Here is a 60034-nt window from a genome sequence, read left to right as displayed (position 1 = left end):
AAGGGGGGATTGTGGGAAGTAACACGGTTGTTAAGTGAATCTAGCTTCCTCATTGATTTTGCTTGTCAAAAGGTTGTAAAAGATGATCACATGATCTTGGGAAACAGCAACCGTCATAAGTATGAACCAGTTGCCAAGCATCTGATTTTTTTTTCTTTTCTTTTTTTAATAATTTTTTATTATTTGTAACATTTTTTAAATTAGATTATAGAATAAAATACAAAAATATAAAAGCAAATAGTAGGACACAGTGGGGAGGGAAAGAAAAATGGAGAAGGGAAAAAGAACAGACTTCCTCTGTTGCAGTAGAATGAAGCATTAACATTGAACCTCAACTTTTTACTTTTCCACTGTAATATAAACTAGCCATTTCTATAACAACAAATCAATCTAATCAGCAAAACCCAAAATCAAAGTTTCATTTTCTTCCACCTCAAGCACAAAATCCAGAAGCAGTCTTCATGTAGAAACGAAAGTATTTATATTCTTTTTTTTAATCAAAACAAGTCAATTTAGCCATCTCTGCCAGCTCCATCAGCTTCTGTAGCCATTTGTCCATAGTGGGAATCGAAATGTCCTTCCATTTTTGTGCAAACAATGGTCTTGCTGCTGTCAACGTACTTTAAGGTCAAAGTTCCCCCAAAATTTTTTCCAAGTCTTTTTCCATTATACCCAGAAGAAAAATTTCTGGTTTCATCTTTATCGTTTACTTCAGTGGTTCTCAACCTGTGGGTCGGGACCCCATTTGGGGTCGAATGACCATTTCACGGGGGTTGCCAAACAACACAGTCCGCCATTTTTCCCCCTTTTCCTTAGCTGTGGTACTCCCTTTTATTCTATTGGCTTTTGAAAGCCAATAGAATAGACTCTCTTGAATAGAGTCTAATTCTATTGGCTTTCAAAAGCCAATAGGAATTGTCCAGGCTGTCTCTGCCCTGCAGAGCCCGCCAAAAGTCCCATTCTGCAAACGGTGCTGCACCAGTTGAGTAGTCCTCGACTTACAACCAGTTGGGGGGTCGCGGCATTAAAAAGGTTGAGAACCACTGGTTTACTTTAAGAAGTTTCTGTATCGCATGTCCACCATAAGGGATAAAAGGTCTTCTTTTGCACTTACATTCATTTGAAATACCCTTATACATTCTAGATAACTTAACCAGCGGTACATCTTATGAAAGTTTTCTTTTAAATTATAATTTAATGTGAATCTTAAGTTTTTCGTCCTCATATTCTCCCATTGTTCCAGCATTATATTATATACAAAGTTGCTTGCCCACTGAATCAAAACAATGTTTTACATTTCACTTTCCAAATTCAGTTTCAATAACCTTTTATAAACCTTAACGACGCCAAGCGTCTGATTTTTGATCCCATGAACAGGGGGATGCCACAAAAGTAAATGGTCACAAGTCACTTTTTTCAGAGCCTTTGTAACTTTGATCGGTCACTAAATGATCTGTTGTAAATCGAGGACTACCTGTACAACTGATGTACAACAACGTTCAGTTCAGCAATGCATTTGCACGAAGCTCTAAGCTAAAGAGGGCAGTTAGCAAACCCGAAGCGTTCCTCCCCTCCCTGTTCACACGTAGCTCTATAATCAGTCTCAGGTTGGCTCGCGGGCGCGTTACCTGAACCCCTGCGCAGGTTTCGCATCTCTCGGGAAGATCCCGGGCCCGGATAGTGTCTTTCAACGCCACCTACTCGCAGAGTGGTTCCCAGAAAGCTCCCAGTGCGGCCGCCCGGAAATCTTGGAGAAGAAGCAGGCAGCGCAAAATAATGTAAATCCGATTTAATCACGGATTTTCCTATTGCGCTGGAGTGAATTAGCAGCTTCCGAAGCAGCAGTCCAAATGCATGCACGCCTTGCATGCTCGCGAGCAAGTCTCCTTAAATCCAGGAGGATCTTCAGAGGAACCGCGAGGAGCCCAGCGCTGCAGGTGGCTGAGATCCACCGCGCCTTTCCTCGCCAGTCAGCCCCGCCAGGCCGTTCGCAACCGTGCTCTAACTCAGCCGTGCCGGGCGCCCCCTAGCGGCCGGCGAGGCTCGCACGACGGGCGGCAGCGGCGGCTTGCCTTTTCGCTCTTCAGGTCTGCGCGGCGCGGCGCGGCACGCGTGCGCAGAGCCGGTCTGCCGCTGTTCCAGCTGCAAACAGCTGGTGCGGGACCGGCGCGCGCTGATAGGCGGCTGCGGCAGGAGGCAGCCTTGCACTTGTGCTTGCGCGGCGGAGCCGTGAGCAGCCGGTGAAAGGATGCAGGCGCCCGAGCCTATGCCGAGCTACGAGCAATTGGTGCGGCGTAGTTACCGGAGCCTGGTCGGGGCGCTGCGGAGCTGCACAGATTGCGGCTGGGAACTGTCCCGCCGGACGTGGGCCGAGAACGCCCGATTGGCCTGGACGGAGGCGCTGCTTTTTCTCCTTTGCGCCGTCGGTTGGACTGTAGCGCGCCGCGTAGCCTCTCGTTACTTCTTTCGGGTCAGTAGAATCCAGATCGAGGAAGGCAAGAGGGGAATTTTCATCGGGGGGGGGATGTCCGGAGTGCTCGCTGCATTACATTCCCTCGTTGTGTATGGGGTGGGGATACTGCAAAGGAGCCAAGATGACCCATGCTTGCAATTGCCCGGGGAATTATGTGTTGCATTATTTATGGAATTACTTTGGGGAAGAAAAGACTGCCTTCCAATTTTTTTTGGGGGGGGATGAAATCCGTCACTGCACCATGCTAAGAGCTCTTTTGGGGCGAACGAAAGCGGATTATTAACTGGGAGCCAAGAGGGAGGGTGTGTGTGTGTGTGTGTGTGTGTGTGTGTGGTGTGTGCACGCGCGCGCGTGTGTGCAAGAGACCGGGTAGGAAGGGCATTGGTCCTTGCGTTGTTTTGCTCGGAGGGGAGGAAATTGGCCTTGCGGAGGGGCGTGCGTCCCTGTAAACACGGGGCGAAATGAGGTGGGGGGATTCAAATTGGCCTTGTCACTGCATTTCAAGATGGGGCGGGCGGAGTACGTGCTAGGCTGCGCAACGCGCCACCGACTAGACTTTGGCGAGGAAGAAATGGGCCATTGGGATTGCATTATATGTATATTTCCAGAATTGCGGGAAGGGGAAGCGGTGGGCCAAAATCCAGTTTTGCATGGCTTGAGAAGAAATGAATTAACATTAAGCAACCTGCCAGTATGCGCGTGTAAGCGAGAGAATGCCTTTGCACACATGGAGTGGGCCCAGCTGGTCACCGTGTTGGGTTGTGGTGGAGAAGCCGTAGAAGGCAGAGAAAGAAGAGGCTTGGATGCTGATACTTGTGAAGTGCTGTACCGTTCACTCAAAAACCCTTGGCTTCAGTCCATTTTTCGATCAAGATTGAAATAAGCCATCCCCCCCCCCCCCCAGTCTCAGTAAGTTTAAATGAGTTGGGGTTATAATCTGGGGAGGGATCATTTATAGCAGTGATTTTCAGTCTTGGCAACTTTAAGATGTTTGGACTTCAACTCCCAGAATTCCCTGTCCAGCATGGAAAAACCACTACTCGCAGGGGTAGGCAACCTTGGCTCTTTTATGACTCATGGACTTCAACTCCCAGAATTCTTCAGCCAGAATGGTTCAGCTTGGAAACCTCTCCGTTTCCCCTCAGTGTGGCTGGCTCAGGAATTCTGGGAGTTGAAGTCCATGAGTCATAAAAGCCAAGGTTGCCTACCCCTGCACTAGCGGAATGGTTCAAAATATTTTCCTTGGTCAGTTTTAATCCAGATTTCCCTCAATATACTTTTTTAAAAAAAAAAATAAAAATGGTCAGAAAATAGCAACATTGATTTAACATACCCTTGTGAAACTCCTAGTGTGCAGAACTGGGGCCTGTAGATGAAATGGTGACTGAGGGAATTCAGAGTGTTTTGCTGAAGCCTATTATGATTTTTATCGAGGCCAATAGAATTTTAAGGCACCAGGCTAAATTCTATTCCTGCCAGTCACTCTGTCTCTCTCTCTCAGGCCTGGAAAGGAAACACTGGCAAACTGCTTCTGAAAAAACTTTTTGGGAAAACTGCACAGATTTGTCCAGGCAATCATCAAGAATCAAAAACTGTCTGAAAGACATACACACCCAAACAGAAATCTAATCTCATGTGTAAGATGCTAAGAAAAAGACACAGGCATGTCGAGCAGAGGTTTGAAGCTATAGGACACAGCTTGACAAACTCTGTGAGTTTATTGCTTTTTATATTCTTGTTACAGACACAGCTTAACCATTAGATGCTGACATAAAGTTTCTTCATTGGAAAATACCTTCATATAAGCAACTACTTCCTAGTAACACATTACATGGTCAAAGACCAGGTAAAGAACAAATACAGGCAGATCAAAGGAGAAGGAACTAACAAAGACAGGAAAAGATAGGAAGGAACTAAACATATTATTTGTTTCGGTAGGTGAGGCATTAAGTCAAAAGGGTATGACCTGGCTGCTTCACTGAGACAAAGGGTATCAAAAGATTATGGGGTTTGCGGGGGGGGGGAGCACGGCAGTTTGCTGTACATGCATTTTTCCCCACACATGTATTTTGACAATCATTTGAAAGCAAAGATACTTTTGGGAAGGTAATCCGATCCTTCATTGCAGAAGACCTACCTCCTGGATGAGATGTGCTGGGCCAGACGACCTGGATATTCAGGTAGTCCTCACTTAGTGACTGTCCGATAGTGATAAAAAAAGTTTGCAACCATCCTTGCGTTCACAACCTTCACAGGTCTGTAAAGCAAAGAAAAGCTGAAGTAAGATTGTAAACAGTTGTGGCTTCACTTTCGTGCTTTGCTTCCTGACTAAGTTGAGGATCCCAGTTGTGGTCATTAAACAAGGACAACCTGTACCCCAGTTCCAATTTACTTGGTCATGAAGCCACAGTTTCATGCTTAATTCTCTAGGTCAGGGGTAGGCAACCTTGACTCTTTTATGACTTGTGGACTTCAACTCCCAGAATTCCTGAGCCAACATAGCATGGAAACCTCTCCCTGTCCCCTCAGCGTGGCTGGCTCAGGAATTCTGGGAGTTGAAATCCACGAGTCATAAAAGAGCCAAGGTTGCCTACCCCTGCTCTAGGTAGTAATATAGTAAATAGATATAGATATATAAATGCATTTATTTCTCATCTTTATTATTTTGACAAATAATTCAAAGCAAGCAAACACATCCAACACATCTTCCTCCTCCTATTTTGCTCCTAACAACAACCCTGTGAGGTGAGTTGGACTGAGAGAGAGTGATTGGCCAAAGGTCACCCAGCTGGCTTTCATGGCCAAGACAGGGACTTGAACTCACTCCCGCTTTCTAGCCTGGTGCCTTCACCATTAGACCTTCAGCCTAGAATCCCATTTCTAGTCCTTATGAATCTAAATGGAGGACTAATTAAACTAGTATTATAATTAAAAGCAGCTATCCCAGCAGGCAGAGTTGACTTTGATTGAATTAAAAGATTAACCAGAATTGGATTTGATAGGATAGGAGACCACTAAGAAATCCCAGGAGTATAGTCTACATTGGTGATAATGGCAGTCCCCATTGTTGCCAATTCCTCTCTCCCTCTCACACACACAAACATAGACTATGGTTGATGGTGACATCTTTTCTGATTCACTTTAATAGTAATTCTTCATTGGAAAAGGTAGTATCAGATCCCTAGTTCTTTGCCTCCCCAAAACATAACAAAGTATGTGATGAGTCCCTGCTGAGCATAAAGTCTGCTCTGATGAAGGGCAGATGTGGGGAATTGGAGAATGAAGGCTAAGGGAAGCAACAGATGCTTTTTGGATGACAAAGCATGACAGAGAAATTGCAGAGGAAGCAGCTAGTCAGACTCCCTCATCCTTCTATGCTGCCTGGCTGGGACTCAACTCTTTGCCCAGGCAGAGAAGAGAGCTGGTTCTTTAAGGTGGGAAGCCTTACTTAGGGGAAGGGGGGGCAGAGACTATAGAAAGTATGGAGTTTCTTATATGCTCACAACTAAGCCTGGGGTGTTTTACTGAGAGCATTGGTGGAAGAGCAAGCCTCTAATTGCTGCCACCAGATGTTGACCTTGGATAGACCTTCCAGTCTGAATCTTCAAGGAAGTTGTTGAGGTGGGCAGCTGAGGCTCCAGACCTCTCTCTCTTTTGGCTTCAGCCTCTGTCTCTGAATGATTCAAGGGACTAGGGCAGGGGTCTTCAAACTTGGCTCTTTTATGACTTGTGGACTTCAACTCCCTGTATTCCTCAGCCAGGCACATGTCCACAAGTCATAAAAGGGCCAAGTTTGAAGACCCCTGGACCAGGAAGAATGAACTTCTCTGCATCTTTAAAAAAAACCCAGTATTTACTTTCTGTTCCTCAAATATCACCTAGCCACCATTGCAACAGAGCTCCAAGTACTTTCTATCATGGCTTGTTCGGGAACCTGGATAAAATTTGGAGAATGACTGGTCACCATGGGTAAAATAAAAAAGTTGGAGTTTGAGGTCCTCCTGGTATTTTTTGGGGGGGGGGATTGTTTTAAATCCTTTTGATCCTGTACCGATCCTCGCTGTGGTCTCTGTCCAGGACATTGGGTTCGATCTTCTGAGTCCCACTTAAACATTGAAACAGAATTTTAATTTGCAAGGTAGTAGCAGCTTATTAAACATGCAAAAAATAATAGTGTGGAGAATGATTTTGGAATAATTTCATTGAATTTAAATTTAATTGGAAGAAATTAAAAGGTGGTGCCTTTACAATTTTAGGGGGTGCCTTTACCTGCTAGCATATAGCCTAGTGCACGGGTTGGCAACCCATGGCTCCGGAGTTGCATGTGGCTCTTTGAGCCTTCTCCTGTGGCTCCCAGCCGCCATTTGCAAAGAGACAGAGAGAGGCACTTGCCCTTCCCTTTTCTCTCTCTCTCTCTCTCTCTCTCTCTCTCTCTCTCTCTCTGTAGAAAAGTGGTCTCACACTGTTCTCGGACAAGCTGACAAGCTTATTGGGCGGGGCTCCTGCCTTTGCTGTGTCGAAGCAGGAAGCAGCATCTCTCTCTCTCTCTCTCTCTCTCTCTCTCTCTCTCTCTCTCTCTCTCTCACACACACACACACACACACACACACTCTGTCTCTGACTGGGGGAAGAGGACTGGCAGACCAAGGGCAGGAGAGAGCCAGCCCAATAAGAATGTGTGTCAGCTTGTCGGAGAACAGCGTGAAGCCAGCTTTCCAGGTGAGCAGAAGATTGGAGAGAGGGAGGGAGAGAACTCATGCACAGCAGCCTCTATTTTTAATTAAATTCGTCAGTCAAGCTCCTCCCCCCTTGCGCGCACGCACACACAAGTTTTGCGGCTCCCAGTGTTTTCTTTTCTCTGGGAAACGGATCCAAGTGGCTTTTGAGTGTTTAAGGTTGCCGACCCCTGGCCTAGTGTCAATGTTGACCCAGGAGGATTATGGAGGTCTAATATGTTCCAAGGCCTGGGTTTCGTATGTCTGTGAAGCCCCTGTTGCGTTTTTATTAAGATAGTCAGAGAACTCTGTTTTGTTTCTTGCTTTTAACTGGTTTGAATGTTTTGATGTTGTAAGCTGCTCAGAGACTTCCAGGGTGGGTGGCTGTAATACATTTCAATGATAATAATGGTAATAGGTGCTTTGGGTGCACTCCCAAAATAATCAGAACACCACTTGGACACCATGGACATTGACAAATTCACCATCAGTCAATTGCAAAAGGCAGCTTTCTTTGGAACAGCTGACATCCTGCAATGCTACCATCAAACAACTCCTGCCTATTCCAGGTCCTTGGATTCAATAGATCACGGGTCGGCAACCTGCGGCTCCGGAGCTGCATGCGGCTTTTTGAGCCATCCTGCGGCTTTGGAGCCTCCTCCGCCATTTGCAGAGAGAGACAGAGAGAGGCACTTGCGCTTCCCCTCTCTGTCTCTCTCTCTCTCATGCGGACTTGCCCCCTCGCAGGGCTCCTGATTGGCCCTGCGCCCAGGTGCCCCACCCCCTGGGAGAAGGGCGGCCAGGAAGTCCCTTTCCCGGGCTGGCCCGGTCCAAGGCTCATATGGCTGGGGAGCCGCGCAGGGAAGCTCTGGGATCCCCGCTGGGAGTGGCCCACCGGAGCCTCCGCTGAGCGGGCCAGCCCTCCTGCAAGCCACAGCCCCAAGGAAGAGCAGCCCCTGCAATGCCCAGCCAGTACGACTGTTGGCCAAGAAGCAGCAGAGCTGGATATGGACAGTCAGTGGCGGGGGGGGAGGGAGGGAGCTCCGAGTCTACAGAGCGCTGCTGTGAAGCGGCCGCGGGGCAGGTGGCGCGCCCCCCCCAACTTACCTGTACCAGGTGGCAGTCCCAGTGGGGGCATCGCTTCCTGGGCCATCCCCAAGCCGGCCATGTGTTTCCCTGGGATGGCCGGCAGTGTCGGCTGGGGCGGTGGGAGCATCGCTTCCTGGGCCGCCGAGCCGGCCATGTGTTTCTCCGGGCTAGGGGCAGTGTCGCTTGGGGTGGCGGCTGGCGGGGACATTGTTTCCCAGGCTGCCAAGCCAGCCATGTGTTTCCCTGGGCTGGGCGGCAGTTTCAGCCCAGGCGGTGGAGGCATCGCTTCGCAGGCTGCCGAGCCGGCCATGTGTTTCCCCAGCCCGGGTGGCAGTCATGGCTGGAGCAGCGGCCGGCACGGGCATTGCTCCCCAGGAAGCCGAGCCGGCCACATGTCTCCCCAGGCCGGGCCAGGCGGCAGTCATGGCTGGGGCAGCGGCCGGCACAGACGTTGCTTCCCGGGAAGCCGAGCTGGCCACATGTCTCGCCTGGCTGGGCAACAGTCATGGCTGGACTGATGGCCGGCGGTGGCAGCGCTCCCTGGAAAGCCGAGCCGGCCACATGTCTCCCTAGGCCGGGCAGGGCGGCAGTAGGCATGAAGCTCGCCTGGCTGCCGCAGGGCTCTCCACCACCCGGCCCTACCTCGGCCCCATTCATGGCGCCTTCCTTGGCCGCTTTCGGGGAGCCACAGCCGCCCTCGGTGCTGCAGGAGGAGACCTTGGGCTGTGGGGCCGGCGGCAATCGGGACCCCCTTTTTCCCTGCGACGGCACTCCCCATTTCCAGCGCGGCCGCCCATGGTGCACCTGGCCTTGGCGCCCTCCTCTTGCAACAGCGAAGTGGCTGAGGATGCGGCGGGGCAGGGGCCGGGCAGGGGGCGGTGGGGACCCCAACCTTGCTGCATTGGCCGCTGCCACCAGAACTGCTGCCTCCCCCTCCCCGCCCGTTCGGCTGAGGACGCGGTGGGGGGGCGGCTCGGAGCCGCTGCCTCCCGTCCTGCTCCCCCTCCCTATCCATTTGGCGCTGTCTGCCTTTCGCTCTCTTTCTCTCTCTTCACCTGGAAGAAGAGGGAGAGAGAGAGAAAGAGAGAGAGAGGAAAGAAAGAGAAAAAGCGAGAGAAAGAGAGGAAAGAGAGAAAGTTAGAGGAAAGAGAAAGGGGAAAAAGAAAGAAAGAGGAAAGAAAGAGATAGAGAGGAAAGAGAAAGAAGAAAGAGAGGAAAGGGAGGGAGAAGAAAGAGAAAAAGGAAAGAGGGAGAGGAAAGAGAAAGAAAGGGGGAGAGGAAAGAAAAAGAAGAAAGAAAAAAGATTGAGAAAAGAGGAAAGAGAAAATTAGAGGAAAGAGAGAGAGGAAAGAGAAAGAAGAAAGAAAAGGAGAGAAGAGAGAGAAAAGACAAAGAGAGGAAAGAGAAAGGAAAGAGGGAGAGGAAAGAGAAAAAAGAAAGAAAGGGAGAGGAAAGAAAAAGACGAAAGAGAAAAAAGATTGAGAAAAGAGAAAGAAGAGAAAGAGGAAAGAAAAGAGAAAGAGAGGAAAGGAAAGAAAGAGACAGAGAAAGAGAAAGTTAGAGGAAAGGAAAGAAAGGAAAGAGAGAGAGAAAGAGAAGAAAATGACAGAGACCCTTTTCACATCTAAAATGAAGATAACACTGCATATATCCTTTTTTACCTTTATTTTATATATACAAGCACACACACACACACACACACACACACACACACACACATATTAAAGGTAAAAAAAAGATATATGCAGTGTTATCTTCATTTTAGATATCAAAAGGGTTTTGCGGCTCCCAGTGTTTTCGGTGGGAAACGTGTCCAAGTGGCTCTTTGAGTGTTTTGGGTTGCCTACCCCTGCAATAGATGAATGAAAATGCCAAATCCAGTCTACATATCTGGCTGACTGTGCAATGAACCATAATAATAACATAAAGGTAAATGTAGGGCCTTTCTTACTGATTATACGGTAGCAATAGGTTCTCGGACTGATAAAGATTTGGGAAGCCCTTCAGGTAAAAAGCCAGCAGCAAGCTCCCCTGTTAACCAGTGAAGAGGATTGGCTCCTCGCTGGATCACAGGTTAGGAAGAAAATGAGAAAATTTCCACCCTAAAATACATGGGCTATATGGTTCTTAAATGGGAAACAGTCCAGCAGCTTGAATTCTTCTAACTCAGGGGTCTTCAAACTTGGCCATTTTATGACTTGTGGACTTTAACTCCCAGAATTCCTCAGCCAGCATGCCTGGATGAGGAATTCTGGGAGTTGAAGTCCACAAGTCATAAGAGGGCCAAGTTTGAAGACCCCTGTTCTAACTCTTCAATGCATTCTATGCAAAAAAAACCTGCGGTTTGGGAAAAAATCACTTTCACTTTTAAACCTCTGCAAAAGAGCTTGACACTAATTATTAGTGAGAACACAGGTAGAAAAACTGGAAACATGATAGCTTTCGCTGTTTGGTGCTGCAGGCCCAGGGTGGAGGAAGACTTAATTCACTGACTTATTCTTCACTTCCCAGAATTCCGTAGCCAGCATGGGGAATTTTGGGAATTGAAGTCCACATATCTGAAAGTTGACAAGGTTGAGAAACACTGGTGTAAGATTACTGCATGTTGCTGCCTTTCAAACGTCTTGAGCTATAATTCCCAATTTCTAGAGGGAGGTTGTTCCACTGATTAATTGTTCTAACTGTCAAGAAATTCCTCTTTATTTCTAGGTTCCTTCTCTCCTTGGTTAGTTTCCTTCCGTTGCTTCTTATCCTGCCTTCGGGTGCTTTAGAGAATAGCTTGACTCCCTCTTCTTTGGGGCAGCCCCTGAGATATTGGAATGCTGCTATTATATCCTAAATTCAGATGTATTTGATCACCAAGCCAGGGTTTCACAAATTTATTTGCAAAGGAAAAACCCAGATCTTTTTTTTTTCTTTGCAAACAAATATCGTTCCTGTTAGCCTGTTCAATTCGTTATCAGACACAAGAAGTGGGCTGCATTATTGGAAGTGGAACCAAAATTCCATCCTGCCTAGTTTATGAGATTTGAAGCTTTTAAAGAAATTATTTATGTGGTTAAAAAATGGGAGCGTTGAAAATATTGGCTAACAGACAGCGGAAGAGTAAAATATGATATTCCAAGAAACCACCCAGGTAGATTGAAAGGGAAAGCTGTCTGTGGAGAATTTGGACCTGCAAAATTTCCAGGGCCACATCTCTGCTTATATGGCCTTGAAAGAAAGCTGAAATCCTCATAATCACTTTCAGTATAATAAGATTAGTGATGCTTGAAATAAACGCTTTGGTATCGCATAGAAGAGCTGGCACTGAAGCTTCTGCCGCTGAATTATGGTTTAATCTCCTCTAATGTCATAGATGTTCAGCAGCATCTTAAAAGCCTCCGTCTGCTTCTGGGAAAAAAGGAAGCCAATGAGAGCCTTGGTGTGAAGGTGCAGGGAGTCCTCAACTTATGACTGGGAACAGAACTTCAGGTGCTAAACGAGGTGTTGGTTAAATGAGACGTGTCCGATTTTATGACCTTTTTGCCATGCTTGTTAAGCAGTTGTTAAGTGAATCCAGCTTCCCCTATTGCTTGTCAGAAGCTGGCTGAGAAAGTCATAAATGGCTATCATATGATCCCAGGACACTGTAACATGTGCTGGTTGCCAAGCACGCCAGTCTTCATGGTGCAATTGTGGGGATGCTATGACGGTCAAAAGTCATTTTTTTCCAGTGCTGTTGTAACTTCAAAAGGCGGAATGCGGGACAACTCGCTGCAGGACAATTTAACCATTCTATTTAATTATTTAAAATAAATTATTTTAATTTTTGCCATTCACATTTCTTTCTGCCCCTCCTTTTTCATGCTGTCTTTAATGATTTTATTCCTCTGTTTCTTTAATATTAGTATAACTCTTGTCCTGCAGCGAGTTGTCCGTGGCGAGTTGTCATAGACCCCTTCCAAAGATGTCTAAATGGATGGTTGCAAGTCAAGGATTACCTGTCCTGGCCAGAGATGGAGAGAGAATGGGTAAATGTAATAATAATTATAGTAGTAATAATAATAATAATAATATCATTTGCCTGTAAGCAAAAACTGGTGGGATCATAAAATAGAGAAAGTCCTAGAAAATGATAAAATTAAACTGCTCTGGGACTTCAGAATTCAAACAGACAAGCACCTGCAACATAACACCCCAGACTTAACAATTGCCGATAAGAAAGACAAAAAAGTCTGGATGGTGGACATGGCAGTGCCTGGAGACAGCAGAATAGACGAGAAAGAACTGGAGAAGATAACAAAATACAAAGACCTACAAATAGAAATAGAAAGACTGTGGCAAAAGCAAGCAAGGGTAGTACCAATAGTAATAGGCTCCTTGGGTGCAATCCCAAAACAACTGGAGCACCACTTGAACACCATTGGCATTGACAAATTCGCTATTAGTCAATTGCAAAAGGCGGCCTTACTAGGAACTGCTTCCATCCTGCGACGATACCTGTAATACCATCAAACATCCACATCTGCCTATCCCAGGTCCTGGGTAAGGACTTGATAGGTAGGCAAAATGCCAAATCCAGTCTGAACATCTGGCTGACTGTGTGATGATCAATAATAATAATAATAATAATAATAATAATAATGATAATAATAATAAAAGTTGGATGGAAAGGACCTTGGAGGTCATCTAGTCCAACCCCCTGCTCAGTCAGGAAACCCTATATCAGTGGTGGCGAATCTATGGCACGGGTACCAGAGGTGGCACTCAGAGCCCTCTCTGTGGGCACACATGCTATTGGCCCAGCTTTGCCTCCCCCCGCGACCCCCTCCTCACCAGCAGCCCCCCTGGAGGAGTGTCGCCCCAAGCGTAGCCAAGGACATGGCAGCCAGACAGCGTAGACAAGACTCTGCCCTCACGCCTCATTGCGCACAGTTGATGCTGGGCGTGGGCAGAGGGCGTGGCCACCATGGCGCTGCTGGGCTGCCTGGGTGATCTGCAGCGGGCTGTGGAGGTGGTGAGTGGCCCTGCGGGCAGGCGGAATGGAGGCAGGACAGGGAGTCAAGTGGGGGCGGGGCCAGTTTTTGGGCACTTGGTCTCTAAAAGGTTCGTCCTCACTGCCCTATACCATTTCAGACAATTGGGTGTCCAGTCTCTTCTTAAAAACTTCCAGTGTTGGAGCATTCACCGCTTCTGGAGGCAGGTTGTTCCACTGGTTAATTGTTCTAACTTTCAGGAAGTTTCTCCTTAGTTCCAGGTTGCTTCTCTCCTTGGTTAGTTTCCATCCGTTGCTTCTTGTCCTGCCTTCAGGTGCTTTGGAGAATAGCTTGACTCCTTCTTCTTTGGGGCAACCCCTGAGATATTGGAAGACTGCTATCCTGTCACCCCTTGACCTTCTCTTCATTAAACTAGACATTCCCAATTCCAGCAACTTCCTTCCAGCAACCTCCTTCATGTGAAGAATGCCAATATTTTCATGATTTTTTTTTAAGAAGGGACAGCTGTTGGACTAAATAATTTGAATTGTAATTGCACAACTGTGATAGAAATCTACTTCGGAGGAATGTTAGAGAAAATTGCTTTACATTACCAACTAAATGACTTTATTTTGTAAAAACAAGGATGGAATAGTATATGATTTAGATTTAATACTATGTTAAGGGATTGAGGTAGTTCAGTTTTAATGCTGTGAATTTTTTAAAGCTTAAATTCTAAAACTTAAGATTTAAAATCTTGAACTATAATTGCTTGGTATAATTTTTTTCCATTAATATCACTATTTACCTTATTTTATTTTTATTTTATTTCACTAATTTAATGAAGCAAAAAGTTTATTAAAAAGATTACTGAGTTCCCAGTGTTTCAAGAAAAGTAAAAGCAAAAAAGAGTTTGCATTATTACAACTGAGGAATTATTCATGGTGTATAATTCTACATTTTCTGTAGGACTTGCTGCATGCAGAGTTTTATTTTTCTTAATACAAGGCCTTAATAAATTTGCTATTGTTTGATCCATTGAATAAGAATAGAATTTTTAAACTAGATAGACACTCTTGTTAATAGTTATTCAGATTTGTAATACATATTATATAGGCTAATTCTGAATTTTGATTAATATTGAATATTGGCTTAATAATGGGTTTGAAATCAGAAATTACTTTGACATTTTTAATCCAATGTTATACAACTTGCAGTTCACTTTTATGGGGTTTTTTTCTACACTTTCTCTTGATAGTGTTTTTAAACATCTAAAATGATTTTTTAAAATATCTAGGTCTTCCTTCTCAAATGGAGTTGTTTGATGTGTTTAGTACTTTCTTTATTACAACCGTCTGTGCTGACCTAAGGTGGTTTTATACCACATCCTCTCTAGTTTTCTCACAGGTGGGATGAGAGTTTACAGGGCTAATTTTCTATGTGCAATCAGGAAGGCCAAAGCTAGACGCTTAGGAAGACAAAGACACATAAAATCTACATTTTCTTCTTCTTGTTGTGCTAGATCCGTTATCGGATATTGGCGATCATGTTGGCGATCCTGTTTTTATCAGCAGCCGCACGAAAAAGTGCTGCTGAGTTTTGTCCAAACCAGTCCCTTAGATTTTGAAGCCACGACGTTCTTCTTCTGCCTGGACCTCGTTTGCCTTCAGTCTTTCCCTGGAGGATTAAATGGAGTATGCCATATTTTTCTGGGTGTCACATCACATGTCCAAAATATTCTAATTTTTGTTTTCTAATTGTTTTGATTTCCCTTGACTTTCCCAGGCGGCTTATCACCTCCTCATTTCTGATCTTGTCAACCCAGCTTATATGTAACAGCCGCCTGTAAATCCACATTTCAAATGCTTCTAGTCTCTTCAGGTGGCCTTCTGTCAGAGACCAACTCTCTACTCCATAGAGCAGGATAGAAAAAATATAGCATCTCACAAGCCTGATTTTCAGTCTTAGGCTTATGTCCTGACTACAGAAGACCTTTTTCATTCTGAAGAATGCTGTTTGAGTTTTGTCTATCCTTGTCTTTACTTCAGCGGTCACGTCCTAGCTTTCATGTAAATTAGAACTGAGGTGCATGATCCTTTCAACTTTTTCTAGTGGTATTCCTTCTGAATTTATTGGTGGTAAATTAATGGGTTGTTTGCTGACAACCATGATCTACATACCCCACCCAAACTCTAAGACAGGACATAATAGGATTAACCCACAGATGCCAAAGGGCACACCCAGACTCAGGTCAAAATACATGACACAGGAAATAGCTTCAAACAGGAACAGGAAACAACTCCAAACAAAAGACTCCAGAGGGTATAAAAACCCACTCCCTACATGTGCTCTCGCTCTTTTCTTCCAGAGCCATCTTTCTGTCTGGCTCTCCTCTTCAGTAAACTGCAACCTTTTTTCTAAAGCAGTCGCCATGTTTATTCCCAGCTTGGACTGAACTATGTTTTCTGGCTAGGTCTTTTTTCATGTTAAAAACTAAATCAAGTTATAGCAACCATGATGGAGCTGGATTTGAAAACTGACTTAAGGTCTTAAAAAATGATTTTAAATAGATGTATGGAAAAGGAACTTTAAAAGAAGTAATTCTGTATTGTACCCCAATAAGCAGGAAGAGTAGCAAGCTGTATCTTCTCACTTATTTTAATGTATAAATATGGCAAGAAACATTTTTTTAATAAAAATCTCTACTGGTATTAAAAGGTACTTGTTTTCTGACCTCATGTTTTAAGTGCAGCTGTACCTAAGGACTAGAACAGACATGTCAAACACAAGGCCTGGGGGCCGGATGTGGCCCAAGAAGTGGTTTCATGTGGCCTGCAAAGCCATCCTGGAAACAGTGAGGGAATGGCCCCCACTGCCTTGACCCTGGCCCAGGCTGGCTGGGAGCCAGTGTACAATTTTGTGGTGGCCATCTATGCTGAAACACATTCAGTCTCCCTCTGATTTTGCCCTGGTACCCATCATGAGCAACCTGGCTAAGGAGAGCAAGCACAGCAGCAGCAGCCTTGAAGAGGAGGTAAGTGCAGCTGGGCACCCCCTTGGGGAAGTGGGGCTGGGCTTGGTGCCACAGGTGCTTGAGGGCCAGGCTGGGCATTTGACCTCTGCTGCCCACGGCTCCGGGCAGCCCACACCACATCCAGCCCCCCCACATGGCCTGAGAGGAACAGTGAGGCTCCTCCAGTGGACCATGCCTTGGCACTTGCCCTGGTTCCACCCTCTTTTGCCAGAGACCCTCAGATCTGTCCCACTCCTGCCCACGCCCCCACAGGCACCCTTGACGCAAACGATGTAGAGCTGGCCATGCCCACCCAGTAGGCCACACCTACTCGATCCACGCCCATCCAATAGGCCACACCCACCCGGCCCCCCAAGGGCAAATGCAATGCTGATGCGGCCCTCAATGAAATTGAGTTTGACACCCCTGGACTAGAACCTTATATCCCCTTGTAAAAACAAAAGTATAATTTTTTTCTTATTAAAAAAAATCCCTTTTTGCGAATAGCCCAGGATTGCAGATTGCTGGCTTTATTATTACTTTTTCCTCTTTGTGGCTGGTTTTGTGAAGGTCACTTTCCAGTTTCTGTGCAAAGTGATAAAGGGTGCTGAGACAGCAAGGTGCGGGGGTGGGGGTGTCACACTTTGCTTACTTGCACTTTGTTTCCCTCCATCCTCTTAGTAGTGAAAAAGGAAGCGTGTGGTAGGAGGAGAGCTGGGTTAGTCTATGGGAGCAAAACGCCGGGTGTCTAGGAACACTTTTTCCAAGGAGCAAATACCCAGCAGGACCGTGCTCAGTAATTTGCTAATTGCTGTTTTCATTTTGCTCTTGCCTTTCTAGTAAACTAATAGATCTCAGGCACTGGGTAAGCTAGACATGAATTTTTCTCTTGTTGAAAGGAAAAGTCTTCATTGTGGTTCAGTCCAAGCTGGGAATAAACATGGTGACTGCTTTAGAAAGAAGGTTGCAGTTTATTGAAGAGGAGAGCCAGACAGAAAGATGGCTCTGGCAGAAAAGAGAGAGCATATATAGGGAGTGGGTTTTTATACCCTCTGGAGCCTTTTGTTTGGAGTTGTTTCCTGTTCCTGTTTAAGGTTATTTCCTGTGTCATGTATTCTGGTCTGAGTCTGGGTGTGCCCTTTGGCATCTGTGGGTTAATCCTATTATGTCTGGTCTTAGAGTTTGGGTAGGGTATGTAGATTTTAGGTGTCTTTGTCTTCCTAAGCTTCTAGCTTCCACCTTCCTGATGGTTTACATCTGCATTTCTATAGAGCTGGTTTCTGCTTGGGGAAGGGAGACGTGGGGCTATTAAGAAAAACTGGGCATGCTTTTCTGTTTCTTTAAGATCCTTTGAGGAAATATATTTTCCTACCCTTTTAATATTTCCTTCTCTAGGGGGGCTGACTTCGCACATATTCTAACAGAGAAAGGAGCTAATTTCTCTCATTGTAACAAGGGAGAGTTTGCAACAATGGTGTGAGCACTGTGGTTAACCCTTTTCTGGTGGCTATTTCAGTTGCTTTCTGCCTGCATAGCGTGTAAGAAATGGTGGCATTAAGAAAAGCCAAACCGTGTTTCAGAAATGACTTTGCAAGAACTAGGCAAAGCTAAAGCTTTGAGAAGCTTTTGAATCAGTAGGAAGACAAATCCCTTGACCTACCATTTGCCTCTGACCAACCGGCTGGTCCTTAAGAATGACTGCTGTGGAGCATGGAGGCTTTATGGATTTTTTTTTAAGGGCCCAGATCACCCATTGCTCCTCAAAAGGTGTGTGTTGTGTGTGTGGGGGGGGGGTTCCATGCAAGCATTTATGTTATCTGTGCAAAGGATCACCCCATCCTGAACGAATGTTCCATTCATTGGAGCAGAAGGCAAATGCATCTGTTTGGAAGGAAATAAAATGCGCCCTCTGAAGAAAGCAACATTCCGTAAATATTGGGCAATTCAAGTATGGGGCAAAGGGTGCACACGTGCATGATTGTGTGTGAGCATGTGTATTTTAAAAACTTTGTCGTAGGGAAGAGATCTCTCTCTCTCCAAGAGTATTGGATGTCGACATCCTAAATCTTGAGGGTTGAGGGTGCTATGTATCAACCATACTTGTAAGTCTAGGTCAGCGGTGGCGAACCTATGGCATGGGTGCCAGAGGCGGCACTCGGAGCCCTCTCTGGGCACACGTGCCATTGCCCCAGCCTTTGCCACCCCCCCGCAACCCCCTCCTCACAAGCAGCTCCCCTGGAGGAGAGTTGGCCCCGAACATGGTCCATGCGGAGCAGCGCAGCTAAGGACATGGCAGCCAGACAGCGTAGTCAAGACTCTGCCCTCATCCCCCATCGCACACAGTTGATGCTGCCTGTGGGGCGTGGGCAGAGGACATGGCCGCCATGGCGCTGCTGGACGATCTGGTGGGCCCTGGAGGCGGTGAGTGGCCCTGCGGGCAGGCGGAGTGGGGGCAGGGCAGGGGGTGGAGTGGGGGCGGGGCCAGTTTTGGGGCACTCGGTCTTGAAAAGTTTCACCATCACTGCTGTAGGTTAAATAAATTGTGTGTCTTAATGGGGATAACAAAGAAGGCAACTCCACATTCAGAGATTATCGGGTTCCCTTGTTTGAGAAACAGTCTGTCTCCCGTAATCTTTGTCTGTCTGATTAAACAATGCCATCTTATTGGGACTCCGGAAGCACACTTTCTCCGTGACAGTGCCTGCCCTGTGGAATGAGATTCCCACCCACCACTCAGAATCTGGATGCCCCCCCCCCCTACTCTGCTGTGGTTCAGAAGACCACAAAGACCTGGCTCTTCACCCAGGTCTTTGCCCTGGGAGAGTGAGACACGTCTTGCTTTGTTCCACCTGGTCTGTCACCTTTGCCATCTTTTGTTTGTTATATTACAATTTCTTTATTTATAGTCACTGGGAGTCAAGCAGATCAAGTTTAGTCAGGTATCATCTCTTCCTGATCTAATTCTTGCCTACATAACAACAACAATAATCATAATAAAGTTGGAAGGGATCTTGGAGGTCATCTAGTCCAACCCCCTGCTCAGGCAGGAAACCCTATACCATTTCTGACAAATGGCTGTCCAGTCTCTTCTTAAAAACTTCCAGTGTTGGAGCATTCACCGCTTCTGGAGGCAGATTGTTCCACTGGTTAATTGTTCTAACTGTCAGGAAGTTTCTCCTTAGTTCTAGGTTGCTTCTCTCCTTGGTTAGGTTCCATCCGTTGCTTCTTATCCTGCCTTCAGGGGCCTTGAAAAATAGCTTGACTCCCTCTTCTTCGGGGCAGCCCCTGAGATATTGGAACACTACCATCATGTCCCCCCTCGTCCTTCTCTTCATTAAATTAGACATACCCAATTCCAGCAACGGTTCCTTATATGTTTTAACCTCCAGTCCCCTAATCATCTTTGTTGCTCTTCTCTGTACTCTTTCTAGAGTCTCAACATCTTTTATACATCGTGGTGACCAAAACTGGATGCAGTATTCCAAGTGTGGCCTTACCAAGGCATTGTAAAATGATATTAATACTGCTATCCTGTTTTGCTTTGGTTTTTTTTTAAACAGACTTTGGGCCAAAAGCAATCATGTGCTTTTTTTCTCTCTTGGGTACCGTTTTCCATCGTGCGACACTATCAGCTTTTTGATCTTCCTTATTTTTAAAATGCAGAATTATTGACCTTTGCCAGGTGCACCAAGAAAAGGCTGCCCAGGAGAGGCAGAATCAGAGATGGCCAAGCCAAACCCTGATAAAAAAAGAGAGTAGTCAGAGAAGACACAGCCAATGATATAAAAAAATTGACAACTGTAAAGTTAAGCTTTGCAAAGAGAAAAACTCTGTCAGGATGTGGTAACCATCACTACTTTAGATGGCATTAATTCAAAATTAGGGAAGAAGAGAAGTTTGGAAGACAAAACCTCTAGTCCCGATGATCAACCCAGATTGGATCCTGCAACATCATCCTGGTATACCTATATTTGCCTTCATTCGTAGGAGAAACTCTACCCAGGACTGTTAGTGACAACAGCTAAAGGGAACCTCCATATTCAGTTGAAGTCTACCAGCTCCAGGCCTGCCTGGAGATCCACAGCTGGAAAAAGGTAGAGCCTTCCAATGTTGCTTTTTGCAGCATTTTAGATACCCAGTGTAGGAAATCTAGCAAGTCTTCTCTTAGGTTCTTGGGCCACACTGGTGCAAAGCTGTGTGGTTCTTTGTTGTTCCCAAATTGCCGTGTAATACCAAGAAGCATGAAAAAAATGTTTTCAGCCTACACAGTATAGAATTCTTAGAATTTCCACTTCAAGGGTAGGAAACCTACTCAACTTCAAGGATGTAAACAATGAAAAGCATTTCTCTTTTTAGATATGTCTTTAAAGCTCATATTTTGTCCAAGATCATCTAAAACAATGGTCACCAACCTTTTTGACACCAGGGACCTGTTTTATAGAAGACAGTTTTTCTGGGGAGGGGGAGGGGAGGGAGAGACCACGCAGCCTAGATCCCTCACATGCACTGTTTACAGTAGGGTTTGCGTTCTTATGAGAATCTAATGGCTAAAGCATATAAGGAACGGCTGCTGGAATTGGGTATGTCTAGTTTAATGAAGAGAGGGACGAGGGGGACATGATGGTAGTGTTCCAATATCTCAGGGGCTGCCCCAAAGAAGAGGGAGTCAAGCTATTTTCCAAGGCCCCTGAAGGCAGGACAAGAAGCAACGGATGGAACCTAACCAAGGAAAGAAGCAACCTAGAACTAAGGAAAAACTTCCTGACAGTTAGAATAATTAACCAGTGGAACCACCTACCTCCAGAAGCGGTGAATGCTCCAACACTGGAGGTTTTAAGAAGAGACTGGACAGCCATTTGCCCAAAATGGTATAGGGTTTCCTGCCTGAGCAGAGGGTTGGACTAGATGACCTCCAAGATCCCTTCCAACTACTACTACTACTACTTCTTCTTGTTCTTGTTCTTCTTGTTCTTCTTATTATTATTTCTGATGATCTGAGAGGTGGAGCTGAGGTGGTGAGGCTGGTACTGGGGAGCAGCTGCAAATACAGATGAAGCTTTGCTTGTTTGCCTGCCGCTTGCCTCTACCTATGTGGCCCAGTTCCTAACAAGCCACAGATCAGTACCAGTCAATGGCCTGGGAGTTGGGGACCCCTTCTCTAAAAGTTGCAGTCTTCTTTTACTAAAGGTTGGTTCTTAGTGATTGCAGGAATTGGGCCCTTCAATTTGCTCAGGTAATCCTTGAATCAAAACCATTCATTTAGCAATTGTTGGAAGTTACAGTAGCAGTGAAAAAAGTGGCTTGCAACTGCTCCTCACACTTACAACTATTGCACAATCCCCATGGTCATGAGATCAAAATTGGGGTGATTGGCATCTGCTGTATATTTATGACAATTGCAGTGTCCCAGGGTCACATAATCGCCATTTGCCTCCTTCCCAGCTGGCTTCTGACAAGCAAAGTCAGTGGGAGAAGCCAGATTCATTTTAAACAACTGGCTTGATTCACTTATCAACTGCAGTGATTTGCTTAACAACCTTGGCCAAAAAAAGGTCATAAAATCAGGCATGACTAACTTAACAACTGCCTTGATTAGCAATGGAAATTCTGGGCCTAACTGTGATCATAAGTCGGCTATCTGTATAGAAAAGGTTTGCTATTGCCCTCTCGGACATTTTTCCCAAATCCCAGTCTAACCTCCAACTCTGGGGTCTCCTGGTGGGCTGTCATCTAAATATTAACCAAATCTAACTCTGCTTAAAGTTTGTATCCAGATAAGGTCAACCTGTGGCTGCCACTGATAAAGCAATGGACTGCAAGAATGGCATCGTGAATTTGTCTTGCCTTCTCTTCTTGAAGTGACAATTTGCAACAACTTGGACAAGTTTTGTACCTTCTCTTTTCCACTCCAAAGACTCAAAGTAAGGCAGAAAATGGCTTGCTGGACATTTTGGGAGAGAAATGGGCAAGACTGTGGAAATGGGAAAAGAAGTTGAGAGAGCCAGACAGCACATGTTTTACAGGTCATATTAGTAATGAATCTGTGCAGACATTTCTAGTCCACAAGATTGTTTGCTAAGCTAAAAAGTGAACCTCCAAGTTGACTTTGATTCCTGGGGATTTGTTGGGTGAAACCTGCTTTGTTTCCTCTGCAGTAATACGGAAGTTCTTCCCCTTGACCATCTCCCAGGATATTTCCTAGCTTAGCCCAGAACTCTAGATCTCTTGGTGGTGTCCCATCCAAATGTTGACCAAGGTTGGCACTCCATCTGCTGGTGAAGGGGGGTACTCTCCATTCTCTGACCAGCCGCACAGAAATGTTTCTGAGAGAGAAAAGAGTGAGCAAAGAAAAAAGACTTGGGTCCAATTAGGTGTGACATCCAACACTTCCTTGATTTGCCTCTGAAATGCAGAAACAAGGCTGGGCCTCTCAGCAGGGGAAGGGAAGCCATCTTGCTGCAATGGATGCCATTATTTCTTTCTACGCACACACAAACAGAGATATTCCTACATGATGCAACTTTCCTCAGGAAGCTCACTCCCTTTAAATATAGGGTTGGGTTTCTCAAACTGGAATGACAGCAGTGGGTTCCCCCTTGGATGCCAGCCCACCCCCGTTGCCATAGTACGGTAGCACAGGAAGACCTCTGTTGCCGTGGCAACCCAGACTGCAGTGGGAGAGGCAGTTTTCGATGGCTTCTTTCTTGCAAGCAAGTGCAGAAATTTAAGGGGTGATAAGATTTCTGTGAATTGGAAACACCCTTTCTCTGCCATTTGAAGAATGCTAACTTTACAAATTTAACCCTTCTAGGCTCAGAATCTATCAGTTATGTTGAAGGGAAAGATAAGAAATACAGAATAATAATAAAATCTCAATAGAATTCAATATAAATTCAAAATAAAAATTCAACAAAATTTCCTTCCTTCCTTCCTTCCTTCCTTCCTTCCTTCCTTCCTTCCTTCCTTCCTTCCTTCCTTCCTTCCTTCCTTCCTTCCAAGATTGTCACATTTGGCACAGAAAATGGAGTGAACATTTGTCTGTTAGAATTAAAGCCTCTCTTTTTTTCAGCAGCTCAGGGTGTCAATTTACTTGCTCAAAATGGCCAAACTCACCCAGTGGTAGATGAATTTGCTTATCTGGGTAGAGTTGGAGAAAAGGATGGAGATGTTTTGGAATGTGCAAATATTGGTAGAAAAGTAAGGGGCTGTTGAGCAGAGTTAAACTGTTTGTTAAAAGAGCAAATGTCACTGATCATAAGAGTGCAATTCTGCTTGTGTATATAGATGTGAAAATTGGGTGTTAGAGGAGTTTAGTACATGTAGTCCTGACTTATGAACATAATTGAGCCTGGAATTACAGTTGTAGGTTGTGGTGGTTGTTAAGCAGGTCACCATGTGATGCTGCCTGATTTTACAACCTTCTTTGCATTAAGTGAATGTCGGGGTCATTAAACAAATGCATTGCAAATTTCAAGCTCCCAAAATGCGGTCACGTGACCGCAGGGATGAGGATGTTATGATGGCTGTCAGAACTTTGAAATTGGGTCACTGTCCCTTTATGGAGAGCCATTGCAACTCACAACGGTCATAAGTGACTGGTCATTAAGCAAGGACTACATGTAACATAAAAATCAAATGAAACAGGAAGCAAGAGGATAAAGAACGAATGGAGGTTGACTGACTGCCGTCATCAATCACTTTTTTCAGTACCATTGTAATTCCAGTGGCCACTAAATGAATGGTTGTAAGTTGAGGACTGCCTTTATAAAAAGGATTGGGAATTGAGATGAGTTGGGAAAAAATACTTCAGGGAAAGAGAGGTGGGAAATTGAAAAGCAATATACTGAATATAAATTGGTGTAGGAAAGGCTCTGCCAACTCTTCAGCTCAGATTTCACCTTCGTGAAGTTTCAGATTATTCATCGACCCTCAAAGATTTATGTATAAGAAAATAATGTAATTAATGATAAATAAGAAATAGCCATAAAAATAAGGAATATTTAAAATATGAAAAATATGTTAACTTTTTTATGGGATATTATTAATGAAAGGATACATCTAAATGTCATCAAGAGCATTGATAGTTGGAGATTGACAAGTTTTAGTTGTAAGTCTCCATGCGTTTCCAGGTTCAGTCTGTTCGTATTGATCGCCACCCATTTATCAAATCCATGGATCAGTGTTTCTCACCCTTGGCAACTTTAAGTTTGGTGAACTTCATCTCCCATAATTCTTCAGCCAGCATGACTAATTGAGGAATTGGGAGAGTTGAAGTCCATCCTTCTTAAAGTTAAGAAACACTGCTTTGAATAGATCCATCAACTCTTGGAGGTCAACATTGACCCCTTTGGGAAGCCCTGCTCTGTATTTCCATGGTGGAAACAAGGATGATTTGGCAGAATAGAAAGATATGGGGAGGTTTAATTAATGTTTTTGGTATAGACTAGTTTTACTGCATTTCTTTCTCTTTTTTCTTGTCTGTCAAGTCTTTCGACTTACTGTTTATCCTCTTTTTTACTATTTGCATAATGTTACTTACCCTAAAGGGAATACAGTAGTTATGTATATGTATGTCCTTAATAACATTAAAAATGCGAATCCTGGGTATACACATATCAATAAAAATATAGAAAAACGAACACAAGGATAAAAATAAACAAGACCGTTTAATGTAAACAAGCTTGTAAGTAAAAGAGTTACTGAGCTTTCGTCAGCCAGACTGCCAACGTCATCAGAATTGGAATGCTAGGGTAATTAGGAAGGCTCCCTAATCCCCTAGCATTCGACGAAAGTTCAGTAACTCTTTTACTTACAAGCTTGTTTATATTAAATGGTTTTGTTTATTTTTATCCTGGTGTTCGTTTTTCCACTGTTGCTACCCTAAACTTAGGAGAAACTTTTTGATAAAACGTTAGACCAGGGGTCTTCAAACTTGGCCCTTTTATGACTTGTGGACTTCAACTCCCAGAATTCCTCAGCCAGGCACGCTGGCTGAGGAATTCTGGCAGTTGAAGTCCACAAGTCGTAAAAGGGCCAAGTTTGAAGATCCCTGTTTTAGACAATAGAAAAGAAGCTTTTCCAAGCCTGAAATAAAGCTACATCTCAATTACACGTAGTTTCCTAATGAAAATCAGGCAGTATTTTTTGTGCCATTGAAGGGGAACACGAGGCAGAATCAGACATCTGGGCAATGCGCAAATATGTTTCTTTATTGTAAATGCCATCCATTGAGATCGTAACGGAATCTTGTTCACCTCCCTGCCCTAATTCTATCGGATGGGGAGAGAATTTTGAAGGAGAGGTTCAGAGGAGCGAATTTTAATTTTATATCGGTCTAGCTTCTTTATGTAACGGAGGAAGTGAGCTTTCATGAAGGCTGATGCCTTTATTTTAATACATTAAAAGTTTTACAAAAAAGCATAAAAACTAACACAAACTAATAGCAATAAGCACTTAATCTTATATACCACTTCATAATGCTCTATAGCCCTCTCTAAGCTGTTTTACAGAGTCAGCCTATTGCCCCCAATATCCGGTGTCCTCGTTTTACTGACCTTGGAAGGATGGAAGGCTGAACCAACCTTGAGCTGGTCAGGATCGAACTCCTGGCAATGGACAGAATTAGCCTGCAATACTGCCTTTTAACCACTGAGCCATCACGGCTCTTCTAGTATATATGATAAAATAATAAAGAGCGAAAGAAGCACAGAAAAAGAAAAAAAAGATAAATAGTGCAGAGAGAACGAAAAAGATAGAAAAAAGCTTCTGATTTATGAAGCAAATATAAGTACATTTAAATATTAAAATATATTAAAATATTAATTATTTAATATTAAAATATTAATTCTTATTTTATGATTAAAGGTAGTTCTCGACTTACGACTACGATTGAGCCCAAAATTTCTGTTGCTAAGCAAGGTAGTGTTAAATAAGCTTTGCCCCATTTTGTAACATTTTTTGACACCGTTAAGCAAAACTCTGCGGTTAAGGCAGTGTTTCTCAACCTTGAGAATTTTAAGGCATGTGGACTTCAACTCCCAGAATTCCACAGCCAGCATTGATGGCTGTGGAATTCTGGGAGTTGAAGTCCACATGCCTTAAAATTCTCAAGGTTGAGAAACACTGGGTTAAGGAGATCATGCAGTCGTTAAGCGAATCTGGCTTCTCCATTGATTTTGCTTGTCAGAAGCCGGCTGGGAAGGTTACAAATAGTGATCACGTGACTCTAGGACAGTGCAGCTGTCATAAATACATGCCAGTTGCCAAGCATCCAAATTTTGATTACGTGACCATGAGGTTTTAAGCATGAAAAACAATCATAAGTGACTTTCCCAGTGCCATTGTAATTTCAAATGGTCACTAAATGAGTGGCTTTAAGTAGAGGACTACCTTTACAAAAGAAAAAATCCAGCACTATTGAGGTTTTTTTTTCTAATCATCAAAACACAGGTCATGAGTGCATTTTTTTTCCCATTCAGGCAACAAGTCCAAAAGGGTTTCTAGTCAGCCATAAACATACAGTAGATCATGCCAGACAAATCTTATTGCATTCTTTGACCAAGTGACAAAATTAGTGGATCAGAGGAATGCTGTGGACATAATTTACTTGGACTTCAGTAAGGCATTTGATAAAGTAGATCACAACCTACTACTTGACAAGATAGAAAAATGTGGGGTAGACAGAACCACCACCAGATGGATCCGTAGCTGGCTGACCGGCCGAACTCAGCGAGTTGTCCTCAATGGAACTGCATCTATATGGAGGGAAGTGTGTAGTGGGGTGCCCCAGGGCTCTGTTCTGGGCCCAGTACTCTTCAACATCTTCATCAACGATTTGGATGAAGGGATAGATGGGGAACTCATCAAATTTGCAGACGACACCAAGCTGGCAGGAATAGCCAACACTCCAGAAGACAGGCTTCAGATACAGAAGGATCTGGACAGACTTGAACACTGGGCACTAACTAACAAAATGAAATTCAATGGTGAGAAAAGCAAGGTTCTACATTTAGGCAAGAAAAACCAAATGCACAAGTACAGCATAGGTGGCACCATGCTCAATAGTAGTAACTGTGAGAGGGACCTCGGAGTCCTAGTAGACAATCACTTAAATATGAGCCAGCAGTGTGCTGCAGCTGCCAAAAAGGCCAACACAGTGCTAGGCTGCATTAACAGAGGGATAGAATCAAGATCACGTGAAGTATTAATACCACTCTTCAATGCCTTGGTAAGGCCACACTTGGAATACTGCATCCAGTTTTGGTCACCACGATGTAAAAAAGATGTTGAGACTCTAGAAAGAGTACAGAGAAGAGCAACAAAGATGATTAGGGGACTGGAGGCTAAAACATATAAGGAACGGTTGCGAGAATTGGGTATGTCTAGTTTAACGAAGAGAAGGACAAGGGGGGACATGATAGCAGTATTCCAATATCTCAGGGGCTGCCATAAAGAAGAGGGAATTAAGCTATTTTCCAAAGCACCTGAAGGCAGGACAAGAAGCAACGGGTGGAAACTAATCAAGGAGAGAAGCAACCTAGAACTAAGGAGAAACTTCCTGACAGTGAGAACAATTAATCAGTGGAACAGCTTGCCTCCAGAAGCAGTAAATGCTCCAACACTGGAAGTTTTTAAGAAGAGACTGGACAGCCATTTGTCCGAAATGGTGTAGGGTTTCCTGCCCGAGCAGGGGGTTGGACTAGATGACCTCCAAGGTCCCTTCCAACTTTACTACTATTACTAATTACTAATATAATTTTTTTTTCTAATCAGAGAAGTTAGTTTAACCATCTCTACAAGTTCCACCATCTTCACCAGCCATTCCTCCATCGTTGGTGGTGCTGAGCCTTTCCAGTTTTGAGCATATAATAGTCTTGCTACAGTTAACATATATAAAAACAAAATTCCACGACTTTTTTTCTAGATGCTTGTCCATTAGGACGAAAAGAAAAGCCTCTGATTTCAGTTGGGCTTTAACTTTTAAAATCTTTTGCACTGATATATAAAGAATGGAGGCCTTTGAACTATGGTGCTGGAGAAGACTCCTGCGAGTCCCTTGGACTGCAAGGCGTTCAAACCGGTCAGTCCTAGAAGAGATCAACCCTGATTGCTCTTTAGAAGGCCAGATCCTGAAGTTGAAACTCAAATACTTTGGCCACCTAATGAGAAGGAAGGACTCACTGGAGAAGGGCCTAATGCTGGGAAAGATGGAGGGCAATAGAAGAACGGGATGACAGAGAAGGAGGTGGCTGGATGGAGTCACTGAAGCAGTAGGTATGAGCTTAAATGGACTCCAGAAGATGGTAGAGGACAGGAAGACCTGGAGGAACGTTGTCCATGGGGTTGTGATGGGTCGGACACGACTTCGCAATTAACAACAACAACATTGATATATGTCTTTCAATTTTTTTTAGCTTTTTGGCACGTCCGCTAAATATGATATGTCCATTAGTGTTGTTTACATTTTTGGCAAAGATTTCTGGAAAGTTTGATGCCTTTTAATAGAATTTGTTATCTGAAACAGGTGCTACAAGATTTCCGATTTTTTGGCACTATACACTAACACAATTCTCCTCCTACAATCTCAAGAAATCCTATGATGCTTGCTTAACTAAAGAGGCCCTTGATGTCTATGGAGGGAATTTAATTTTTCTATATGCCTTCTAAATGCTTATGCCAAGGACATTGAAAGCCCCTGAATATCTCTACTTTTGCTTGTAAAAATCTGTGTATTGAGCCACAAGAGCTTAAGCCATGTCCCCCCATGACATAACGCCTGGTGTTGTAGCATTAAAAAGTAAAAGAATGGTCTTTGATTCACAAACAGTGTGTCTTCATACCATTTTCCAAAGCACGGATAATCGGTAGTTCACAACTCTCTGTTCGAAATGAAATGCAGTGTCCCATTGTTAGAATTGCAATCAGTTAGATTTGCATTCACATTTAAATAAGTCTGATTACCTAGCATTATACAGTGTTATTTTCCAGACAAAGGGACACAAGATTCCTACAACTTCTTATCCAGGTAAAACAATTGATAGCCCAATGATCAAATCAAAGCCGTCTGGATGACCTTGGGCCAGTCAGTGTCCCTTAGCCCAACTCTCCTTAAAGGGTTATTGTGGGGAAAATTGGAGGGGAGAGGTGTATTAGGTATGTTCTTAACCTTGAGTCGTTTTTGAAAAAAAAAAGACTAAAGGAAGGATATAAATAAATGCTAAATAAAAATAAAATATAGGTGTGATCTTCAGATTCTGTAGCTCTATGAAAGAACTTCCTTGAAAAGTGTCTGGTGCTGCTTACTCCTGCCAGCAGAAGACCACTGACTCATTGTAACTTGCTAACTTTAATAAAACTGTGTTAATCTTCCCACTTCTTAATTCCTTAACTGAGTTTTTCCAACACACGCCCCCTCTTTCAAAGTTAATTGTGCAAGAAAAGGGTGCGAGTTGCTTGCACGGTCACCAATAAAATTCAGAGTTGAGCAAGTGCCCCAATACTGGAGCACTTTTAAGAAGAGACTGGACAACCATTTGTCTGAAGTGGTAGTCCTCGACTTACGTCCACAATTGTCTGAAGTGGTAGTCCTCGACTTACGTCCACAATTGACCCTTGCACATGACCCTGGGACGCAGCAACTGTCATAAATACATGCCAGTTGCCAAGGATCTGAAATTTGACCCTGGGGATGCTACAGTGGTTGCAAGTGTGAAAAATGGTCATCAGTCACTTTTTTCAGGGTCGTTGTAACTTTGGTCACTAAATGAACTGTTGTAAGTAGAGGACTACCTATATATGGTTTCCTGCTTGAGCAGGGGGTTGGATTAAAAGACCTCCAAGATCCTTTCCAACTCTGTTAATGAGCCATGGTGGTGCAGAGGTTAGAAGGCAGTATTGCAGGCTAATTCTGCCAACTGCCAGCAGTTCGATCCTGACTGGCTTAAGGTTGACTCAGCCTTCCATCCTTCCGAGATCCCTAAAATGAGGACCCAGATTGTTGCGGGCAATAGGCTGACTCTATAAACCACTTAGAGAGGGCTGTAAAGCACTGTGAAGGGGTATATAAGTCTTAAGTGCTGTTGCTCTTCTGAAATGAGCTCTCCCTGCTCGCATCTGTTAGTGTCATCCTTATATTACATATGTTAGAGCATTTCCTTTTTTGTGGAGGTCATTAAATGAATCCACAGTTTGCTATTGGCTGGTTTTTTGTTGGAAACCAGAAGTAAACAACAGTTTCTGACAAAAGCATCATAAATCGCAGTCATGTAACCACAGGATGCTAGAAGCACCCAAATGTGGGTGGGAAGGTGACTTTGGAACCAGGTCATAAGTAGCTTCTTGGGGATCCATTGTACCTTCAAAGGAGTGCTAAGTGACTGGTCATAAGTCAAGGACTACCTGTACTATTTTTGTCTGATCAAGAGTAGTAACTGATACAGAAAGACTTGGGTATCTCCCTTGGGTATGTATCCATCTGTACCATATGTAGATTGTTTAGCTATGTTCTTGCTTTCTCAAAAATCTTATCAGTTTATCAAACTATAAAATACAAAGTACAAAGAAAAATGAAAATAAGGGAGGAAAAGGGGAAGAGAGAAATGTGTAGGGAAAAGAAAACAAGAAGCGTTGGCTTCCAACTGCTGTTGGTGCAATAGAAGAAGATAGTAATATAAAACCTCAACTTTTTACTTTTATACGATAATATAAGGTTCTACATTTAGGCAAGAAAAACCAAATGCACAGGTATAGTGTAGGTGGTACCTTGCTCAATAGCAGTAACTGTGAGAGGGATCTCGGAGTCCTAGTGGACAATTACTTAAATATGAGCCAGCCGTGTGCTGCAGCTGCCAAAAAAGTCAACACAGTACTAGGCTGTATTAACAGGGATAGAATCAAGATCACGTGAAGTATTAATACCACTTTACAATGCCTTGGTAAGGCCACACTTGGAATACTGCATCCAGTTTTGGTCACCACGATGTAAAAAAGATGTTGAGACTCTAGAAAGAGTACAGAGAAGAGCAGCAAAGATGATCAGAGGACAGGAGGCTAAAGCATATAAGGAACGGTTGCTAGAATTGGGTAGGTCTAGTTTAATGAAGAGAAGGACGAGGGGGGACATGATAGCAGTGTTCCAATATCTCAGGGGCTGCCACAAAGAAGAGGGAGTCAAGCTATTTTCCAAAGCACCTGAAGGCAGGAGAAGAAGCAACTGGTGGAAACTAAGCAAGGAGAGAAGCAACCTAGAACTAAGGAGAAACTTCCTGACAGTTAGAACAATTAACCAGTGGAACAACCTGCCTCCAGAAGCTTTGAATCCTCCCAATACTGGAAGTTTTTAAGAAGAAACTGGACAGCCATTTGTCCAAAATGGTATAGGGTTTCCTGCCTGAGCAGGGGGCTGGACTAAATGACCTCCAAGGTCCCTTCCAACTTTATCATTATTATTATTAAGGATATATACTAGCCATTTCTACAACAACAAACCTATCTAATCAGCAAAACCCAAAATCAGTTATTTTCCACCTCAAGCACAAAGTCCAAAAGCGGTTCCCAAGTAGAAACAAAATTGTGTTCTTTTCTTTAAGCAAAGCAGGCAATTTAGCACTGTTCAGCTACGTCCTTGTAGCAAGGGGAGCAATCCTGGTTCAGATCCGTGGCAGACTTGGGGACATACTAGCGAAACCTGAATGAACTGGTGGAGAATTACCTTAAACTGAGCCACGTTGTGGTCATCTCTGTGCTTAGCAGCTGGGATCTTAATATAGCCTTGCAAGAGGGAGCAAGGCTGGGAAGCGGCTGCTTTTTTTAAATTTCCTACTCCTCAAGTTTCATTCTCAGCCACCAGTCCTGTAAACATTTTCATTTTGTTTCAGGAGAGGAATTTACAAGAAGGGAGGACCAGATAGTTGGGTGAACTGGAAGGAGGGCAAAGCGGGGATATAGAAATAGAAACCCCCAATGCTTGTCTTGCTTAGGCTGGGGAAAAGGATGTGATTGTCCATCTAATAGGCTGAGATAATGTGCATTGGAAAAAGGATGACATTTGACATAAAAGAGAGTCCAGTAGCTCCTATCAAGCTCTGGATTCTGTAAACAGGATTGGAACTACTATATACGATTAATCAGTTCAACATTGCTCCTGGCTTTTTCTTCTTCTTGTACCATATCCGTTATTGGACGTTGGCGATCATGTGGCAATCCTGTTTTTATCAGCAGCTACACGAAAAAGTGCTGAGTTTTGTCCAAACCAGTCCCTTAGATTTTAAAGCCACGATGTTCTTCTGCCTGGACCTCGTTTGCCTTCAATCTTTCCCTGGAGGATAAAATGGAGTATGCTGTATTTTTCTAGGTGCCGCATCACATGTCCGAAATATTCTAATTTTCATTTTTTAAATTGTTTTGATGATTTCCCTTGGCTTTCCCAGGCGGCTTATCTTATCTTTTAAATCTATCCATTTATTATTTGTATTAAAAAGGGACAATAAAGCGCAGAAAAAGAAAGACATTGGGGTGCACATAAGACAGCATGCCTAGATGCATATCCCATCCTAACGCTAAACACAGCAGTTGTATTACACCAGAGGTCTTCAAATGTGGCCCTTTTATGACTTGTGGACTTCAACTCCCAGAATTCCTCAGTCAGGCACACGTGCCTGGCTGAGGAATTCTGGGAGTTGAAGTCCACAAGTCATAAAAGGGCCACGTTTGAAGACCCCTGCATTACACTAATAACCAACCTAACACTTGTTTAAAAAGCTTATTTAAAGGTTTTCTGAGGTCATACTCAACTCCTAGAGTAAGAGGTTTCTTCAAAGCTTTTCTAATTTTGATGAGAGTCAATGTGTTTTATTGGCAGTTTTTACAACCTGGGGCAAACAAAATTAACCCAAATCTTTTGAGATTGCCAGATTTTGTGTGATTTCGGCCGTTTGTTGTGGCCTCTCTTATAAAATAGCCTATAGTCCAAGTAGTCCTCAATGTAGGACCACAATTCATCCCAAAATATATATTGCTATGTGAGGTAGTTGTTAAGTGAGTTTTGCCCTATTTTGCAACCTATCTTGCCCCAATGGTTAGGTCAGGGGTAGGCAGCCTTGGCTCTTCTATGACTCGTGGACTTCAACTCCCAGAATCCCTGAACCAGCATGGCTCAGCTTGGAAACCTCTCCCTTTCCCCTCAGCATGGCTGACTCAGGAATTCTGGGAGTTGAAGTCCATGAGTCATAAAAGAGCCAAGGTAGCCTACCCCTGGGTTAGGCGAATTACTGCTGTTGTTAACGTTACTAGCACGGTTGTTAAATGAATCTGGCTTCCCCATTGACTTTTGTTTGTCAGAAGGTCATAGAAGGGGATCACCTGACTCCCGGGCACTGCAATCGTCATAAATATGAGTCAGTTGCCAGGCATCTGAATTTTGAACATGTGATCATGGGGAACCTGCAGTGGTCATTAGTGTGAAAAATGGATATATGTCACTTTTTTCAGTGCCGTTGTAACTTCGAACGGTCACTAAATGAATGGTTGTAAATTGAGGGCTACCTATACTACAAAAGCAGTCAAAACAGAGTAAATAACCAATTGCAGCTCTCCCACTCCCAAAATACCTCAGGGTGATTAGTTGAGTGGTGACCTTTGTAGCAGAGCCTGGTTTGAATCTCTTGGTCCAGTTCCAGTATTCTGGACAATTGGCTCCAGCAGTTTCAGAGACGCTTCAAGGTATCAGTGGCTTCCTGCAGCAAATGTCTTTTTTAATATATATCCTCACTTATCTAATATTCCAAGCTGGCATTCCAATTTAATTCTCCAAGTAACATATAAAGCAGCGGAGTAGCATCAGCAATGAAGACAACACACTGCTTGGTGGCTGCCAGAAAGCCAGTTCCGCGATTAAATAAAATATGAAAAGGGCCTACATTGGAGAGATGGGTGATGTATTAAACCAAAAAAGAAAATTGCCCTAAAAAGAAAGAGTTCTGATATGGAGATGTTATACATACAGGCAGTCGTCCACTTACAACATATATGTTACAACACAATTGGGACCAGAATTTCTGCTGCTAAGCAAGGTGGTTGTTAAGCAAATTCTGCCTGATTTCGCAATCTGTTTTGCTGTGATTGTTAAGCAGATCACTGCAGCTGTGAGTGAATTAACCTGGTGGTTAAACAAATCCAGGTTTCCTCCATTGACTTGGCTTGTCAGAAGCCGGGTGGGAAGGTAACAAATGATGACCCTGGGTTGCTGCAACTGGCGTAAGTACATGCCAGTTGCCAAGCATTTGACTTTGGATCACGTGACCATGGGGAGGCTGCAGTGGTTGTAAGTGTGAGGACCAGTTGTAAATCACTTTTTTTTCAATTGTGTTGCAAATTCAAATATTCACTAAGTGAACGGTTGTAAGTCATGGACTACTAGCAGTCCTAATTAGTGTATCTTTCTTGTAGGTGTAAGATCACTGTCCAGAAATCTTCGTTGGGGGCAGCCTGCTCCAATCCTCACCTCCAAGAGAAGCTTTTGGGAGAACGTAGAAGTAATGCAGTAATTGCAATAAAATCAGCATGTCTCAGCTTGTGTATATGGAAATTTTTTTCCCCTTTTTTCGCTAGTGCAAGCAGAATCATCAAGGCATAAAATGACATCTACAGATTCTGTTTGCACTAGCAAAAAAAATAATAATAATTCCACCTGTGCAAGGTAAGACATGCTGAAATATTGCTGGTAGCTCTGTGGGAGCGTCCATGTAAATTTTCTTAACCGAAGTACAAAGTGCTTTGTGGTTATATATTATACCATAGTTCAACCTGAGCTACAGATTCTTTTCTATCAGAACAATTTATTGCTTTTATATTTTTTTTGGTTGTTGTTAGTGTCCAACCCATCGTGACCCCCTGGACAACGTTCCTCCAGGTCTTCCTGTCCTCTACCATCTTCTGGAGTCCATTTAAGGTCACACCTACTGCTTTAGTGACTCCATCCAGCCATCTCATTCTCTGTCGTCCTATTCTTCTATTGCCCTCAATCTTTCCCAGCATCAGGCCCTTTTCCAGTGAGTCCTTCCTTCTCATTAGGTGGCCAAAGTACTTGAGTTTCAACTTCAGGATCTGGCCTTCTAAAGAGCAGTCGGGGTTGATCTCTTCTAGGACTGACCAGTTTGAGCGCCTTGCAGTCCAGGGGACTTGCAGGAGTCTTCTCCAGCACCATAGTTCAAAGGCCTCAATTCTTTGGCGCTCAGCCTTTCTTATGGTCCAGCTTTCACAGCCATATATTGCACCTGGGAAAACCATGGCCTTGACTATACGTACTTTACACTGGGTATCTAAAATGCTGCAAAAAGCAACATTGGAAGGCTATAACTTTTTCCAGCTGTGGATCTCCAGGCAGGCCTGAAGCTGGTAGACTTCATCTGAATATGGAGGATCCCTTCAGCTGTTGTCACTAGCAGTCCTGGGTAGAGTTTCTCCTACGAATGAAGGCAAATATAGGTATACCAGGATGATGTTGCAGGATCCAGTCTGGGTTGATCATCGGGACTAGAGGTTTTGTCTTCCAAACTTCTCCTCTTCCCTAATTTTGAATTAAAGCCATCTAAAGTAATGATGGCTACCACATTCTTTGCAAAGTTTTTCTCTTTGCAAAGCTTAACTTTACAGTTCTGGGCTTGTCAATTTTTTTTATATCATTGGCTGTGTCTTCTCTGACTACTCTCTTTTTTTATAAGGGTTTGGCTTGGCCATCTCTGATTCTGCCTCTCCTGGGCAGCCTTTTCTTGGTGCACCTGGCAAAGGTCAATAATTCTGCATTTTAAAAATAAGGAAGATAAAAAAGCTGATAGTGTTGCATGGAAAACGGTACCCAAAAGAGGGGGGGGGAAGCACATGATTGCTTTTGGCCCAAAGTCTGTTTAAAAAAAAAACAAAAAACAGGAAAGCAGATGTAAGCAAGAATTTGATCAATTCTTTTGCGCTCAACCTTTTTTTATGGTCCAACTTTCACAGCCATCCATACATTGCACCTGGGAAAACCATGGCCTTGACTATCACTGAAAAAAGTGGCACATGGCCATTTTTCACACTTATGACCATGGTCACATGATCAAAATTCGGATGCTTAGCAACTGGCGTGTATTACGGTTGCAGTGTCCTGGGTTTATGTCGGGTGTCAAACTCAATTTCATTGAGAGCCGCATCAGCATTGCAGTTGCCCTTGGGGGGACAGGTGGGTGTGGCCAAGGTGGGTGCGGCATACTAGGTGGGCATGGATGGAGTGGGTGTGGCCTACTGGGTGGGCATGGCCAGCTCTACATCATTTGCGTCAAGGGTGCCTGTGGAGGCCTGGGCAGAAGGGGGACAGATCTGAGGGTCTCTGGCAGAAGGGGGGGGGACCGGGGCAAACGCCAAGGCATGGTCCATTTCTTCATTCCTCACAAAGGGTGACACCTCCCCAGCATGCACCCAGGGGCGGGGCCGACACGGCAGGGGCTGGTTGCTCGCTGTTTCCAGACGGCCTCATGGAGCTAAGACTGAATGCATTTCAGCATAGATGGCCACCACAAAATTATACATTGGCTCCTGGACAGCCTGGGCCAAGGCCAAGGCAGCGGGGGCCGTTCCCTCACTGTTTCCAGGATGGCTTCGCAGGCCACATGAAACCACTTCGTGGGCCACATCCGGCCCCCGGGCCTTGCATTTGACATGTCTGGTTTATGTGATCCCCTTCTGCGACCTCCTGACAAGCAAAATCAAAGGGGAAGCCAGATTCACTTAACAACCGTGTTACTAACTTAACAGCTGCCGTGATTCGCTTAACAACTATGGCAAGAAAGGTCGTAAAATGGGGCAAAGCTCTCTTTGCACCTGTCTTGCTTAGCAACAGAAATTTTGGGCTCAGTTGTGGTCGTACATCGAGGACTACCTGTATCCACCGGTGTAATGCTCAGGTGGGAGCCAATGGAAGCCCCCAGTTGTAAGTGAAGAGTTGAAGATCAGCGATCAACTGGTCCCACTGATCTTGTTCTCTCTTTTAGCCCATCGCTGAGTGGTCTCACTTACCCCCCAAGGATGCTGCTAAGATGCCTGAAAGTGCCTGGAAACTGTCTTTCTATTGCATCTCCTGGTTATATGGCACTTACTTGCTCTTCTTTGCTGGATACCCCTTTTTCCATGATCCACCTTCCGTCTTTTATGGTATGGTAAGATTGTGGCCATATTGGGGGTGGGGGGTGGGAAAGCTTTTATTTAGAGCAGGGATGTCCAACCTTGATTTAGGGAATGTGACGTTGGGTCATTTACATTTGGTAAATGAGCCTAGTGCTGCCTCCCCATATAATGTAACCCAGAAGTCTGGAAGGATAGCTTCAAAAACCTTGTTTGTTTCACCTGAAGTGCTTCCAGGCTTCATGGGAAGGGGGGGGGGGGACAGAGAGCATCCCTAGCAAACAGTTCCTCCCATTCAGGAGAGTTCTTTCATTTTAGACGCTTTGCTGCGAGATTTTGAAGCAGAAACAAAATTGTTAAAAAAAAAAAAAGTTTGCAATTCAGCCTTTGGGGATCGGACATTTTTAAAAGTGAAGTTTGTGCCTGGGCAGGGTGTTTGATTTCTTTAAAAATCAACAGCCTCTTTTTAAGTGTAAACTGCTAAAGATTTGCAGAGATACAAATTAGATAAGTATTTTACAAAGGCTTTTTTTTTTTTAAAGTTGGCCATGGGTTAATAGTAAGGGTTTTTATACGAGTCGCCTTCTAGAAATGTTAGATTTCCAGTGAGATGAGGCTGCTTAGTTGAGGGATGGGATGGGATTTGTAGTACAGATTAGAAGTGGCCTGTGAGTCTGAAAGGAATGAAACCAAATGTCCTTTGTTCAGGGAAACTCTTATGTATTTAATGTAGAAGTTTGATAAACAAATTAATAAAATTGACATTTTTGAAGATACCTCAATACCAGTGTTGTATGTTTGATGCTGTAATAAATTGTGGACATCAATTTTAAAAGCTGATACCTCCCTAGACTTATTACTACAAGTTTCTTTGCATAATGAATTACAATAACTATTTATTATAATAGTAAAGAAAGCTTTGCCTGAAGTTATAAAAAAGAAATCTAACACATTTCCAAGGTGAATAAGGGATCTGTTGTTGTCTTAAATAGTTTTTTTTCCTCCCCAGAATCCAAAATATGACTGAATTCCTGTAATTTTCATCTCTCCTGTCATTAGATCTTAATTGCAGTCCTCTTGACCACAATGCTGGACTCAGCTTTTATGCATTAGCTGGTCTGACAAGCTCAAAAGCATCTACCGGTAGTCCTTGACTTATGACCGTAATGGAGCCTGATTCATCACAGTTGTAAAACGGGTCAATCGGGACTGTGATGGATTTGATTTTGCTACCTTTTTTGCCGTGGTCATTAAACAGATGCGGTCATTAAGCAACCCACCTTGTTCGCTATTGGCAACGGTTTTGCCGAAAATCAAAAGCAAATGCTGGTTTTTAACAAAACCAAAGTGTGGTCATCTGACTTCAGTGGGGGACAACAATTAGAACTTCAAATCCAGGTCGTAAGTAGCCCCAAGGTACTGTAGGTCCGTCCTAACTTCGAATGGCCACTGAGCAAATCGGTCGTCAGTCGAGGACTATCTGTACCTACATTTGCAAACTATTTGTTTGGTCCTGATCAAAGCAATTGCCTGACAGGAGACTTTGCTGTCTAATGTAGGGCCTGCTCACTCCCATCAGGCCAGCTCAGTTCCTTGGTCTTTTGTGTAATTCTGAGTCTTTTAGATGCTGCAGTTGTGTGGAGCTCACCTTTTCTTCTTTTTCTGCCTGGTGTTCCAGATTGGGAAAGGGGAATGGAGGTGCCCTTGGATATTGCACTCACCTACCTGATACAAGGCAGTTTTTATGCCCATTCTATATATGCCACCCTTTACATGGATGCCTGGCGCAAGGATTCAGTCGTCATGCTCATCCACCACGTGGTCACCCTGACCCTCATCGTGTTCTCCTATATCTTCAGGTAATTTGTCCGGGCGCATCCAATGGCTGCTCTGCTGCCAGCTGACTATCTTCATTGGCTGAGCTTCGGTGATGTCACAGGATGGTCACAGTACAGGTGGTCCTCGACTAAACAACCACAATTAAGCCCCAAATTTTCCAAAACATGAGCCAGTTGCTAAATGTCTGGATTTTGATCATGTGATCATGGGGAAGCTGCAACCATCATAAATGTGAAAAAAATGGTCATAGGTCCAGTTTTTCCCCCAGTACTATTGTAACTTTGAATGATCAGTAAACAAATGGTTGTAAGTCGAGGACTATGTGTATAGGGGAGTTATTCCAGTCCCCCCTTTATTCAAAAAAATTTGTAGCTCAGAGGAGAGCTAAACAATGAATTGCCCGCGTGTGACTGCACCAGGGACATAGGGCGTTCCCTCATTTTGTAATCAGGACAGACTATAAATAGTCCTCAACTTATAACCTTAACTGAGTCCAGAATTACAGTCATAAGGCATGGTTGTCATTAAGCAGGTTACCCCACAGTGTTTTCAATTTCGTGACCTTATGTTGTGTGGTCGTTACGCAAACACCATGGTCCTTAAGCAAACTCACTGTACTCAACGGGCGTTTTTTGCAGGAAACTAAAAATCAACCCAATCCGTTGCAAGTCGAGGACTACCTGTATTCTAATGCAAAACTCCCATTTGCCAATGCCAGTTCTAGCATGACCAACACTGCAACACTTGTATTGTTCTATTTAAAACCTGTCAAATAAGATGCGCTGACATGACTTTTCTCTGGATCGTTGGAGGAAGGAAAAAAAAAAAAAAACGACGGGCCTCTCGCATCCAGGGCCTGCTGAACTGAAATGCTTGGATCCTTTGCGTGGATAATACTGACACTTTTCTCTTGCTCACAGATACCACAACATTGGGATTCTTGTACTCTTCCTTCATGACTTTAGTGACATCCAGCTGGAGTTTACCAAACTCAATGTTTACTTCAAGTACCGGGGTGGCGTTTACCACCGTTTAAATGACACCATTTCTAATGCTGGCTGTGTCTCCTTCAGCCTTAGTTGGTGAGTCTGGTTCTGTCAGCCCTCATTTTAGGGCTGGTCCTCAGATCTACAGGGACCCAGCCTGGAAATGGAGTGGAATATGAGGAATTATTGCAGGTAGTCCATGATTTACGACCACAATTGAACTCCAATTTTCTGTTGCTAGGCAAGAGAGTCATTAAGTGAGTTTTGTCCCATTTTACCTCCTTTCTCGTGAATCACTCCGGTTGTTAAGTGAATCTGGCTTCCCCATTGACTTCTGCTTGTCAGAAGGTCGCAGCAGGTGATAACATGACTCTGGGACACGGCAACCGTCATAAATATGAGCCGGTTGCCAAGCGTCCAAATTTTGAGCCTATTACCAGGGGAATGTTGCAATGGTTGTAAGCGTGAAGAATGGTCATAAGTCACTTTTTTCAGTGCTATTGTAACTTTGAACGGTCACTAAATGAACAGTTGTAAGTCAAGGACTACCTGTAGTTGGCTATTGACTCTTCTGTGGAGCATCGTGGCTCCATCTTCTGCCCCTTTTAAGATAGACTGCTCTTTCTGGTAGCTGCAACTGTCACCAGTCTTAATTCCCTCAATGGCCAAATCCGCCTGTGAATGTTTGGGAAGAAGAATATAGCAGAAAGCCACAGAAGTGATGATGCAAAAATGGCTGTTAAAACAAGAACGTTAATTAAGCCAAGTAAACAGAGATCACCACAGATGGGGGTTGCAGCCAAGAAATTAAAAGACGCTTGCTCCTGGGGAGGAAAGCTATGGCAAATCTAGACAGCATACTAAAAAGCAGAGACATCACCCTGCCAACAAAAATACGTATAGTCAAGGCCATAGTTTTCCCAGTTGCAATGTACGGCTGTGAAAGTTAGACCATAACAAAGGCTGAGCGTCAAAGAATTGAGGCCTTTGAACTATGGTGCTGGAGAAGACTCCTGAGAGTCCCCTGGACTGCAAGGCGATCAAACCGGTCAGTCCTAGAAGAGATCAACCCTGACTGCTCTTGAGAAGGCCAGATCCTGAAGTTGAAACTCAAGTACTTTGGCCACCTAATGAGAAGAAAGGACTCACTGGAGAAGAGCCTAATGCTGGGAAAGATTGAGGGCAACAGAAGAAGGGGACGACAGAGAATGAGGTGGCTGGATGAAGTCACTGAAGCAGGAGGCATGAGCTTAGATCAGTGGTTCTCAACCTTTTTAATGCCGCGACCCCCCAACCGTAAGTCGAGGACTATTCAACCGGTCGAAAGTCGAGGACTACTCAACTGGTGCAGCACCGTTTGCAGAATGGGACTTTTGGCGGGCTCAGCAGGACAGAGACAGCCTGGACAATTCCTATTGGCTTTTGAAAGCCAATAGAATTAGACTCTATTCAAGAGAGTCTATTCTATTGGCTTTCAAGAGCCAATAGAATAAAAGGGAGTAGCACAGCTAAGGAAAAGGGGGAAAAAATGGCAGACTGTGTTGTTTGGCGACCCCCGTGAAATGGTCGTTCGACCCCAAATGGGGTCCCGACCCACAGGTTGAGAACCACTGGCTTAGATGGACTCCAGAAGATGGTAGAGGACAGGAAGGCCTGGAGGAACGTTGTTCATGGGGTCGCGATGGGTCAGACACGACTTCGTAACTAACAACAACAAAACAGAACGCATGAGAAAGAAGCTCAGAATGGTCTCACCCTAATTTACTGGGGTATACAGTGAGGTGGGGGTGTGATGGCTTTACGGTTAAGACAGTGGGCTTATGGGCTGGAAAGTCAACAGCCCAGGTTCAAGATCCGCGCACCATTCAACAGGGTGAGCACCCATTCTGGTCCCAGCTCCTGCCCAACTAACAGTTGGAAAGCATGCAAACGCAAGTAGATAAATAGGTACCACTTTGGTGAAAAGCTAACAGTATTCAGTGCGCTTCAGTATATAGTCATGCTGGCCACATAACTACAGAAGCATTTTCAGACAATGCTGGCTCTCTTGGCTAAGAAACAGATGAGCACCGCCCCTTAGGGTTGGACATGACTGAACAAGGGAAATTGTTACCTTTACCTTTATAGCAAGGAGATAAAGGAAAATAGGCTTTTATCATTGATGTCAGCCCTTCGAGGTAGATCAGGTAAAGAAATCTTGACTCCACAAGTTCAGTTTGTTGGCCGCTTGGATCAAGCTACGACCCCTCTCAATAAATAGTAACCAGAGAAAAACCTAGGCCCTGTTCCAAAATTGTTGTTGTTGTTAATTGCGAAGTCGTGTCCGACCCATCGCGACCCCATGGACAACGTTTCTCCAGGTCTTCCTGTCCTCTACCATCTTCTGGAGTCCATTTAAGCTCATGCCTACTGCTTCAGTGACTCCATCCAACCATCTCATTCTCTGTCGTCCCCTTCTTCTCTTGCCCTCCATCTTTCCCAGCATTAGGCCCTTCTCCAGTGAGTCCTTCCTTCTCATTAGGTGGCCAAAGTATTTGAGTTTCAACTTCAGGATCTGGCCTTCTAAAGAGCAGTCGGGGTTGATCTCTTCTAGGACTGACATCCAAAATTAAAACATCTTATTGTTTAAACCAGGGGTGTCCAACCTTGGCAACTTGAAGACTTGTGGAAATTCAACCCCCAGAATTCCCCTAGCCAGCATGACTGGCTAGGAATTTCTGGGACTTCAAGTCTTCAAGTTGCTCAGGTTTGTACACTTCTGGTTTAAATCTGCCTGAATGTTACAGCTTTCTTCTTAAATTTGGCAAACCACCATATGCAATGTAGGTTTGATCCACCTCTTGCCTTTTAACTGAATAAAACCTGGACTCCTTGGCAGGCTTTGATCTGCAAGATTGCTTGTCTTAATTAGCAACTGACCATCCCAGGCATGTGTGCAGAGATGTCCCCGTCCTGGTCTAAATTTGCTTCTGCTACTTTGCTGTCCTTTTTCCAGGTTCTGGTTCCGTTTGTACTGGTTCCCCTTGAAGGTGCTTTATGTGACCTGCCACACCAGCCTCCAGTCTGTCCCCAATATCCCATTTTACTTCTTCTTCAATGGGCTGCTGTTTATCCTCACGCTGATGAATGTCTATTGGTTCCTGGTAAGTAAAGGGCTCCTGTCAGTGGCTGGTCCAGCATTTACCAGCTCTGCTCCAAGCAATGTGAAGCACGGGTAGTCCCTGACTTATTACCATTCATTTAATGGCCATACAACCGCACTAAAATTGTGACTTACGACCAGTTCTCATACGTATGACTGTTGCGGCATCCCCAGTTATGCGATCAAACTTTGGCTGCTTGGCAACTGGCATGTATTTACGATGGTTGCAGCATTCCAGGATGCTGGGTGTAGTAGTAGTAGTGGTGGTGGTGGTGGTGGTGATGATGATGATGATGATGATGATAATAATAATAATAATATGATGGTGATGATGTTGGAAGGGACCTTGGAGGTCATCTAGTCCAACCCCTTCTCAGGCAGGAAACCCTATACCATTTCAGACAAATGGCTGTCCAGTCTCTTTTTAAAAACTTCCAGTATTGGAGCATTCCCCGTTTCTGGAGGCAGATTGTTCCACTGGTTAATTTTTCTCACTGTCAGGAAGTTTCTCCTTAGTTCTAGGTCAGTGATGGTGAACCTTTTAGAGACCAAGTGCCCAAAAACGGTCCCCCGCCCCTGCCTGCCCCCTGCCCCACCCACCCGCAGGGCCACTCACCGCGTCCTTAGCCCACTGCAGCAGATCGCCCAGGCAGCCCTACAGCGCCATGGCAGCCACACCCTCCGCCCACACCCCTCAGCATTATCTGCACGCTATGGGGTGCGAGGGTGGAGTCTTGTCCCTGTTGCCCGGCTATGTACTTGCCTGTGCTGCTCCGTGCGGGCCATGCCTGGGAGCGACTCTCCTCCAGGGGGGCTGCTGGTGAGGAGGGGGCCATGGGGGAAGGCGGGGCTGGGGCAGTGGCGCGCGTGCCCACAGAGAGGGCTCCAAGTGCCACCTCTGGCGCGCGTGCCATAGGTTCGCCACCACTGTTCTAGGTTGCTTCTCTCCTTGATTAGTTTCCATCCATTGCTTCTTGTCCTGCCTTCAGGCGCTTTGGAGAAGAGCTTGACTCCCTCTTCTTTGTGGCAGCCCCTGAGATACTGGAACTCTGCTATCCTGTCCCCACTCATCCTTCTCTTCATTAAACTAGACATGCCCAATTCCTGCAACGTTTCTTATATGTTTCCTAGAGAGCTTCTGACAAGCAAAGTCAGTGCTGGAATGATTCACTTAAGAACTATAGTGATTTGCTTAACAACCATGGCTCAATTGTAGTTGTAAGTTGAGGGCTACTTGTAGTGATGAAGGTGCCAATTAAGATTGGGAAGACTCTGGTTTGATCTCCCTTCAGCCAGGGAAGCTCCTGAGAGAATTGGGGCCTCAGCCCAGCCGACTTCAGAGGGATTGTTGTAGGAAAAAATAATAGGGAGTGCTATATATATACTAATTTGATCCCTCAAATAAAGGAGGGGATATGCATGGCTTTATACATCTTCCCCTTTCTAAAGTTTCTGAGTGATTTACAAGCAGAAAATGCAATAAAATCCAATAACACTCGGAAACAGATCGCAAAGCCATCTGCATTGATAAATCCAGGTCAGCGAAGTAGACTTCCAGACAAAGTGTCACTGCTAAACATGCACCAATTCAACCAAACATAATCACTTTATCTGTTGTGTGGAAGGTTATTAGCAAAGGAATGAGGTGCATCATTAGGAGCCAGTTGTTCCAGCATTTTGGGGCCACTATTGAGAATATCTGCTATAAAGTCTATGTTCATTTACCCCTACACCTCTGCTGAACTCCAGTAATAATAAAAAATATTTATTAACTTGTATGCTACCCAACTCTCAATGATTCAGGGTGGCTTATAGAAGTGAATCAAGAAATTGCAATAAAATTAACAAGAAATAGATAAATTTCCTCCCCTCCTCTACAGCCTGGGTGAAGAACTTATGGCTTTTTGGCTGTTCTAAATGGCACAGTGAGGGCCGTCAGATTTTGGCGGGAAACTTTTTCCAGTGGGAGGGGCACTGCCAGAGAGAAGGAGTGCTTCCAAGGTCCTGAGAAAGAGCCTGTGTGTGTGCATTTGTGTGCGTAGTATAGTCCTATTAAATATAATTGTGCTCTTCATGGGCCTTTTACAGGTAGTCCTTGACCTGCAACCACAATTGAGCCCATTTCTGTTGCTAGGTGAGACAGTTGTTAAGTGAGTTTTGCCCCATTTTACGACCTTCCTCGCCACAGTTGTTAAGTGAACCACTTAACAACTTGTTAAGTTAATAACCTGGTTGTTAAGTGCATCTGGCTCCCCCTTTGACTTTGCTTGTCAGAGGTCTCAAAAGAAGATCACATAATCCCAGGATACTGCAACCATCATAAATATCAAGCATCCAAATTTTGTTCATGAGGATGTTATAGTGGTCATTAGTGTGAAAAAAATGGTCCTAAGTCACTTTTTTTCAGTGCCGTTGTACCTTTGACTAGTCACTAAAAGAATAGTTATAAGTTGAGGACTACCTGTAGTATATACCGTAAATGCCGGCGTATAAGGCGACTTCCGCGAGCGCTGAAATCGGCACCAAAGACGGGGGTCGTCTTATACGCCGAGTCGTCTTATACGCCGGAAATACTGGTAGTTTCCGGCGTATAAGACGACGTTCTAGGAATACGGCCCGACTATAAAGACGGGGGTCGTCTTATACGCCGGGTCGCCTTGTACGCCGGCATTTACGGTACTGTTTTTACTGCATCGATCAGTTGTTTTAAATTCACATGGTTTTGCATGGAACTATTGTTCCCAGAGAAAGAAACCTGAGATGTGTCTGGCCTTTGATCCAGTTTTCTCTGGCAGCAAACTGATTCTAAATGTCCACATCACACATTATTCTCGCATCAGGAAATTAGCTAGGCTAAGAGAGAATCTTAAATCTCTCCATACCACTGAATGTAGATCTGAATCTGGGAGTGGATATACCCATATGCTAAGTGTCAATGCTGCTAACATCGGGTGTTCTTGCTTTGACAACATATGGAGATGTAGCCACTTTCCTTTACTTTATGTTTTACTCTTAGAGCTAGAATTAGGTGATACTAGAGGGGGGGAGCAGGAGGAATGTGCATGGGAGTTTAGTTAAGACATAACAATACTGTATCCTTATACAGTAAGGATACTGAGAACCAAGGTTTTTTGAAATAAGAGATAATAAGAAATGGCGCATTGAAGAACTGGAGGGAAAAACAGAATTTCAAACTAATTGGAGAATGTGATTTATGACTATTAATTAGAGGAGGGAATTGTGCTTTGATACTATGTGCTCAGGGGAGGGGAATTCAGATTTTGGCTTCGGCCATGTGCGTGCTGATGCTATGCTCCTTGAATAAAGATTTTTTTAAGGTAAACAATGCCTCAAAGTTCTTTGAAGAGTTTCATCTGTTGGAACCATGACACTAAGTTGATCCGGCAGGCTGATGAAGCAGGTAAGAGGCCAAAAAGCCTGATGGGAAAATCTGTGATCCAGCAAGCTGATTGGTTCTCCCCTTCTCCTCTCGGCAGTACATTGTTGTTTTTGTGGCCAAGATTTTGCTGGGACAAGTGCAGGAGGTGAAGGATGTACGGGAATATGACGCTGATGCTGCCTCTAAGAAGACAGGCAAGGAGCTTCATCTCCACAACTCTTGGAAGGAAGGGTAAGGATGTTTAGAAGCGATGGGTTTCTGTTCTTTCCTTCAGTTTCCTCCTCCTAATAACAGCCAGTCAGTTGCTTCTGAGTGACATACAAAAACAGCTAAGTTACAACTTGAATCCTGTCCTTAGTATCAGGAATGCCAGTACTTTTCCAGTTCCTCCATATAATTCCCCTAGCAACACCCCAGGTCCAATACAACTAAAAGTTCTCCAAAATAGATTGCAAATACGGTTCTTTCTGCACAGAAAGAAGAAATAGAGAGGAATAGTGAATCTATAGCCCAGTGATGGCGAACCTTTTAGAGACCGAGTGCTGAAACTGCAACCCAAAACTCACTTATTTATCGCCGGGTGCCAGATGGTCATGGCACACTGGGTGGGTGTGGCCAAGGTGGGCATGGTCACCTCAATGGTGCTTGTGGGGAGGGACGCCTGTGGGGGCCGGGCAGGGTTGGGGGAGATCCAGGGGGTCTCTGGCAGGTGGGGCGATGGGCAGGAGGCTTCTCCTGCGGAGTGAGGTGAGGCAAGGCGAGGGAGGGCAGGGGAGCTATTGCTGCAGGGCAAGGCGAGGCCGGGGCCAGGGTGGCTCCTGCCTGACACCATTGACCCCCGCACACAGAGGCCAGTGAGCGCATGGGGGCCAACAGTGTCCATCAGCAGCCACAGCCTTCCAGCTCCTCAGCCGGCGCATTCTGGGGCTCCACAGCCCACCGCCAGCAGTTCAAAGAAGCCACCTCTGAGCTGGACAGCCAGCCGACAGTTGAGGAAGCAATGTAGTGGGTTGTGCCCGGGAAAAGGAGAGCATGCGATGCCAAGAGGGATGGGATGGGGAAAGGAAACCAGCCGTGCTGGGATGCATCCGGTCATGTGGAACCTCGCCAAGTTAGCGGGCGGCTGTTTGAAGAGGGACAGTTGCCATCTCCGGGGCATGGCATGCGTGCCCACAGAGAGAGCTCTGCCACCTCTGGCACGCATGCCATAGGTTCATCACCACTGCTATAGACAGATAAAAGTCCATAAAAAGCATCCCTTCCGTTGCGAATTATGGAATCTAGCTCTGCCTGGATCCAGTTATCCTCCAATATCTTTTTTTTTTTTTTTTTTTGGGACTAGTGTTTTTCAACCTCTGTAACTTTAATGCTGATTGGGGAATTCTGGGAGTTGAAGTCCACATAGCTTTGAAGTTGCTGAGGCTGATAAACACTGACTTAAGAGCAATGGACTTACAACCTTATTTCACGCATTTAACTCCTGGAGGGAGGACCAAGAATAGAATCAGTTCAAGTCCCCTTCGTCTTTCTCTTTCTCAGGCAGGCACTTAATAGGAAACAGCCTGCAAAGTTTTTTTTACTGACAGAGCTGCTGTAAATAATGGAGCAGGTTAAGAGGGAAGAAAATGTTGCCCGCATCTCTTATTCAGAAAGTAATTATAAAAAAAAAAACAGTAAAATTTAATAGTACTGTGCACAACCTCAAAATTAAAAACCGGTGATTCAATTCCACTCTGCAGTAAATAAAAGCAGCTGGAAGAAACCAGTCATTCGGTCTTTTAGGTTAAGCAGGAAAGCCTAAAATAATACGACCAGAAATCTCTGTGAGTGACCTAGCAAAAGACAGACTCGCAGAATGGAATGGAGAATTTGGCAACAGAGAGGATTAAGCACATGTAGGAGAAATGCCAAATGGTGGAAATCCTGTAACTCGGGGCCAAGGATTCAGCCCTCTTACACTTTTCCTGAATGCCAGAATGACGTACATCGACAGCTATCTCAGGATTGATCCAAATATACCGCACATGCCTTGGATTGTGGCCTTATGCATTTCAGGCATGGACCTCAGACACTTATTTATGAATTATGAACGGCCCCTTCTGTTCCATTCAAGTTACTAGTGCCCTTCCTTATCTCTCCATCTGCTGCCTGCCAGAGGTTCTGCATCCAAGGGGCCCCATATCATGGGACCAGAATAACAATAACAGGGAAGGGACCCTGGAGGTCTTCTAGTTCAACCCCTATTCCATTTCAGACAGACGGCTGCCCATTCTCTCCTTAAAAGCCTCCAGTGATGGAGCACCACAACTTCTGAAGGCAAGCTGTTGCACTTGGTTAATTGTTCTCTCTGCCAGGAAACTTCCCCTTAGTTCTTGATTTATTTATTTATTTATGAGACTTATATACCGCTTTAAGTGCAAGCACTCTCTAAGCAGTGTACACCAGTAAGCAGTGTGTGTGTGTGTGTGTGTGTGTGTGTGTGTGTGTGTGTGTGTGTGTGTATATATATATAGGTCTTTGGTTGTTCGGGTTTTCTCCCGCGTAAAATTGGAAGTGTCTTGGCAACGTTTCGACGAAGTCACATTCGTCATCTTCAGGCTGGTGTTTTTAGCTTCTTGCTATATATATATATATATATATATATATATATATATATATATATATATATATATATATATATATATATGTTTTCTGAGGAGTATACGAAATCCCATGCACCACTTGTCCCACCACATACATCGGACAAACCAACAGAAGAATAAGTGCACGCATTGAAGAACATAAGAACTCAGTCAAAAAAGAGGAACCAACATCTTCCCTGGTCCAACACCTTAAAGCCACAGGACATGAAATTGACTTTAAAAATACCAGAACCATTGCCAAAAGTGAACATTTTAATAACAGAATAATCAGAGAAGCCATCGAGATAGAAAAACGCCCACACAGCATGAACAAGCGAGATGATACCTCCCGCCTACCAGCCATTTGGAAACCCGCCCTTATTGACAAACGACTCCCTAACACAAAAAATGATACCAGACCCACACTCACAAAAACCACACAGGATGTCACCACCACACATCCACGCAAAAAGCAAACCCAAAGCCACACCGATGATGAGGCACGACCACAAACCAGAAGCCAGACCAGAGCTGCATCATTAGCCACTTTAAAGCCCTCCAATCCATACATGAAGCAAACTGACACCCTCCATGAAAATGAGGCACGACCACAAACGCGAAGCCAAAAAATAGCAAGGCAGCCCAAAATCTTAAACCCCTCTGCAACTCAGACTAACCTGAGCACAACCAAACAGAACACTCCCCCAGCCAATCAGAGCACAGCCAACCCCCCAGCCAATCAGAGCACAGCCAACCCCCCAGCCAATCAGAGCACAGCCACGCCCCTAACCAATCAGAACACACCTCCACCCAATCAGAACACAGCCAAGCTCCCACCCAATCAGTTCATACCCCCACTGGCAGTTAAAAGGAAGAAACAGCTAAGACCACACATTGCTGCTCGAAGCACGAAGCTGAAAACACCAGCCTGAAGATGACGAATGGGACTTCGTCGAAACGTCGCCAAGACACTTCCAATTTTACGCGGGAGAAAACCCGAACAACCATATATATATTTATTTACATTGCCCCCAACAATCTGGGTCCTCATTTTACCTACCCTGGAAGGATGGAAGGCTGAGTCAACCTTGAGCCGGTGAGATTTGAACCGCTGACCTGCTGAACACAGTCAGCTAAAGTGGCCTGCAGTACTGCACCCTAACTGCTGCGCCACCTCGGCTCTTTGATTGGTCCTCTCTAGGTTGGTGCTTAGTTCTATGTTGGTATCCATTTGATGGATGTTGCAGTGTATCAACAACAAATCAGTTGCTTTTCCTAATAGCACCGGTTCCTAGATTAATAAACCTTCCACTATTAAACATATTATAAATTGGCTGCACTTCATCCACCCATTCCGACCAATTGTAAGAAATGAATACGTATCTTCATTTAAAAAATACTCAATTATATACTTATATTTATGGATACACGTGTACAGCTGTGATATATAGGTAGCCCTCGACTCAAAGCCACAAATGAATGCAAAATTGCTAAGCAAGAGCGTTGTTCATTTCCCCCGTTTTACAACCTTTCTTGCACAATTGTTAAGTGAATTACTGCAGTTGTTAAGTTAGAAAAATGGTTGTTCCAGCTTCCCCATTGACTTTGCTTGTCAGAAGGTTGCAAAAGGGGATCACATGACCCCGGGACACTGCAACCGTCATAAAGATGAGTCAGTTGCCAAGCATTTGAATTTTGATTACATGACCATGGGGATGCTGCAACAGTTGTGAGTATGAAAAACAGTCAAAAGTCACTTTTCAGTGCTGTTCTAATTTTCAGCGGTCACTAAATGAATGGTTGTAAGTTGAGGATTTCTTGTACAGGTGAGTGGGGAAGGGGTGTCCATTGTTCATAATTATTCATTAAGTGCCATCTGCAAGGAAATTGAAAACAATGTGCTGTGTGGCATCAGCAATCCATGAGTTCAAGATTTCATTACAGTTTGAAATGTATTTCTTTAAAACCATCTTATTGCAAGGCTTTGATTAAATAAAAGCCTTTCTAAATATTAAGGCTGAGGTGGTAGAAGGGGGGCATTTTTAAATATTTGCCAAGTATTTATTTAATTTAGTCATAAATCTCAGATTTAATAAAGCCTGTTTAGTTTCTGTGCTGGGCCTGAAGCACTTTTGGGGAATAAAGTCCCTACAGATAATTCTTGCTTAACAATCACAACAATAAAGACGATTAGGGGACTGGAGGCTAAAACATATAAGGAACGGTTGCTGGAATCGGGTATGTCTAATTTAATGAAGAGAAGGACGAGGGGGGACAGGATAGCAGCGTTCCAATATCTCAGGGGCTGCCCCAAAGAAGAGGGAGTATTCTCCAAAGCGCCTGAAGGCAGGACAAGAAGCAACAGGTGGAAACTAACCAAAGAGAGAAGCAACCTAGAACTAAGGAGAAACTTCCTGACAGTTAGAACAATTAACCAGTGGAACAACCTGCCTCCAGAAGTGGTGAATGCTCCAACACTGGAAGTTTTTAAGGAGAGACTGGACAGCCATTTGTCTGAAATGGTTTAGGGTTTCCTGCCTGAGCAGGGGGTTGGACTAGATGACTTCCAAGCTCCCTTCCAACTATTATTATTATTATTATTATTATTATTATTATTATTATTATTATTATGGATCATCGCACAGTCAGCCAGATGTTCAGACTGGATTTGACATTTTGTCTACCTATTGAGTCCTTACTCAGGATTATTAATTAATTAATTAATTAATTAATTGTTCAGTGACTGTTCAAACTTAACAGTGGTACTGAATGAGTGGTACTTACTATGTTTGGTACAAACACATGTTTGCCATTTGGGACTTTTAACTGCCAGCTTCCAATAAGCAAAATCAGTGGGGAAGCTGGTAGGAAGCTTCTAATGGCAACCACAGGATGTTGCACTTAATGACGGCATGGAATTTGCTTAAGGACATCAACGTGAAGTGTTGGAGCTGCCATTGCTAAGCAGCACAGTTGTATGAGGTTGTGTTTTATCTCTGCCTCACTTAGCGATAGCATTCCCAGTCCCAGCTGCCATCATTAACAGGTAGTCCTTGACTTATGACCATTCATATAACAACTGTTTGAAATTAAGATGGCACTGAAAAAAGTGACTTATGACCAGTCCTTGCACTTATGACCATCACAGAGTTCCAGTGGTCCTACAATCAAAATTCAGGCACTTGGCAACGGGCATGTACTTAGGACATGTGCAGCATCCCAGAGTCATGTGATCACGGGCTCAAGGTCGATTCAGCCTTCCATCCTTCCGAAATCGGTAAAATGAAGACTCAGATTGCTGGGGAACAATAGGCTGACTCTGTAAACTGCTTAGAGAGGGCTGCAAAACACTGTGAAGCAGTATATAAGTCTAAGTGCTATTGCTATATACCACTTTCCCAAGGGGCTTCCAACAAGAAGCTCAGTGGGAGAGGCCAAATTGTCTTAAGGGACCATGGCAAAAAAAGCTCTTAAATCAGGCATGACTCAACAACCGCATTGCTTAGTGACTGAATTTCTGGTTCCAACTATGGTCGTAAGTCAAGGACTACTTGGATTAGGTGAGTGTGGGGCCACGCCCACTGATCTTGCTCAGTAATAGTACCTTACTCAATAGTAGTAACTGTGAGAGGGATCTTGGAGTCCTAGTGGATAATCGCTTAAATATGAGCCAGCCGTGTGCTGCAGCTGCCAAAAAAGCCAACACAGTGCTGGGCTGCATGAACAGAGGGATAGAATCAAGATCATGTGAAGTGTTAATACCACTTTACAATGCCTTGGTAAGGCCACACTTGGAATACTGCATCCAGTTTTGGTCACCACGATGTAAAAAAGATATTGAGACTCTAGAAAGAATACAGAGAAGAGCAACAAAGATGATCATGGGACAGGAGGCTAAAACATATAAGGAACGGTTGCTGGAACTGGGTATGTCTAGTTTAATGAAGAGAAGAACAAGGGGGGACATGATAGCAGTATTCCAATATCTCAGGGGCTGCCACAAAGAAGAGGGAGTCAAGCTATTCTCCAAAGCGCCTGAAGGTAGGACAAGAAACAATGGATGGAAACTAATCAAGGAGAGAAGCAACCTAGAACTAAGGAGAAACTTCCTGACAGTGAGAACAATTAACCAGTGGAACAACTTGCCACCAGAAGCTGCGAATGCTCCAACACTGGACGTTTTAAAGAAGAGACTGGACAACCATTTGCCTGAGCAGGGGGTTGGACTAGATAACCTCCAAGGTCTCTTCCAACTTTATCATCATCATCATTATTATTATTATTATTATTAGCATAGCCACGCCCAAAGCCCAACAGAATAGTAAAAGCTGGGTTTTTTTCCCACTAGTTGTCCTTTGTTTCTCCTCTGCAGAAACCATCTGATGAATGGCGTTGTGAAAGACAAGCGGTTGTAGAGGCACTCGCGGGACCACACTTGGGCAGAGCCGAACTCTGGAGAAACCCGCCAGGACCCCTTCATTCAAACTCCAGCCTGCTCAGGGGTGAACCGAAGAAGCACAGAGCTTGCCACCCTTTCCCGCCCAGAGTTGACAGCTAAGCGCTAATTGGGGAGCGATTTACACATTTTCTTTTTGAAGCCCCCTGGAGTTGGAGTTCAAGCTGAATTTCCATTAACAGTGATGGAGTTGGAAGTAGAAGGAGGCCCACAATGCATCATTTGGCCCGGTCAGGTTGGAGCAGGGCATTCACACACAAGAGTAGCTGCTTCCCCCTTCTGGTGCCTCAGTGGCGCCTAGTAGTATGAAAAGTTCCCACCAAGGTGGAGGGGATGAGGAACTGTCATAGTTTTCTGTGGCTTCTGCCCAGCAGGGCCTTCTCTGTGGTGCCCCCAAGGATGCAGAACTGTTCTCCCCCCCCCATGGGTTTAGGATTCCTGATTGGTTAGGAGGAAATAAGGGGGGGGGGGAAATCTCTTCAGAATGTCCAACTGGCAAAAGCAACGGTAGACGAAGGAAAAGCACATGTGCGAATCGATGAATTTTCAGCCTTGCAAATAGGGGTTGAAAAGGAGTATCCCACAATGCCCTGCGGCACTTTTCTAAACCATGTTTGTTTTTTTGCCCTGCCCTTGGTTCCAGTTGGGAGAGGAAAATGCAAGTGATGGTGTTTTGTCTAACCTGTGTATTGGATAGGTTGTATATAAAATAAGGCTTGGATTCACGAGATGGTGGTGTTTTCTGAATTGTGTTTGAAAAGAGGGTTGTTTTTTTTAATACAGAAATATTTATAGTTACATGATGGGTGATGCACCAGTCTATTTTCAGTTTTGCCCGTCCTTCCATTGGACAACCCCCAATTCCCAGAATTCCCTCTATCACTATCGTTCATTTCAGGCAGAGTGGTTCCTCCCTGTCGGAGGCAGTCTATCTCTCAAAATTGAGACATAACTTGGAATGTGAGAGAACAGGAAACTGCAAGCAGGCAGAGCTGGTACCTTACTCCTGGTGATTTTTCCTTGGTGCCATTTAAACTGTTGGGTTGGGTTGTATTTTTTATCATGCTGGCTGAGGAATTCTAGAAGTTGAAGTCCACACATTTTAAACTTGCCAAGATGGAGAAACGGGGAAAAATGTTTGCTGGTGATGAAGACATATGTCACAAACTCAGGGTGGCTATAATCATGTGATTGAAGTTCTACCACCCCCCCCTTTTTTTTTTTTATCCAAACCATAATATAACAGGTTTTAATTACATGATTGTGGACACTTGTAATTTTTGCCACTTTTCTCCCTGGACATCCCAGTCTTAGATAGAATCTACTTTTTTATAATGAGCTACTATATCCAGAAGGTTTAGAGCAGTGTTTCTCAAACTTAGCAACTTTAAGATGTGTGGACTTCAACTCCCATAATTCCACAACCAGCCATGTTGGCTGTGGAATTCTGGGAGTTGATGTCCACACATCTTAAAAGTTGTCAAGGTTGAGAAATATTGTTTGGAGTGTGCTGTGGCTGCTCTCACAAAGGGAATGGGACAACTTGCCATAGTCAACTCACTGCGGAACAATTTAACAATTCTATTTAATTATTTAAAATAAAGTTTTAAAAAATAACTTTTGCCATTCACATTTCATTTTGTCCCTCTTTTTGCATTCTTTAATGATTCTATTCCACCATTTCTTCGATATTAGTGTAACTTTTGTCCCGCAGCAAGTTGGCTGTGGAGAATTGTCATAGACAAGTGATGGCGAACCTTTTAGAGACCGAGTGCCCAAACTGCAACCCAAAACCCACTTATTTATCGCTGGGTGCCAGGTGGGTGCGGCCCACTGGGTGGGCGTGGCTGTGGTGGTCATGGCAGACTGGGTGGGTGTGGCCAAGGTGGGCGTGGTCACCGATGTTGCTTGTGGGGAGGGATGCCTGTGGGGGCCAGGCAGGGTTGGGGGAGATCCAGGGGGTCTCTGGCAGGTGGGGCAGTGGGCAGGAGGCTCGTCCTGCAGGGTGAGACGAGGCAGGGCAGGGGTTCCCTTGTTGCAGGGCAAGGCGAGACGGACCGGGGCGGCTGCTGCCTGACACCATCACGCACACACAAAGGCCAGCGAGCGCATGGGGGCCAACGGTGCCCATCAGCAGCGCATTCGGGCTCTGCAGCCCGCCGCCAACAGTTCAGGGAAGCCACCTCTGAGCTGGATGGCTGGCTGACAGCTGAGGAGGCGATGCAGTGGGTCATGCCCGGGAAAAGGAGAGCATGCGAGGCCAGGAGGGATGGGAGGGGGGAGAGGGAAACCAGCCATTCTGGGATGCATCGGGCCACATGGGACGTCAGCGAGTTAGCAGGCGGCTGGTTGAAGAGGAACGCGTGCCATAGGTTCGCCACCACTGCCATAGACGATTCATATCCTAGTTTTTTAAAAAAGGAGCTCAAGGCAGATTACATGGGTGGGTGGGTGTGTCTGTCTTATCCCAACAGTTTTGTGAGGTAGGCTGTGCTGAATGTGTGACTTTAACCTGTACTTGAGAAGGATTTGAACCCTGCCATCTTTCCTGCTACACCTGATTGGCTGAGAAGGAGGGAGTGTCCCAAAGTCAGCCAATGAACGTCTGTGGTTGGAGGAAGGAATTCAACCTGGATCTCCTCATTTCTGCCATAGTGAAGCACCTTCCCCACTGGATCCAGCTGACGCTTGGATGTATCACACTGCTCAGGCACAACGTTCTTTCCTGCTCTGCTTTATCTTCACATCAGCCCGGTGAAGTTGTCCGAAGAGTTTCATGCCTGAACAAAGATTTTTAAAAGCGTTCTTAGTTTCACCAATAGATCACATAGCTCAGTAGGAATACCTGTAACCCAGTGGTTCTCAACCTTTTTAATGCCGTGACCCCCCAACCGGTCGTAAGTCGAGGACTACTCAACCGGTCGTAAGTCGAGGACTACTCAACTGGTGCAGCACCGTTTGCAGAATGGGACTTTTGGCGGGCTCAGCAGGGCAGAGACAGCCTGGACAATTCCTATTGGCTTTTGAAAGCCAATAGAATTAGACTCTATTCAAGAGAGTCTATTCTATTGGCTTTCAAAAGCCAATAGAATAAAAGGGAGTAGCACAGCTAAGGAAAAGGGGGAAAAAATGGCAGACTGTGTTGTTTGGCGACCCCCGTGAAATGGTCGTTCGACCCCAAATGGGGTCCCGACCCATAGGTTGAGAACCACTGCTGTAACCCCACAGAACTGGCATCCCTCCACATCCCTTCAACCAACCCAAAATACTGATGCAGCTGGCTGCAACTACGCTTTGGGGGCAGAACCACACAAGAGCCCCAAGGCCAGAAGTTAACAGGATTTTTTTGGGGGGGGGGGAGGTGAGACTTCCACAGGATGGAAAAAATCCTGACTTTGATGTCTGCAAAGGTTAGGTGAGATAGATTAGATGAAAAAGAGTGGAGTAGTAGCAAATTTACAGTCTGCAAGATTAGGGCCACAAAGGGCTTTGAAGTGCATAACTAAAGGCTTTTTTTTTTTTTTGCATGGGAATGGGTTGCATCAGGGGGATGTGAAGGTTCATTGCCCCCAAAAGGAGGGAGGCCTCAAAATGGCATTTCTGGAGACATCAAAGTGAGCAAGACTTCCTTTTCAGAGGCTGTGAGGCTGATCAGAAAAGATGCTGGAGTAAGAAATGGGAAGTGCAAGTTGCAATCTGTCCTCAAACTTCAGGTACCTACCTCCTTCCCTCCTACTCCACCTTACCTCATAGGATAATTGTGAGGAAGAAAAATTGAGGATGAGATGCAATATTTCCTTGCTTGAAATCTTAAACTACACGTGATTTAGACACCAACCAAGTTTCTGAAACCAGTTTTGGTGAACATTTGGGGGCAGAGGGATGTTTAATTTCTTTTAGAAAGATTGGGGGGGGGGGAATGATAAGCATGGCCAGATGAGACAGGAGACTTTATTTTTCTCTTTTGAGTTTGGGGTGATCCATTTTTAGAGGTTAGTTTTCATGATGTCGGTTTTTCTTTAAAGAAAAATAGAGCTGGAAGCAATATTGCAAGAGAGCTATGATGCAGTCTCAGATTACCACTTCCTACCACAAGCCTAGTGATTATCAATTTATATACTGCCCGTTTCGCTATTTGGGGCAACTCTGACAATAGAATAAAAAATAGAAATGTAAAAATTTGGACTGCTGTGGCTGTGAATGCCTCTAATCCTTGTTCAGCAAAAGCAAAATGAGAGACAGAACGGCCTTTGTAATGCAAATGGATGTACTTCCCCTTCAGGCAAGTTCATGGTTGTAAAGAAACTACTAAGATTGTTGTGAAAAAGAGGAAGAAAGGCCTGTAGAAAAGGCAGTGATACAACTAGTCAATAAATCAATGTTCATGGCGCTACATTCCTCACAACAGTTGACTTCACAAAATCCTTCCAGAATGGCTGGATTTGAACAAGTCTCTGCAATATGCCATCAGCTTTCTTATCAAGCATTGTCCTTTCTTCACTCCTTCCCTTCAGCCACAACTGTACATATGTAAATTATTCCTTCTTCAGGATGATGTTCTGCATATCTAAATGGACTGTGATTTGCAAACGCTTATCCAATCATAGCATTATTAGGGTGTAAAGTTTCCACAAGAGCCTATCCCTCCAGGATCTTCAATGTGACCTCCTATCTAATCTCTTTTTAAGATTATCTGAATGAAAGATAAAGCAGGAAGCCAGCAAGTTGCAAAGTAAAGCAACAGCCTCGAAGCACACTCTGCATATCCAAAAAACAGCTGCAAAGTTCTTCAAAGGTTCCATCAGCATTTTAAGGGCTTTATTTTCACATTAGACACTGGACCCAGGTTTATTTTTCTCCCATCTTACATACCTGGTACTCCTTGCTCCTATTTTCCCCATAACCTTGTATGGTTTGGGCTGAGAAAGTGACTAGTTTAAAATTACCCAGCTGGCTTTCATGCCTAAAGTGGGGCTAACAGCTTCCCAGTTTCTAGCCTGGCGCCTTAACCATTAGACCAAACTTTTAGCAGGATACACTGGTCACAAACTGGCCAAGCCATAAAGAAAATTAAATCCCAAAGGTATATTGGGGTCTCTTGGTTAGGAAAGCATGCGGCCAGATGCAAAGCTTGGTTTTAACCTTGGTGTATTATGTCTTATGGAGATTGTCAATCATCTGGACTTTCTTGGGGTTTTTTTCCTTTGAAAACATTTTGTATCTCTTCTGAACTGAAGAAGCTTCTTGGATGAGAAGTGAAACAGTTTCAAAGAAAAAAACCAAGGAAGTCCAGTTTCCATTTGGAAAAAGCACCTTTGGGACAACTATGACCTGAATGATTGAGAATCCTCATAGATGTAATACACCAGGGTTAAATCCAAGCCTTGCATCCTGGTTACATGCTTTCCTAATCTGCTTTTGTAATTGGATGGGACACCACCAGAGTCCCAGCCAACACTGTTTTTGCCAAAGAAAGGGCCCATGTGGTGTCAGCACATAGCCAAGGGCCAAGCTCTGTGGAAAGCATTTTTTAAACAGGTTACTATGATTGATGGGTTAATGGTGGATTAATCGAGGTTGTTTCTCTCCCTGATTAGTTTCTATCCATTGCTTCTGGTTCTGAAGGCAGAAGAAGCAGCCACAGGTGCAACTTAATCAAGGAGAGAATCAACCTAAAACTAAGGAGAAATTTCCCGACAGTGAGAACGATTAATGGAATGGCTTTCCATTAGAACTTGTGGGTGCTCCAACACTGGAGGTTTTTAAGAAAGAGCATGGGCAACTATTTGTCTGAAATAGTACAGGACTTCCTGTGTGAGCAGGGAGTTGGACTAGAAGACTTCTAAGGTCCCTTCCAACTCTTATTCGGAACCCCATCTTCAGAGATTAAGGTTTGCTTGTTGTTTTTTACATCGATAGCTAAAGAAGATAGCCATCCAGTCAGAGCTGAAGAAGCTAATAATAGTAGTAGTAGTAGTAGTAAAGTTGGAAGGGACCTTGGAGGTCATCTAGTCCAACCCCGTTCAGGCAGGAAACCCTACACCATTTCGGACAAATGGCTGTCCAGTCTCTTCTTAAAAACTTCCAGTGTTGGAGCATTTACTGCTTCTGGAGGCAAGCTGTTTCACTGATTAATTGTTCTCACTGTCAGGAAGTTTCTCCTTAGTTCTAGGTTGCTGCTCTCCTTGA

General features: G+C 44.4%; 1 protein-coding gene across 2 annotated transcripts; it reads left to right on the top strand.

Moving 5' to 3' along the window:
* Positions 1–2156: 2156 nt before the first annotated feature.
* CERS1 (ceramide synthase 1) lies at positions 2157–55070 on the top strand. 2 transcript variants are annotated; one of them, XM_039322119.1, is made up of 7 exons: positions 2157–2470; positions 37272–37431; positions 39080–39260; positions 40161–40322; positions 43222–43369; positions 46866–46999; positions 53762–55070. In XM_039322119.1, the coding sequence occupies exons 1-7, from the start codon at positions 2249–2251 to the stop codon at positions 53802–53804; spliced, it is 1050 nt and encodes a 349-aa protein (XP_039178053.1). In that variant the 5' UTR covers positions 2157–2248; the 3' UTR covers positions 53805–55070. The 2 variants fall into 2 exon arrangements, with proteins under 2 accessions (XP_039178053.1, XP_039178127.1); XM_039322193.1 differs by lacking the exon at positions 2157–2470 and adding an exon at positions 3975–4184.
* The last annotated feature ends 4964 nt before the right edge of the window (positions 55071–60034 follow it).

Source organism: Crotalus tigris, unplaced genomic scaffold (assembly GCF_016545835.1).
Source record: "Crotalus tigris isolate CLP2741 ecotype Arizona unplaced genomic scaffold, ASM1654583v1 scf7180000017543.2237141, whole genome shotgun sequence".
Taxonomy (NCBI): domain Eukaryota; kingdom Metazoa; phylum Chordata; class Lepidosauria; order Squamata; family Viperidae; genus Crotalus; species Crotalus tigris.
Note: the sequence above shows the minus strand (reverse complement) of the source record. Positions and strands in the feature narration are given on the sequence as shown.

What these genes read in the sequence shown, in the direction of transcription:
- CERS1 (XM_039322119.1), top strand. Translation starts at nt 2,249, where the DNA reads ATGCAGGCGCCCGAGCCTATGCCGAGCTACGAGCAATTGGTGCGGCGT. An exon ending in GTGTTCTCCTATATCTTCAG is followed by an intron (nt 39,261 to 40,160) that starts GTAATTTGTCCG and finishes TCTTGCTCACAG; the next exon opens with ATACCACAACATTGGGATTC. An exon ending in CACAACTCTTGGAAGGAAGG is followed by an intron (nt 47,000 to 53,761) that starts GTAAGGATGTTT and finishes TCTCCTCTGCAG; the next exon opens with AAACCATCTGATGAATGGCG.